The 72,089-nt window shown below is 35.2% G+C and overlaps 2 protein-coding genes and 1 non-coding gene across 3 annotated transcripts; 2 read left to right on the plus strand and 1 right to left on the minus strand.

Annotated features, from left to right (window-relative positions):
- The first annotated feature begins 20,574 nt into the window (after positions 1 to 20,574).
- LOC141723574 (uncharacterized) lies at positions 20,575 to 48,957 on the plus strand. Its single transcript, XM_074525411.1, has 35 exons — positions 20,575 to 20,863; positions 21,009 to 21,781; positions 23,274 to 23,399; positions 23,527 to 23,612; positions 25,280 to 25,388; positions 26,266 to 26,361; positions 26,552 to 26,614; positions 27,263 to 27,322; positions 28,755 to 28,823; positions 31,917 to 31,998; positions 33,189 to 33,241; positions 33,316 to 33,405; positions 33,474 to 34,706; positions 35,549 to 36,538; positions 36,632 to 36,967; positions 37,357 to 37,615; positions 37,728 to 37,950; positions 38,065 to 38,449; positions 38,536 to 38,685; positions 38,797 to 39,018; positions 39,118 to 39,339; positions 40,366 to 41,016; positions 41,195 to 41,455; positions 41,547 to 41,894; positions 42,251 to 42,663; positions 42,857 to 43,286; positions 43,411 to 44,709; positions 44,826 to 45,086; positions 45,174 to 45,464; positions 45,587 to 46,057; positions 46,267 to 46,698; positions 47,028 to 47,306; positions 47,605 to 48,156; positions 48,350 to 48,559; positions 48,644 to 48,957. The coding sequence occupies exons 1-35, from the start codon at positions 20,806 to 20,808 to the stop codon at positions 48,761 to 48,763; spliced, it is 11,703 nt and encodes a 3,900-aa protein (XP_074381512.1). The 5' UTR covers positions 20,575 to 20,805; the 3' UTR covers positions 48,764 to 48,957.
- Positions 48,958 to 51,296: 2,339 nt separating this feature from the next.
- On the minus strand, positions 51,297 to 52,974 carry LOC141723575 (uncharacterized). The gene is made up of 3 exons (XM_074525412.1): positions 52,680 to 52,974; positions 52,112 to 52,581; positions 51,297 to 51,960 (listed from the first exon to the last, which is right to left on the minus strand). The coding sequence occupies exons 1-3, from the start codon at positions 52,756 to 52,758 to the stop codon at positions 51,400 to 51,402; spliced, it is 1,110 nt and encodes a 369-aa protein (XP_074381513.1). The 5' UTR covers positions 52,759 to 52,974; the 3' UTR covers positions 51,297 to 51,399.
- A 9,972-nt stretch (positions 52,975 to 62,946) lies between these two features.
- Positions 62,947 to 63,053, plus strand: LOC141663292 (small nucleolar RNA R71). The gene has a single exon (XR_012551369.1). It is a non-coding gene; the product is annotated as a small nucleolar RNA R71 (small nucleolar RNA).
- Positions 63,054 to 72,089: the final 9,036 nt, after the last annotated feature.

The following is a 72,089-nucleotide window of genomic DNA, read 5'->3' on the forward strand; positions in this document are numbered from 1 at the left end:
ACAAGTGGGAAGTTAGGAGCAGAACGGAGCAGAAAACGAGAGCAAATTAATAAATTTTTCAGTGAGGTGTTGGGCGCCCGCTCAGCCTGGCTGGGCGGGCCGCTCAGGAAGCTGGGCGCCCGCTCAGGATTGCTGGGCGCCCGCTCAGGATTGCTGGGCGGCCGCTCAGGGTCGTAAAATAAGATACTGATTTTTAGACTCCTGATTATGTTGGACTTCCGACTTCCGAGATAGTTGGGACTTGTGGGGCTTCTATATTAGTAGTTTTCAGAGACGTTTCACGTGTAGGGAATCTTGGTATCAATCGAGGAGCGAGGAGAGAAGGAAGAAGACCGTTTTAGCACATCGCAACGAAGAAGAGGAAGCATAATTTTCTTGTGATTCTTTTATTCGTTGTATCAATGGATGCTAGTTTTCTTTACTTTGAACCTTATTACTCTTGTGACGTACTCTGGTTTTAATAAGTATTTTTATTAGTTATTCTTGTGTGTTATTATCATGTTTTCATATGAACCCATGGTGACGATGTGTTCAATCATGGGCTAATCATGATCATGGGGTCATAACGGATTTACTATGGAATTCTTTAGTTAGTTGTTTAATACCTTAGTGTGTGATGATTGTATGATATCTAGTATTGGTTGTGCTTATTCGTCTTATGTGCGTCAGATAGGGTGTTAATCTCTTGTGAAGCTACAGTGGATCTTGAGGTTTAGAACTTGCCATGCTAGCATAGGTTCTTGTATGTGTATGCATGATTAGTGGGTAACTCTAACCGTTTTACTTACCTTGTGTAATCATAAGGATTAACTTGTGCTTAAATCGTTATGTTGTCAAATTCTGTAGACATATAGGGTCTCAACATAATTGATGCCTATTCAACTTCTATCTTAATTGTGGATGTTTGGTATAATGGTATTAGTACAACGAAAGTTGGCTTTTATCAGTTTTGTGTTGTTTGATTAATATCATCACCGTTACATGCTAAGGGTAATAACAATAGCTATTGAAGGAAGTATTAATGAAGTTCTGATCTCATGTGTGTTTAATATTGTTAATTCAAGTGTCAATTAAGTGTTAAATTCTCATAGTTAATTATAGTTAATAATTATTTAATCAAATCTACGTGTTATTGTCTTGACATTGAGAAGTAATCATATATTAGTGAGTAAGTGTTAATTGAACAAAATTAGTCTGAGTCTCTGTGGGAACGAACTAGAAATTATTCTATATTACTTGCGAACGCGTATACTTGTGTGAATTATTAGCGCGTGTTTTGTGCCTAACATCATATCATCCATTGTCGTAAGAAAACTCGATACGTGCTAAGTGATCATTCTAAATTCTTTCAAGTCTATCGCACAAACTCTCATCATAGCTTCTTGCGCCATAGGTTTTGCTTCTCAATACCCACTCTTTTCTCGTCCGTAATCGTTACTATCTTCCGTTTCTAATACTATACTGGTTACACTTTTGCTCATTAGCGTTCTATAACCTTTTAATAACCGCGTCAACCTTAACATCACGAACGCGTTGGATTCAGAATACCATCGCACTGATACTACTCATTTCTAGCTGCTTCTATCTTCGAAAGCTTGATCCATCGTATAGAAGTAAAAGAATTTATTGAGAAATCACTATGATCATGAACACTTGTTACATCACATGGTTAGTACAGAAGGTGGCCAGCCTTTAGTACTTGACAAGCAATTAAACAACATGTGGTATCCTACTAGGCTTCTATCACACAGATAGATAGTCATTCGGCAATACCTCCCCTTCTGGAAGGGATGTTCTTTTCAGTTTACACGAAAATGAAAAGAAGAGAAAAGGAAGAATTTAAGAGAATTATATAAAAAAATATTGCCACAAAACATCTAGCTTGGAGTCTACCCCTGAACTATAGAGGTTTATCACAGGAGAACAAAACATAGATATGTATATATCTCAACATCAAGTATTATAGCATCGCAATTCATGTTTATGAATCTTTCCCTATTCCTTCCATCATTCTATGGACCCATGCTCTTTGCTCAAGCTTAAAAACAATCACCGTTCAAACTCCCTCGACAGTGAAAATCGAATCTCGGATTTCATTCTAGACATCGTAGTTACTAGAATCCATTGTTATACCGCAACCTTCTTCGTATAGTAATACTACTCTTTATTGATAAGAAGGAATAAATATTCAATAGGTAGATAATCGACTTAATTAGTCTATCAATGATAACTTATACATCACTACAACCCGATTAGTGGTACTCAATCTCAACATCCATTACAATACACCTCTCATGGTTATAATCGGTTCATTATTCAAAGAATCGTTGATGCATTACTATAGTCCACCACGGACCTACTATAGTCATTCATTTTCCATGAAATCTTAATATCTAACCGTACAAAGTCCATAGCTATCGTATCAAATTCTTCCAAGGAGGCAACATGATCACCGTTCATGATTCATGAAGAACACTCCTAAACTTGATGTACATATGACATGAAGCAGATAAAATTGCAGAAGAGTTTCAATGAAAGCAACGATATCAGGTTAATACCATTATTAACCATATGTGTTTATTGGGAGACATGAAGCTCAAAGGTCCATTTAGTCCTTTCGTAACATGGTCCTGGCTTATCTCAAGATAGGCTAAGATAGATAGCCCTCTCACGGCGATTACATGAATTAAATCTTTACCAAACTACTATTACGGTTGAGTATCGCACAATCATCAGAAGGATTGTCAATCTTTCAAACCATAATACAACCTTCACGGCTTTAACTATCGTCATTGTATTCCTCTGGCCGAGCGCCTATAATTTCTCTCTTACACTTAGAGTGTCGGCCACCTCATTGGCCTTTCCTGATAGTAATAGTTCCTTATAATCAATGTCTTTTAAATGATCTTCAACTAAATTTTCTACCTCATTTCCAATCACTGCTTGTGTGAAAATGCTCTTCCTTAAACTTTGGTGAAAAAAAAATATCACCATTTTTCCAAAAGTTATTGCCTCGGTCTTTAGAGGCTAACATTGTCACACTGACTCTCTATCATACTTAAGACGTCTCTTACCTTGGGTCCTTCTCATTTTCACCAATCTCGACCTTCATTGGGTCTATCTATAGTTTCTTATGGTTTAACACGTGCCCACCTGGCATTATTATAATTACGCCATATTTCCTTTATCAACATTTCTATTCTTCAGAACTTTGAATATTACCTTTCTCCTTGTAAAACCTCTAAGGTTATCCTTGAATCGTTCCTCCTGTATTCCCTAGATACAGGACATATCAAAATACCATTTACTAATACTAGAACCATTGTCTATGTACTTTTGAAAAATTTCTCCACTGATCTTTAAAGGTTGTTGTTACCTTAATCCTTTCCACCATATTATAATTATGCCATATTTCCTTTATCAACATTTCTATTCTTCAGAACTTTGAATATTACCTTTCTCCTTGTAAAACCTCTAAGGTTATCCTTGAATCGTTCCTCCTATATTCCATAGATACAAGGCATATCAAAATACCATTTACTAATACTAGAACCATTATTTATGTACTTTTGAAAAATTTCTCCACTGATATTTAAAGGTTGTTGTTACCTTAATCCTTTCCGATTCATACTGTCAAAACTCATGTTGTCCCTATTAAGGGCGAAATGCCAACCTTTATGCATTTCCCTAGGATTCATCTCAAGTTATCGAGGTTCTATCCTTAATTCCACCTTTAAAAAGGTACATGCATCCTTCCATGGATAAATCAAGTCATATATCCTTGATAGATTATCTTATTCAATCATTCCCACCTCGATAGTCTATACCTAATTTCATAATAGCATACTTATTCAAATTGAGGTCAATCCATATTGTAACACCCCAAATCCGGGGTCAAAATTTGGTATCACTAAACAATCTTTACATAAAATAAAATAATAAACAAATAACCCCTTGAATCCGGATCGTTTACAGGTTATGGTATGAAACAAGAATCTAATCTTCTACAACTTTCAACAACTAAAATACAATTGTAAATACCTTTGAACTAATGCTCGTAACACATTCTTCTAACTTCTTCAACCTCTCGTAGTGGAGATTTCTCGAACTTCTGCTGTCTATCTAAGCTATTCATTTTTATCCTTATCTGTTTCTGGCAGAAATAAGAATTGACAAGGCAAGAGTGAGCCAAAAATGCCCAGCAAGTATATAATTTGAGTTTCAAACATTAATATCAAAGAAAACTTCCGGACCAAATCTCTGAAATATTTTGAAGAGCGAAACACAAAATCATTTAAAGGATATATTTCATTATCTTAAAATCAATTTGATTTACATTGCTATAAATCACATAGGAAATAATGACATTTTATAAGAGCTTCAGAGATCGCGTGTTTTCAAAATAGCTTCTGGTAACACTTCATACTTGAGCAATGAATGCAATAACTAATTATAAAATGACGTTCAAGAAATTCCTAACTATTCAGTATCCATCATTATCGACTAAGTTTCCATAGACTTAGCCTGCTAAACCAGCCTGATAAGGACGGGTTGAATAATTAAGAAGATCTCAATTCATTCAAGATTCTAACTATCACTGAGCAACTAATGCTGCAGCAATAATCTGAACCTCGAATTTATTTAGAAACATTGTAATTTTCCCGAAACTGAGTGCTAAGAAAGAATAACTTTAATCCATAACCACATTTTTCTTTCAAGAAGGAATGCCATTAATGGCGATTAACAACAAATTAGACTGGACACTAGTTCTAACATATGCACTATACCCTGCTGATCAGTCAGGATACAGTGCAGATCTATACCCAACTGTATAGGTCCATTCAGGTACCTAGGCACTAAGGCCCATATCGAGGCACCAGTCATATCCCGGTCCTCAGGATTAAGACACACTCAATCCCCAAAACATCATCATTATCCAGCCCATGGAGTATTTTGATGTCAAATCATTTTGAATTCAAAACATCCCAATTCAGGGTTCAAAAATAATCCGAAAGAATGGGTATTTGCTCATGAGAGCAATCGAATTACAGGAACAATAATGGAAAGAACTGGCATAATAAGAGTAATTGCAGTGAAATATTAAACAGCTAACTATTCTGAATTTAGAATAGGAGCGAATAAATATTTGCAGTAATTTAAAAGAAAATCCAGAATACTTGCAAAACCAAATCATCTTCCTCAAATTCTAAAACATCTGTAAATCCAGTAATTGGATAAGTAACAACACTTGCATATTCTGAATATAGAATAGCAGATGAGCATTTGCATAACCAGAATTATTTAATTCAGCGATATTTAAAACATTTATCTATTACGAACTGAGAATAGGGAAAGCAATACTTGCATGATAAGATTCAAAATAAATATCACTTGAATAATAAGTGATGATAGGAATACTTGCCTCAATAAGCTTTAACCGTTATTACTGGTTGACTTTGGTTCGACTTTGATCGTTTGGCTTTATCATCAACCTACTATCCTATTCTCGATACAATCCCAACATTCAGACCCTTCGGTTGGAACTTTGTTGATCTCGACGTCTAATCACTAGATCGTTCCTAGTCCGATGTCACGTCTCGGGTCTTCCGTCTAAAACCTACAGGGTTGAAATACCCTAATTCAGATAACCGCTTAAACTTAACATCAAATCGTCATCCTATTCTACCCATATGATTTCATAACCGAATTCATATTTATATGTATTATCGAAATACACATAGCAGTTATGGTTCACATCTTCGAAACTCGGTTCGGTATTTATTTTCAGAAAATACGTATACTCGTCGTTTTGAAAAATAGGGTAATCGATTATTTATAAATTATCTTGTCTCAATCGCAGTCCTTTTCATAAAATATAATTGTATATGATTATTCGACGTCTCCGATAATTATAGGTTATTTGGAATTAATTTCCCGAAAATCGGACAGCGTCTCCTTTGTTTATCGGCCTACCCGTCGAAATCAAATCGACGTCAATCACAATCAACAATCACATCAAGCAATTCAATCCACAATCCAATTACCAAGTCCCAAACTTCGATTCGCTTAATTATTATTATTACTCATATTTTGCACTTTATTGGTATTTTTTTATTTTATTCGCATTTTCGTCTCACAATCGATTTACCAACCATTTTTACTTAATTAATAACGTAGGACTCAGATAAAAATCATCATCGCCCACCGTCGGCTCGCCGAGGCTCATCGCCGACGGCGGTAAAATTCGTCGGTGCCCGATAAATTCGGGTTTCCATACGAATTCCACCGATTAATCATTATAATTCCGTCCGAATTTACTTAAATCACGAAACATTAATCAGTTAATTCCTGCAGAATTAAAAATGATAAAATTTAATCAATTCGCACAACACCGTATCAAGCAACATTATCAAAGCCAAACATGACTCAGGCAGGGTCACCGGAAAATACACCGGTGGCCGGAAAATTGCAACAACAACAGCTGCAACCACACGCACACACACAGGATTCACACACGCACGCACACGACTCACACACGCGCAACACGCGCACACACGAATCACATACACACAAAACGCGTACACACACACACAAAACTACGTATACATATAGATACACACACGGAGTACACACACGCGGCCTTTGGCCGGAAAAGCTGAGACAACGGTGAACAGAAGGCAAGAAAACGGCGGGGTGGCTTACCCGAGAGAGAACAGCCAAACACGAAGCAAAGAAGGGGAAAGGAGGAGGGAGAGAACAAAGATAAGAGGAGATGAGAAATCGTGAGAGAGAAAAGAAAATAGAGAGAGATCAGGGGGAGGTCGAGAGAGAGAGATTGAGCGAGAGAGATGAAGTACATAGAGAGAAGAAGAGGCGGTGCTATGAAATAACAGGGGAGAAATCAATTGATAAGAATAAAACCCTAGCCTGATTACTAACCCGAACAACTGAATTTTGTATCGCAATTTATCGATTCAACGAGTATTAAACGGGTAAAATAACCCGAGAATCTATCTGAACATATTTTCAAAATTCTCGAAATAAATTAAAAGTTAATAGAATCGAAATTTCCATAATTTTTGAAGCATTTCCGAATTAATTACTGATTTTACAATTTAATGAACTCAGAAAATCATTTAAAATTAAATAATTAATAAATTAATTTCTAAATTTTATAAACCCCTAAAAATAATAAATAAAATTATAAAACAATAAAAATAATTTTAGAAACAATTTTAGCATTTTTTTTAAGAATAAATATCCAATAAAATCACTTTAAAATGAATTAAATGCATACATCTCGGTAATTAATTATAAAATTAATCTTCGCGTCCAACAAATCACAAACAATTAATAATACATCCATAGTAGCCGACAGACCCATCACATCTTTTATTTATTTAAGAATTTGCTAATTACATTCACAAATCGGTTCCGAAAATGGGTTACTTAGCCGCTAAATAACTGAAAAGACGATACGATTTTAATACCAGAATTGGATAATTATCAAAACAGAGCTTCCTATAAAATACTTTATACGAAATTATGGTGATAATGTCTCGCCTTTTTAGAATATGGATTCTTATCGATATATAAAATGATTTGCGTATCGAAAATTTCACACCGGAACTCGTACAGGTCAAACCGTACCCCGGATCGAAAAAGTCAAAACATGAAGAGTGTTCAGAAGTATCAGGTTAGGTTAGGAAGGAGTTTTCGGAAGAGTTTCAGGTTGTAAAAACGCAAAAATGATTGAAGTGGGACAATTTCTGATTCTAAAAAGTAATTTTATAATTATGTAAAAATAATCATTGTTAATTCTATAAATCCTTATAAAATCATATGATCATTCAAAAATTACCAGAAAAATACCAAAATTATCTAGATTTAATTCTGGATAATTGGAAATTAGAATATCTAAATTTTATCAAAAATAAACATTCAAATATTATTATCCATCATCAAATAATTCACCAAAAATCACACAAAACTCACATAATAATTATTTATTGATAAAAATAATTACATAATATTTCCCGGGCGTTACACATATGCCCTCCAAAAGATAACAATGGTTATCCGCTTTTCTTTCCTGATTTGGTAATGATAACATGGATGTTCTGGAAGATATTGGTCGTGTTCAACGTGAACTTTTTCTTAATAAATCCTCATTTACTTTTGTTGTTTATCTCAACAATCATCTCAATATTAGGATATCTTTCATACATGGCGTCTCCCTTTCTGGGTATCAAGCCACCAGTCTAACACTTCACATTCTTGAAGGTCACTTCCTTCATCCAATTTTCCTAATTTCTTACTTTCTTGTCTCCTCAGTCTATCCGCGTCTCATTATTTATCCTTCGAACTATCTCAAGGTTTCCTCGAATCCTCCCAACTCCCTTATTATTCCTCAAACTCTATTTCCTTTATATTCTTTTCCACTTCAGTTTCTTTTTATTTTCCTTTCTCTTACCATCATTTCATGAACCCACTAATCATTGACTTCAAACATCACGTCGTTTTGAGATTCGTGTCCTCAGAACGAATCTTGACAACTTTTACAACTTAGATTCATAATTCATCATGCTTGTTTGCCTTTGTTCTGGCTCTAAAGCTTTTACACTATCACCTTATCCTTGGGAAGTAATTTCCCGAAAAAAATTGACTGATCTTTAATCAGTTTATTATAATCTCTGGCTCTGTGCCTTCCTTGAACTTTCACCAGCGTATGGCCTATCTCTTAGGAAGGTAAGTGGAAAAACAGTCTTTTGCGCTTCGTCAATCATTTAGAATCTCAAATAATTCTCTATTTCCTTTAGCCAGGCTCTTGCCTCGACCGGGTCACCCTGTTCCTTGGAACTCTGAGAGCTTAGCGACTTAAATGTCATGAAAGAATTTCCCACCGCATTGATTCCTCAGGGTGGTGGTTGGGGATAAAAGTATAAGTTTTGTTTAGGCATGTCCATGAATTTCCCCATAGGAGTACCATCCCGGTTCCCCCTATCTTACTCGACTTATGTTTTCTCAGTATGAAATATTTCACCCTTCTCCCATAATCGGGGTTATCATATACGTTAAAATCCTTGTTTTCCACTTCATTATGTTAGGGGTTCCTTCTTTCTTGATGGCGACCTCCCTAACTATCACATTCAGGGTTTGCCCTAAATCTTATTCCTCAAACTATGGCTTTCATCTCAGATCTCATCTTTAAGCTCTTGAACAGTTGGAACCCAAATTCTGTAGGAATATCTCATTATTCCCTTATCATCTTTCTCGGTATTAATCTCTCCCCTATTCATTGGCTCTCTGCCTTCATCCATCACTTTTTTCTTGGCATAATATGATTTTTCCAATAATTCGGGCTACATTGCAATCTCAAACAGCTTTTCGGTACCGGCTTCGGTTACCTTCACTTCTATTTCCATTTTCTCAAAATCTCTTATCAACTCTTCCAAAGACATTATCATCTCGAGTCTCTCCTTTCTACTAAGGGCGTCAGCCACCATATTGGCTTTCCCTTGATGATAAAGAATCTCACAATCATAATCCTTGATTAGCTCTAACCACCTTCTCTGGCGCATGTTGAGCTCTTTCTGCGTGAAAATGTACTAGAGCACTTATGGCTTGTGTAAATCTCGCACTTCTCTCCATACAAGTAGTGCCTCCAATCTTTAGGGCAAAACCATTGCCACGAGCCCAAGCTAATGGGTATGAATATCGAATTTTTATATTCCCTTTATTGTCTTGATACGTACGCGATTACCTTACTGTGTTGCATAAGCACGCACCCTAATCCCTTGTGCGAAGCATCACCATAAATTACAAAATCTCCTTTTTCCCTCCGGCAATGCCAATGCAGGGGCCGTCACCAATCTTTACTTTAGTTCTTGAAAGCTGTTCTCGCATTTCTCTGTCCATTCGAACTTTTCAGTCTTACGAGTAAGTCGCGGTAAAGGGCTACTATCTTTGCAAACTTGAACGAACCTCCGGTAGTAACCGGTCAATCCTTCCTCTGGTAGTCGCCCTAACCATGGTCATCGATTCCTCAACGGTCATTTCTTCATTCTTGTCAGGATCTCCCACGGGGTCCTCTTCAGCAACAATCCCTTCTGGGATAACATCCTTAACCGCTACATCCTTAATATGAACATCATCTAGTCCCTCGTTAGGGTGCTCCATTGGATCCATAATCTGATCCCCAATATATAGTAAAACATCATCGTGTTATTGCTCTTGAACTTCAGGGTTCAGAGTCCCTCTATCATATACGATAATGATCTATGTTACTATCATGATATTTATAAGGGTCCCCGTAAGGGTTTTAACTGTCAGTACTACGTTAGGTAGTCCGATTATGAACTTGGCAAGAGTTCTTATTATCTTAGTGAACTGATCATTTTAACGACGCATCATCTCTGAGGTTTATAACGCTTAGCTTTGATACCATTTCTGTAACACCCCTAAATCCAGGGTCGGGGATCCGGGTTGTCACGAGTTTCATTTCCCTTAATAATACTTAATCTTAATAATCAACCAACTACTACGTACTGTGACCCCACAATATACACACACACCACAAGTTATAGTCTTAGAGATGAATATCCAAAAATAACACAAGTTATTTTATTCCATAATTATAAGCTATTACACCTAAAAAGGGTTTCTGAATAAATTTACATATTCTTTGCCATTATTACAATTCATGAGTATACATAAGTCTGGTACATCAAAAGTTGAAAGCCTAGCCTATTGGTAGTTCCCACCTCAGCTACAACGACATCAACGCCTATAGGAAACTACGGAACGTTTCCTATCCGCTCACGAATTGGGAGCTTGGTCATGTTCATCTTGTCTATCAGTTGTTGTGTGATGAAAGAAGAAAGCAAGGGTGAGCAACAAGCCCACCAAAATAATATGTATAATGATTTACAATATATGAGCACTCTCATAGTACTCATGAAAGTCTTGGTCAAGCAGATATGAACCAAGTTTGATATCTTAACGCGACCAAGTCGCAAAATATTCAGTATATATGTATATATACTTTTCAAAATTTTGGAAATCCCCTTCCATGCATAATATACACAGAGTTCCAGTCTATAACTGTATAAAGATATCGTTGCAAGGTGATCTCATATATCTAACCTTGTCTCAATGTTTTTTTTGAAAATCTTTGTCATACATAAGATAATCATTTACTAGATATAAGTTAAAAGATGAAGTTACAAGATACTCCAATATACTTATATCTTTTCCGAATACTACTTGAACTACCACCGTTCAAGGTATAATCAGTTTCAAAAGTTCATCACATAGATGAGACTACAAGATAAGACTTGAATAGATTCAATCTTTGAAATATCATTTAAAGAAATGAAGTTACTAGATACTTCATTAATTCCCGATATATATATATATACACATGTATATATCTCATACATTCCTTGAAACCCTCTGTTATGAAAAGTATAAACAGAGTTATAATACCCAATAAATTTGGAACGAAGAGAATTTTGGCATAAACCTGAGATCTCGCTGATCAGGCAAAGATATCCATTAAGTAACCTTTTATACTGTATATGGATTAATTCCTCGCCGGTCATCACCCTGGCCGTATTAGGACCTCGCGCTAGACCGTTACCCGACCACTCACGTGTGGATGGACTGTCACCCAGCCTCTTACACCTTCATAGACCGTACCCCAGCCTGTCGCTTATGCCGACTCAATTAGATGGACTTACTTCCCGGACATTGGAAAAGTAATCAAATTGTTTTCTCAAAACAACAACCTCGTTGCGAATATAAAATACACCACAGAGCCGGATCCCTTATATTTTTGAGCAAGTATTCATGTCCCCTTCAAAAGGAAGATCTTAAACTTTGAAAACGAGTTTTGGGATCCGCACTAACTTTTAAAATCATTTTGAAGGCTCGAAAACATTTTAAAGAATGTTTAGAGTAATGATGATTAAATAAAATAAATCAGTCCTGATATATTAGAAAATATCTGAAAATTATTATTTAAATAATATTCCAATAAGGATAATCTTTATAAAAATAATTGAAGTAGAAGTTTTAAAACTCATACCTGAAATGAATAATAAATAACCAAAGATGTACTTATATGAGAGTACGATCTTTATTTGAATAATCGAAAATAAGTTTGATTATTATTCAAAATTATCGGATATACCTTATCCGATTAATAGTTATAAAAAACTATATATATATACATATATTATACTCGGGAACATCGACTCCCGGTTTAGAAAAATGTTCACCTTTGGGTCCCCTATACTAAGGGTATACGCAACTACTGCTTATCTCTAACATAGGTATTATGTGGTTTATAATCAATTGAATTGATAACAAGGTATCAAGATTACGAAACAGGCATGCATATATATCATATCAACATGCTCCAATATATCGCAAGATTTGCTAATAACAATCATGCACTTATCGCAAGATAATGCATATACATATATACATCACAACAACAGTTATACGGGTAGAAAACTTGTCTGAGCATTCCGGGATAGACTTAAGCTTAGAGTGGGTCCGGTAACCTATAAATAACAACATAATCCGGAATTAGACCACGGTCGCTTAAGAAACTAGACTTTAACAAATTGGACCCTAACGTTCGCTTTTGCGCTTAACGATTCACATAAGTCGCTCGAGTACCCTCGGCTCCACCATTTTTAATAAATTAACCATTACGAATTTTAAGGAGACTCTTTCGCGAATACTCTACCAACTGACCAATTAATCCTACATAATTGTTTCGTAATCCAATTATTCTTTTAAGGACCTTAAACAAGGTTTCAAAGTTAAGCGAGGGGTAATGGTTCGCTCGCGAAACGCCGTTACTTAAAATGATCGTTTCTCCTAAACCGTACTTCGGATCTAAGCGAACCACATACCGAAATGAAGCTTACGACATGATCTAGCTAAAAATTTTGTGAATATGTCAGCGAGATTGATCTCAGTATCAATATGAGTCATTTTTATATCGCCTTTATTGACATGATCACGTAAAAAATGATGTCTCACATCTATATGTTTAGATTTAGAATGTAATACGGGATTCTTGCTAAGATCGATAGCACTCGTATTATCACATAAGATTGAGATCACATCAAATTTTATATTATAGTCAGCTAGTGTTTGCTTCATCCACAGTATTTGAGCACAACACTTTGCAGCTGCTATATATTCAGCCTCGGCTATTGAGATTGATACGGAATTTTATTTCTTGGAAAACCAAGAAACTAAACATCCACCGAGAAACTGACAAGTACCACTAGTACTTTTTTTGTCGACTAAATGCCCGACATAGTCCGAATCAGAAAAACATACTAAGTCAAATGGTATTTCTTTTGGATACCAAAGACCAACATCAGCGGTTCTTTTAAGATATCTCAATATCCTTTTTACCGCGGATAAATGAGATTCTTTAGGTTCTACTTGAAACCTAGCACACTTACAAACACTATATTGAATATCGGGACGACTTGCAGTTATATAGAGCAAGCTACCGATCATTCCTCGATATTTCTCTGTGTCTACGAGAATTTCTTTTGGATCTTCCGTTAATTTATCGGATGTAGACATATGAGTAGAGATGGGTTTGGCATTATCCATTTCGAATTTTTTCAATATCTCTTTACAATACTTGGATTGAGAGATATGGATGCCTTCATCAGATTGCCTTATTTGCAATCCCAAAAAGAAGTTTAATTCTCCCATCATACTCATCTCAAATTCTTTATATTTGTACGAGCAATGTATCATTTTTTTCTTGTCTCGTAAATAAGATTTTATCGGCCGTTCCCATCTTAAATTTATTATCTAGTAGGAACTTGCTCAACCTTTCGTACCATGCTCTTGGGGGCTTGTTTTAAGCCATATAGAGCTTTATATAATTTATAGACATAATCGGGATGTGTCGCATCTTCAAACCCGGGAGGTTGTTTCACATATACTTCCTCTTCCAAGATCCCGTTTAAGAATGCAGATTTCACATCCATTTGATAGACTTTAAATTTTTTATGACAAACATAAGCCAATAACATTCGAATTGATTCAATTTTTGCTACCGGTGCATATGTTTCATCAAAGTTTATTCCTTCCATTTGGGTATATCCTTGTGCAACTAATCTTGCTTTATTTCGAACTACCATTTCATTCTCGTCTAATTTATTTCGAAACGCCCATTTAAAAGAATAATGATGTTACCAGATTCTAATAATTAGAATGAAGGTAATATCCAGCTCAGATCAGGAGATAAACCATTAAGAAATAAAGGTCATCTCAACAACTTAAGCTCTGTTTATGATTTACAGATTGAAAAAAAAGGGATTAGGATAGATAAAGATAAAGAGAATAACATTCATTAGTTGGCTTATCAACACATTCCCTTGATTTTTATAACCTATCATTGCCTCATAATTCATAAATAAAAATTACAAAAATACCAAAAGAAATACAGCATGTACTGTTTGTGGTTGGTTACTCCTGGTCCCCTTATTTTCTAACTTCTCCATTGTCATCTTCTGTTGCCAACTCAGCTACACGTGTCTCATCCTGATTGATATCGTCATCACTTATTGTATCATATATATATATATATGAATATGTATATAATAATTAATCAGTGTGTTTGAATGATGCTCTCATATCTCCGGTGAATATCAAAATTGTTACTATGTGTGCATAATTTGTAATATTTATGTATGTGTTTATCATTAGAAAAGTGGTAGAGCATAGAGCAAAGTGAAGAGAGTGTAGAAAAAGAGAAACAGTAAAGGGAGAGATAAATGAAGTTTTTTTAGTGAGCAAATGAAACTCAGACTTGTGTGTTTTGTTTTATTTTTGTGCTTTCATGTTACGCCTTACCTTATCTAGGAGTGTGTATGATGGGTAAATATGTCAGTATTCTTGATCTTGGATATATTGGAGTTAATCTATTTTTAAATGGTTATTTTGGGCGATTTTTCAACTGTAATCATCCCGTGGATCACATGGATATAGATCTAATCTATAACTTATTTCTTATATGGTGTTAAATATCAAAAATCATTTTAGACCAAAAAAGGATCAAAGATCATTTTTTAAAAATTAATTTAATGTTTACTAGTCTAAAACCCTTGTGATGCTCGAACTTTATATAATTTTACATATTTTTTGTTTGAATTGAATTCTTAAACTATTTCATGATAAATATATTAATACATGTGTATGTTCGTGATTTCTTTCATTAGAGTTATTTGGAAAAGATAATATAACCGGTTGAATATAATATCATTGATGTTTCTATTTGTGTTTACAAATATATTATGATTTAGTTAAAAGTTAAGTTTTATTTTAAATCAATTATATAATTTTTATTTTATCCCGGATTAATGGCACATATGATTTTGTTTAGTTGGTCGAATTATATTTTATTTTATTTTCAATCAATTGTATAATATTTTTAGCGTGAACGAATAGTTTATGTTGTTTTATTTATTGCGGTTCAATAGTATTTTTTAGCTGAATTAGTAGTATTCATTATTTCGCCTTAACCTGAGACAAATTAATTATCAACTTAATACAACTAATTATATTGATTTTATTTTAAATTTTATCATATTTTAGATTAATAGTATAATTTTGTTTCAACCCGAATCAAAAGGGTAGATTATTTTATTTTACCTCAAGGTCATTTAACCGAGTAGTAAATTATCTTCCGATAGTATAGATATATATATATATATAATATATATGTAAATATTATAATATCTTTTTGTAGTTTAGTTAAAAATCAATTAAATTGGTTGTTATAATATATATTGTTTTAGAATTTAATTAAATAAATTTTAAATTAGTAAAGTAAGTTAATTCAAATATCAAATTAAAATTGAATGTTTGATTTAATTCAAATTAATGCATGTGATATTAAGATGTGATTGTTTGGATTGATTTGAATGAAACTTTATTTCTAATTTTTTTTTGAGTGTTTAATTTATTCAAATTAAAGCACGCGATATGGACAGTTTGAACTAACTTTTGTTACACTAATTTCTCGAATTAAATTTATGTCACGGGAATCAGGGAAGGTAGTATAAGTTTGAGATTCTTGTAAACTTCATACTATCAATTTCAACCTAGAGATTAGTTTAGTGTGATTAATGCTATCTCATTGGCGTCCAATGAACAAATAGAGTTGTCTTAATTTATATCGTCTTAATTTTTAGATTTTTACAAATTGTAATCATCCTTCACTTATAATTGTCTTTAATAAATTATTATAAATATGATGTATTAAAATTTGCATGTAGGTGATGATAATTATGTATAAATTAAAGTCACTTTATTTTAAAAAATTGGTATCATAGTTGAAGAAGACAATCCTAAATTAACCACTCTTTGTTCTTGGTCGATAAAGAGCCGCGACATGTGTTTCTTTCTTGTGTTGCGTGATATATGTATCCAAGATTATTTATTAAAGTTTAATAAATTAAATATTATTATTTATTTTTAAATATATCGGATTTGTATTCCAAATAATCATTCCAGTTATAGGATTAAGACTTAATTGCAGTTTGTATACCTGAAGTATAATTTTATTGCACAGAGTTGTTTAAATTATATTTCTAGCCAGTTGAATGGCCAAATTATTTTATTTTTATATCGAAGGGGCTCCGTGTCCTCTCCGTCAGGCTGTGCTTAACGGCGTTAGGACTGAAAGCAATGAACCATGGGTAATATAGTAATATCAGTAGGAATGTAACATGTAACCCTCCTATCAGACACATTTTCCCTCCAATTGCAAGTTAGGTCTTTTAGTCTCCCTCCCCTCTTTCCTAAGGCGATAACTGCAGGCGATTACCATAGCGATCGGGACGAAATGAGTTGGTATCTGAGACTTAAGGAAGATGCTGAGATCTACAAGCCACGAGAATGCCCTGATTATCGTGGTAAGCTTCATAACTTGTTGCATGTGTACTGAATGATATTGATACTTTATGATTATGTATGGATATGATTTATAATTAGGATTTTGATGGTAAATAATTGTAGTACAAAATAGGGTTTTTTAGTACAAATTAGGGTTTTGTACTCATTCTAAATTATGGTATAGGTTGCCTGGTACTGATATGGAAAAGGGGTGTGCTGTGCTAGATAATGATGAGGAAGTCATGCTAATGTGTACTTTAATGCCCAAGGCTAGATATGTTGACATATTTGTGTCAACAGTCCCTCCTATATGTGTATCGCAGCTTGATGAAGAAGTAGCCTGGGAAAATGAGACACCAAAACAAGCTGAGAATTACACACAGGATGTAGAGGTTGAGTATGTAGATGAGAATCTTAGGCAAGAACTACCGCAAATTGAGTACACTACCGCTGAATATCCTAGGCCAGATGAGCATTGGTCCAACTTTGATTTTGGTTTTAGCACATAAGATGAGATTAACCAAGAAGATGAGGTTAGAGAATTTGAGGGTTTGGACAAGGATTTCTCTGATCCACTAGATACAAATGATGAGGATTTTGAGTGGGATGGAAATGAAGATGATAGTGACGAGGAGTCATTTCATTCTGACAGCAGCAATACGGATGAAAGTGATGATGAGTTAATATTTGAAGGAAATATGGATGAATTGAATGCCATGCATTTTCAAGACAAAGGGAAAATAGTAGAGGAGGATGATGATGCTTCAACTGTGTATGCAGAATCTGATGAAGAGAGAATTGCTGCCAATTCAACTGATGAGGAAGTTGAAGTCACATATCCAGTGTTTAATCCAGATGTTGACATGGTGAGGCCTGTATTTGCAGTTGGATTGTGTTTTAAAGATTCGAAGACATTCCGGCAAGCTATAAAGAAACATGTCATACTAGAAAGAAGGCCAATCATCAATTGCAGGATTGCTTTAAGGACATTGTTGTGGAAAGCTGCCAAAGCAACAACTCTTTGGGAATTTAATTTGCATATGAATCAGATGAAACATATAAATACTTTCATTATGACTTGCATTACTTTAATTTTTAAAATACTTGCATTAAAATATCTTTTTGTTCAGCTTTCTTCAAAATGCTATGACTGACTAATGGCAAAACCAAGGGAACATGGGTCTAGGTCTGCTTTTAGAACCACCTCATGCAGTGATATATTTGTTAACAATCACCGTGAGGTCTTTAATAGCTCTATTAGGAAGTATAGGGAACTGCCAATTCTTACTATGCTCAGAGAAATTCATAAGGTTGTTATGAGTAGAATACAAGTTAGGAGAGACAAAATGAGTGGCAGAGAGCTAATAATATGTCCTAGTGCACAAAAAAAACTTACCAAGTAAGTGTATATTTTACCTCATTATAAATTAGCTTTTATATATGCACATGTTTATATGCACCTCATTATAGACTAACTTGAATGCATGACAGGGCTATGCACTATGCGGAAGCATATGTAGTTACATGGTTTGGAGGTAGTTCATATAGTGTCACTACCAATGAAGGTGGGCATGAGCTGGTTGTGGACTTGGTAAGAAAAACATGCACATGCAAGAAATGGGACCTCACCGGGCTTCCTTGTTATCATGCATGTGCATATATTGCACTAAGGAATGAACCTTGAGAATTGCATGTTAAGGACTGTTATAAGAAGCAGACCTACATGAAGGTATTTTGTTTATTTTTGCATAATTACACTATATGGTATATGATATTACACATTTTGCATACACATAATTAGAGCATTTACTATATGGTATTACACATTCTTGCAGTTATATAGCCATATATTAGAACCTGTAGTTGGTCCTGAATTTTGGGAAGACTGCAATGAACTTGAGCCTTTACCACCCAATGTTAAGATCCCAACTGGTAGGACAAGGAAGAAAAGGACCACTAAGAATGATATACCAAGAGATCCCACAAAAACTTCAAAGAACAGGTACCAAGGTGCAATGCACTTATTGCACACCCCGTGATCATAATTGGAAGAGTTGTGCTGCAAGGGTGAGATATCAACTCTCTTTTAATTTCATCCTTTCTAGTATATATAAATCCTGGTATTTTAACTATATAATTTTGTAGAAATCTGATGAGGTGGCTAAAGCAGTAGCAGAAGGTAGGAATGTGGAGGTAGGAAAAACAAAGGTGAAGTGTGAAACTTGTGGGAAGGAAGGTCATAATGCAAGGACCTGTGGAAAGAAGGTATAGACATTTTAGTTTTGAGTTTTAAATAGTTTTGTTTTACTTCATTATATGTTGCTCCACTTTAATGTTTCAGAAGAAAAGCACCACTGCAACTCCAACAGCCAGTGCAGCTGAAAATCAAACTCCAACAACCACTCTAACCAGAGGAAGAATAGCAGAAAAGCAAAAGTCCAGCAATGCAGCTGAAGATTCTGATTTTCAGGAACCAAGCTCCAAAAGGACCAAAGCACAGCAGCAAAGAGGAAAAACTCCACCAAATAAAACTTCCAACACTCTCAAAAAGTTAGAGGCTGCAACAAAGAGGAGTAACAAAGCTGCTTCTAAACAAGGAAATGGTGCTAAGAAAGCACCTTGAAAAATCTAGCCATGTTGTGTTAAAACTTTTGTTAAACCTTAAGTTAAACCTTGCATAAGTAGTATTATGTTAAATCTTGACTTAATTATCTACTTTTGTTAAGACAGTAAGATATGTTGTACCACTTGGTATGAAAACCCAGTTGGAAACTTTGACATCTTTTGAGTCTCTTTTGAATGGTATCGCAAGGAAATTTTGACATCTTTTTAATGCTATCGCAATATTTTATTATTCTTCATTTCATCATACATAATTCACCGCAAACTCATTACATAAGTACATAAGCTTAACTTACTTTCGATCCATTACATAAGTGCATAAAAGGAAGTAGACTTTAGCATCGACTGTCAATTCATTTCATACTGCATAAACCATAAACAAAGACCAAAGCTAGACCAAAAAACAAACACTTCCACTTCCTTACTTCTTTCTTCCAAAACTTCACTTCTTCTTCATTATTTGCAGAAACTTTCTTCTCTTCATCGAGCCTTCGAAGCCTCCTTAACAACCCTACAATCACCTCGTTACTTTGATTGCAAAATGAAGCATCAACCCACCTGAAAAATCCACAAACATTTTCACCTTCAACGCAACCTAAAAACCTTCTACCAGCGTTGGCATCTGTTCACGCTGTTCTTTCCACCGCCCATCTTCCACATAAATAGATATTTTCCATGAATTTTTGATTTTCGATCTTCAGTTAAGCTTTGCACTGCATCTGGTACACTCATCTTCTTATATACACAAGATATATCCGTTCAAATACATGAAGCCAAAAATACCCCTGGCTCTGTTATATTTTCTCGATGAAACAGACGGGGAGGACACGGAGCCCCTTCAATATAAAAATCAAATAATTTAGCTATTCAACTGGCTAGAAATATAATTTAGACAACTCCATGCAATAAAATTATACTTCAGGTATACAAGCTGCAATTAAGTACCAAACGCGGCCTTAACAAGTGCATCCCGACTTGAGCACTTTAACTCCCCCTTGAAGTGTTCTATATATACAAACACATACACACAACACAACTGCGAAATGCTAAATAGTTAAATTAGGGTTTTGCTTTCTCACTACTATCAAACACTAATTTATTACATAATTCATCACCGATTCACTACCCGAGTTAACTCAATTGAACTCTAAAACCTCCGCGATGTCGATCATTACTTTTTAAAACCCCAATTTATATATACATACACATATAGACACAAAAACTAGGGTTTGCGTCAAGATGAGTCCGATTCAGAATTTCGAGCAACACTCTCATCACCTCATCGAACCTGACCTGGGTAATCTCCTCTTTATTTTAGATAACATGTATTTATTTTGATATATGACGTCGCACACGTAAGCGAGGTTTTGATTATACAATTGTGACGAAGAGATGTTTTTATGTTGTTGTGTTATTGATTTTATGTTTTTGTTTTGGTTTAGCGATTCAAATGAGGCTACAAATGGCGATGGAGGTTCGGGATAGTTTAGAGATTACGCATACAGGGGAGTACTTGAATTTTCTCAAGTGTTACTTTCGAGCGTTTTCTGCGATACTTTATCATATCACTAAGCCGCAGTTTACGGATAATCCTGAGCATAAACTTAGAAATGTAGTTGTAGAGATTTTGAACAGGCTTCCGCATAGTGAAGTGCTTCGTCCGTTTGTTCAGGATCTTTTAAAAGTTGCAATGCATGTGCTTACGACTGATAATGAAGAAAATGGGTTGATTTGTATAAGGATCATTTTTGATCTTTTGAGGAATTTTAGGCCGACTTTGGAGAATGAAGTTCAGCCTTTTCTGGATTTTGTATGTAAGATCTATCAGAATTTTAGGTTGACTGTTACCCATTTTTTCGAGAGTGGGGCAGTACTACCACCACCTGCACCAACAATATCGGGATCAAATTCTACTACTTCTGCATTGTCTAATCTTGAAGATGTGAAGCCGCTAACTATGGATATTTCGGATCAAATGGGTATGGGTCATCCGGCTGGTGCAGGGCAGCTAAATCCAAGTACCCGGTCTTTTAAGATTGTTACTGAGAGTCCATTGGTGGTTATGTTTTTATTCCAGTTGTACAACAGGCTAGTTCAAACCAACATTCCCCATTTGTTGCCTCAGATGGTTGCTGCAATATCCATCCCTGGTCCTGAAAAGGTTCCACCCCATTTGAAGGGTCACTTTGTTGAGCTCAAGGGAGCACAAGTTAAGGTGCATATTAGTTTTTTTTTGAAATCTTTATAGTATTATTGTAGATTGGATGGGATTCCTTATTCTTATTATTTCTTTGGAAACTATAATGATCTTAAGTAGGAGTTGGACAATGAGTTTTGAATACATTGTCTTATTGTGCAAGTTATCTTTTTGAGAATATTAGGCGTGAGAAGTTGGATTTCTGCTTTCCAAGGGTATTCTCTTCTTCTCACTAAGGAATAGGTCTAGTAAACGGTCACTGGGGGAACTTTGAAGCTGTCACATCTATAATAGAGGACTTTAAAGTGTTTAGAATTTTTATGGCTTGTTATGGCAGTCCAAATCGATATACTTCTTGAACTTGATTGTATTAAAGTTAAAAGTTAACTTTATTTATATAACTATAGTATATTTAAATTTTTTTGTTATACAACTAAAAATGCATATTTGGTAGGAAATTATGTTCAAACGATATTTGGTTGTTTTTAAGAATGAACATTTTGGAACTTATATTTATTAACAAAGTTGTATTATTTCAAAAAAGAAATTTTTTTGAAAACTTGTTTACAACCTTAATATTTAAATCAAACCCCGTACTATGTAACTATGATTGAGATTTTACTGTTCCAACATTAATTGTTTGTATGCTTACACGTGTTCTCGATTAATCCCTCTTACGCAGTGGACTTCAATTCAGTCCAAAGCTCTCATCATTTACTTTACTGATTAGAGGCTCTACTATTGTCTAGATCTTTCACCCCTGAACATTGGTGATTGAATCAGTGCTTATTTCTTAAATAGGTAGTATTGATTTTGACTACCCCATATCCTCTTGATAGGTTGTATGGTTCAGCTGAAGTTCACTGGGTTACACATCTTGACATAAGAAAGAGAAAGTAGACAAGTAGGGAGCCAACATATATATCAAAGATTTACGTCTTAAAAGGGTGTAATGAGAAAAGTAAGCTGAAATAATGCTTAGAGTATTATTTCTTTACAGAGTAAATCTTAATATTACTTCTATCTTTTTTGATTTACAGTCCGGAATTATTGCTATTAAAACCCCAGTCCCAGTTTAGAATCATAACCGGAAGACTTCTTGCTTGAAATAGATTGTGCATTTGTGTTATTGAATATTCTAAAATCACATCAAAGTGTTTCATGCCCTCTGTTGGTATCGGTTGATAAGCCCATACTTTTCTCCGTGTTAAATGGACCTGGACTAGTTTAATGTCGATATGTTACACTTGAAAGCTATCTTTTAAGTTGGCTGGTTGAGGTGCTTACCTGTTAATTTCCTTTACATGCTTCCATATCACCTCAATGACCTCTTTAAAGTAATTATAACATAAAAATCAGAAGTTTATATTTAAAGTTTTCATCCTCTCTCCTCCCTTGGAACAATTCTTAATTAGCACTCACTGTTCATCAATTAAAGGATCTATATTACATACTGTAAGATGTATATATGTTTACATTTATCATACTGATTTTGTTTTACTTTTTCCAGACAGTCTCTTTCTTAACCTATCTGTTGAAGAGTTTTGCTGATTGGATCAGACCTCACGAAGAAAGTATATGTAAAAGCATTGTTAACTTGCTTGTGACCTGTTCGGATTCTGTTTCTATTCGAAAAGTAAGCTGTTTTTCTTTTTACAAGACTGTGTCTGCACAAGTGCGAGGGAGAAAATAGGCATAATACAGTTTGCGTTTGATCACTTTTCCTTGTTTTTTTATAATTGCTTCGGATTGTTGGGTTATAGGAGCTACTCGTAGCATTGAAGCACGTGCTTGGGACAGATTTCAAGAGAGGCTTGTTTCCTCTCATTGACACACTGTTGGAAGAACGGTAATGTCGAACTCTTTTGAGTGAAAGGAAGTATAATCTTGATGTAATATTTTTTGTTTATATATATAGGCAGGGAGGGGAGGGGATTCACTGCTTTCCTTGATACCTTTTACATTTTAGTAAAAAATTATAAGTGAAATCTGATTATGAACTGATTTAGTTACGTGGATATAGTTATGCATGTTTTTGTTTACTTTTTAATAAAACAAAATCCAGAGAGAGAGGGCCCGATATCTTTTCTAAAGATATACGTGTCTAAGACATCAAATGCCCAGTGTAAAAACTCCGAGGACATACCTTTCTGCTCGAATTTATGTACATGATTTATTAATTTAAAGCCAAGATATCATATCATTGTATTTGTTCAAGATCTAAGAAGCACGGACTCGGATACGTCGACACGGGACTCGGGTATGGGGGACACGGGGATTCGGCAAACCTCGAAGAGTCTTGGATACGGGACTCGGCAGATAAAATAATAAATAAATAAATATTCTTGATAAGAGGTATATATGAAAAATACTTGGGATTTTCATTTATTAATCATAATTTCTTTGAACCACTCATCGGGAACAGAGATTGATATGGGTGTATGTGTATATATATGGGTGTGTGTATAACTGTATATAAATATACGGGTGTATGGCTGTAAATCGATAATGAGTTTGGATTAAAAGAGATGGATTTGGATGATGCAGTCTGTATGTATGGTGTGTAAATCTAGCACCTGTTTATAAAATTAGGTTAAAAGCTTAATGGGCTGAGATTTTCGTAGTTGGGGTAGGCTTTTTCTTGTTGGGCCGAGTCCCAGAAGAGTCCCTGCCGAGTCCTAGATGAGTCCAGCAATCTTTTTGTTCCAACTCCATAGTTGTCAAGGCGTCGCCTAGGCGGCAAAAAACTGAAAGGCGTCCGACCCGCCTTAGTTTTTAAGGGGTAGGCGACGGCTAGGTCCGCCTAAGTCCGTCTAAGTCCGCCTAGTCCGCCTAATTCCGTCTTATTTCCGCCTAGTCCGTCTTATTTCCGCCTAGTCCGTCTTATTTCCGCCTAGTTTCAAGTCAACCATGCCCAAATAACTTTTGACCAGATTTATCCAGATTTGAGTTATAAAGAACCTATATTGTGTTGTAAACATTATGTCCGTCAAAACTCACCAGTAAAACCTCGTCTACAACAATCTAAAGAGGAAAAGGAGAACGAATCATCTCCTACCAAAGAATTGATTCAGTATTATTATCAGGTTATTATTCTTTTAATCTTTACAAACACCCACACGCACATATACATAGTAAATCCATTTGTCTGTAATTTGTGTACAATAATTTAGTAGTATAACTATAGTATTCTATTTTATTATAATATATAAATATATGTGTATAAAAAAACCAATATATATAGCCAAAAGTATTATCCGTCTAATGGTCGCCTATGCGAGCGGCTAACCGCCTAGGCAGTTAGGCGGTGCACTAGCGCCTAGCACCGCCTTTATGCCTTAACAAGTATGCCCGACTCTCCACCTGGCGAGTTCAATACGTACTCAGACGAGTCAGGGCCGAGAGTTGGGCAAGTCGGACTTGCATACGGCAGCCAAAACGAAGAGTCCGTGCTTCCTAGTTCAAGATGCATATCTAGTGGATTTTGATATGTTTATTGTTTTTAAATTTTTATAGAGTGCTTGTGGGAACTGGCAGAGCTTGCTTTGAAACATTAAGGCCACTGGCTTATAGTCTTCTGGCAGAAATTGTTCATCATGTTCGGGGTGATTTATCCTTGTCACAGGTATTGCATTCTCTGTGATTATATGAAATATTGTAAAAACTCTGTAAATATAGTATATAGTTTCGACCAATAGTTGAAACTGTACTTCCGAATTTTAGTTAAAATTTTTGGTATACCAGGTGCAGGATTATGACCCTTTTGTTGAAAAAGTTGGTATTGTTAGTTAAGTTGAAGATATCTTATATATTGATATATTGGTCATCCATATTTCTCTCTCTTTCTTTTCTAGTTTATCAGAATACAACACATAGATGAGTTCTTTCCGTTTATTGAAATTCGTGATAGTATTTACAAAATATGTAATCTGTTTAAAAAATATTATAGTACTCTGTGGTTTTCCATGTTTAAATGATGAATGTTGATGCTGATTTTATGTTCCGGAAATCACGTGTTACCGTATTGAGTTTAAATTGGTGGTTCATTTTCCGAGAAAAAGAAAACCCTTTTTGATCAATTGATTTGGAAAAAGCTGAGCATTGTCCTGGTTTGGTAATATATTTTCTTAATGTAGTGATTACTTTTTATATGTTAGTTTCAGTATAAGCTTCCGTACAATGTTCAAAGCTCTTATATTATCAGGGTGATGATGCAGCAGATAATCTTCGAGCCTATTATAAGTTTGATGTATAATTGGTTTGTTTTTTTTTAAATTTTTTGCTGTTCCTAGTCTCAGAATTTATTTCAAAAGCATTTACATCTAGGATTGAAATACTGTTACACATGCGAGGGCATCGACGCCTACATAGAGATATCAAACTAGTTATGCAAAGTTCCCAGTTTGAACATAATCTTTTAGTAACATTTCGATTTTTGAAAATAGTCTTGTATACTAATATTTTGTATAACCTTGCTTACCTATTGGGATTCTTTGCTGCAGTTGTCGCGAATTATATACCTGTTCTCAAGTAACATGCATGATGCATCATTATCACTCAGCATTCACACTACCTGTGCTCGCCTTATGTTAAATCTGGTGAGTTTTAAACAGTAAATTTCTCAACTAGTAAAGCTCTGCTAGTGATCTAGTTCTCTAATTATGTGCAGTTGTGCATAATCCGTGTCCTTATTTTAGTCATTTGTATAATTATTTATGCCATATTTGTCTGTGGAGCGTTCACTTGTCTAACTTTTACTGGTTATTTAATGCTTTTTGGCTGGTCTAGGTGGAGCCTATTTTTGAGAAAGGTGTCGACTTGCCTTCTATGGATGAAGCACGGATATTGTTGGTATGACTTGCATAATGTTTCTTTGCTGCTTTTCTGCCACATTTCTTGTTCACATGAGTGCGATATTGTCTCCTTTGTTGTGATGAACATTTTATATTAGACAAATAGGTCTCCTTAAAATGATTATATATTTGTTAAAGAAGAAAAGATAATGAGGGGTTAAAGAAGAGAAAGAAGAGGAATAAGATAAAAATTCAAGGTGGATGGGCAGAGTCACTCTTTACTCTAGTAAAGGGAAAGAAGTGAATTGTTAAATATAATAGAAGTATAATTTTACAAACTTATTCAAAGAGTTCATTATTAGTTTTAGTTCCCCTCCCCCCCCCCCCCCCAGTTTTTATTAAGGTTGGCAAATTTTCACTTCACATTCTTAATTCTACAACTAAAGGGGACTAAAAATCTCTATATATACTAAATTACTATTTTTTAAGCATTGGAATCTTATATATATTATTTATACGTGTATATAGATTTTTTTAGAACTTTTTTGCCTTGCTTTGGTGAGGCGCACTCCTCACTTACACCTGGGCTTCGCGAGTGTCTTTTGCCGCAGCTCTCCCCTTTAACGACAGTGAGGGTGGCATAAGTTATAACTCACAAGAAATATATTCAAATTCCTTTATATAACTTGCCTTTCCTTCCTACTAGGGCCGGATTCTGGATGCATTTGTCGGAAAATTCAGCACTTTCAAGAGGACTATCCCTCAGGTTTTGTTATACATCTGATTCTTTTAAAGTATCCTGGATTTTTTTTGTGCTAGAATTAAACTTAAAAAATATGTTTTTAAACTTTATGCCCCAAAATTTTAAATTGGAATTAAATCGTAATGTGCCCAGTTATATTACATAATTCAGGAGTACAATTTTTTCTACTATAGCCGATGTATATTTTCAGTTGTGATTTGTGCATGCTTTAGTATCTTCCTTCTGTTTTTGTAAAATTTGAAACATAAGAAGCTGTTTTTCTCACTAATTTGAAAAATAAGCTGTTTTTTCTCACTCGTATATCTATCTGGTTTAGTTCATGTCTACAGACAATGCATTTTATGTGATATGTATGTTCGTCGTCTGTTTTTGGTAATAATTTCTGGTTAATTTGTGGCAAGAAAGTTCTCTGCTGCTGGTTTTGGGCTTTTAAGGGTACAATGAGCACAGGGCCTTTGGTTTCTTATGTTTGTTGTAGAATTTACTTTGTAATCGCTTGTGTTGGCAGTTATGCCCTGTACGGTTATCTTAACTACTCCCCTTCTTTTCTGAAAAGGATGTATTGACTTTATTTTCCGTAAATAAAGGAACTTCAGTTTTAAAGAAAGAAATAAACTGGTTTATGTTATCAATATTATTGATTCAATACTCTATTTACGTAAATGATAACCTGAACCTGTTTTGAAAGTTGACTTTTTGGTATCTTAATGCACATTTGGCGGATTTTTTTAAATATATTTAGACATCCTTTTGGGAAATTTGGGGTAATGATTACTTGGAAAATTGAATCTCATGGTTATCATTATAAGATCTTATTAAAGCCTAAATGATTTATTGGGTCAGTTGCTTATCCTAGTAATTTCTTGAAATTTTCTGGAAGTACTTTGTTCGTTTTTTGTATTTACTTTTTAACATTTTTATTGTTATCCTTCCTAGGTATTTTTGGTTTAATCATCTATGTTACTCGGACTCTTCATTTTACCTTCGAGTACCCGTGTCGGAAAGTCGACACTCGGACATGGACACTTATTTTAGGCTAATACCATGTATATTTTTCAAAATGTAGCCAGAGTTCGATATTGGACACGTATCTGTGTCGGACACTTCTAGCCGAGTCCGAGTAACATAGTTAATCATTGTTGATATTTCCCTTGTTCTAAGCAAGTCTTTTAGTGTCTGAAACAATTGTAAAAATATAAAGGGAACATACGTATTGACATATTGTATAACAGGATAAACTGGTAATGTCTATGACATCAGGATACCTTGTTCAAGTCAAGTAACTTCTATACCGTAGTTTTGTCGATGACATAGGGACAATCATACAGAAGTGTGATTGTCTGACCCAATATGTATTATATATTTGACGAAATAAATTCTTAGATTTCTGTTTTCCTGCTATTGAGTTATTTAGTTAATTTCTATGTTATGATAGCTACTGGAAGAGGGGGAGGAAGGCAAGGATCAATTTACACTGAGGTCAAAGCTTGAGCTTCCTGTTCAGGTATATCAGCACCTTTCCACTTTGTTCTTTAGTTGACGTGCATAGGCAATTAGGCATAGGTAGCTGTTCCAACTTCCTAGCTATTGCCAACTTTATTTGCAGACCTTTTTCTTCTCCTTAGTTTCAGTCTGAATTCGTGGTCATGTCTCATATACTAGAGAAATGTTTTGGTAAGTAATTAAATTTCTTTAGTTAGCAAAGTTTTTGCTTTTAATTTTTTGCAGTACTAATTAGAGTTGAATGTAGAGTGGTTTTAGTTCTTAAACCCGTTTGTTTATGTATTTCTAGTTATTGCATAGAGTATTCAGATGGTATATGATGAGAATTGAGAACACCAGAAATGTAAGGAAATATTGTTGAATATCCAATTGGTGATCTTACTTTTCCACCTAAATGCATGTTGCAACAGATGCAAATGGATTTTTATTAATGCATGCTACATTTTAGGCGTGGGAGTCTTTATATGCGTTACGAGTGCCCTGACTACCATCATTCAGTTTGAGTTTATAATTATTTCTCTCAGAAATTTCATTTGGAAGTAGGAGTAATCCTAGATGCACATAGTGTTTTGGACTCATTTAAGTAATGTTAAGCACAGCTGTGTGATTCATGTAGACCTGCATCCTTGTGTCTAATTTCAAGGATGAACCATCCTTAAACATAAAATCATGTTATCAAATTGAAATTTTCTGCCTTCTATTGAACTCTGGTTCTGATTTCAGCTGTCGAAGGGTCACCCATCACTCTTAATATTTGTATATATTACCTCTTTCACCTCAACTTGGTTCCTTTTTTCTAGTTATATAGCTACATTTGAACCTCGATAAATGAATATGCTTGGGACCAAAAATATATATTCATTTAAAGAGATCATTTATTTATTGGTAAATGAATATCTATACTATCTATACTATATTATAATAGACGAAACATTAAAAGTTTGGTAGTTGGTCGGTACCTGCTGAAATTACTAAATTACCCTTATTTAATTGTTCTAATTATTGGGTCGATCAATTTTAATTCTAATTGATATTCAATTCAACTTCCTCAATTAATTTACCAATTTCAATTGTATTTTATATCGAACTCTATATCACTATAATTTATGTTAAATTCAACTTCTTTTACCAATTTAAATTATAATTCATATCAAGTTCGATATCATTCTAATTTGTTACTTCGGGCTAAATTAAATTTTAACAAACTAAATATAATTATTAAGATCTGGTTGTTATATAATGTGACTCGGGCTAAGATAAAATAATAATACTGTCAATCTTCCTTAAAAAGTTATACTAATGAACTTGGATAAACAAAATAATATATTTTATTTATCAAGGATAAAAAAATACATTATATAATTGATTTAGACCAACACAAAATTAAAATAAAAATACAATTCGACCAACAAAAAAACTTATATACTAATTATTCAGTCTAAAATAAAATTATCTTATTGATCTGGAATTTAAAAAAAATTAAAATTAAACTAAAAATAATTAGTTTGATTTGGTCGGTGTATTAAGGATCGGGCTAAGATAAAATAATGTAAATCTGGTCCGAGATAAATCAAATTAATATTAGACTAAGTATAATTCGTATCATATTCATGTGAAATAAAAAATCAAATTTTATTTAAAACATAATTTTTTTAAATACACTTAGAATTATCAATAAAACTATATCTTTCAATCAGTAATATTAATTTTTTCAAATATCTTTTATAGAGTTATAGTTAATCGATTAAGTTTTCACTATGATAAAATAATAGTTTTTTAAGGTACCAACATAATGGAGACATTATATTTTTATCCTCAATAAAATAATAATTTCATTATAATAATATTTCCCCCTTACTAATGTTATCACTTTAAAATAAGTTTAAATGTTCTAAAGTTATGAGCATATACGTTTACTTATATAATTATCATGAAGTCATATAATTTAAAGTTTTAAATGAACAAAATTAAGAATTGAATTCAAGTATTTTTTTCAAATTATGTAATATTAAAAAAAATTGTGCCGTCCGTGCGTCGCACGGTTTTTAAGCTAGTATTACTTATTTATCGATAATGAATAATAATATATTTTGATAATATTTTTAAATTTGTTTCTTATAGTTATATTGTTTTCTACATTTTGTTTTTACAAGATTTTTATTTATATTTTATGTTTGGGTGTACCTAAAATTTACCATGGTCATATCTAAAATGTAATGTTTAATTACATTTTTTTTCTGAATTCTAGGTTAGTTATCCATGAAATACCATGTATTCTACTGTGTATAGAACATGCCAGATGCATTGCACAAAAAATATGGATTAGATCTATTGTTTGGAGGGAAAAAACTATCAACTTTGGAAGCATTTTTCGAAAAGATATGACTTAAAAATATGTATAAAAATTATTTATTGGATCAAATGTATTCATATATAGGGCCAATTAAGACTTACAAAAAAATATTTGTTAATGCATTTAGCGAGATTATTCATTAAGCCCATTTTCCTAAGTCTGGAAAAATAATTTTTCTGATGAGGTTATTCATTTATCGAGGTTCTACTGTAGTTTGTGGGTTATATTGTGTAATCCAACTGTCAGCTGTTTCGTATTTATCATGATGCTCCTCTATAGTTTGACCAGTTGCAAACCCTAGTCCTGAAAGTTCATCTTTTATATATTCTACTCATTCTACAGTGGTGAACATTCGATTTGTATGGTGCATAGTGTTTGGTACATATCTTGATATGCTCTTCCAAAGTTTGACCAGTTGCAAACTCTTGTCCTGAAAGTTCATCTTTTATATATTCTACTCACTCTACAGTGGTGAACTTTTTGAGTTTTATGGTACATATTTTGATGTGCTACTTTTAAAGCTTGACCAGTTGCTAAGTCTAGTCTGGATAGATTATCTTGCATGTGTTTGACTTCATAATGTTGACATAAGTAGTTTCGTGCCATGTAGTTATTTTTTTTGTCACATTATATTTTTTGCTGTCTGTCTCTTGGGCTCTCTCTGTTATTAAAAATATTATTTTTATATTGTATTGGGATAATATTAGAAAACTCTTGGTATTTATCTAAGATCTTCTGCAGGCTGTTCTTAATCTGCAGGTCCCTGTTGAACATTCCAAGGAAGTCAGCGATTGTAAGCATTTGATTAAGACATTAGTTATGGGTAAATATTCTTTGTTCACTCTAGTATAATTGTTTAGTGATCCCAGTGTGGTGTGTAAAATAATATTTTGATGAGAAGACTTCACAACATAGGATAGGTGATTAGCAGAAAGAAATTAAATGATTAATCTGTATAATATTATTATGTCATTCCATATAAGTATACCTAAGGGTGATAACAGTTTTTCAAGGATGTCGCAATAGAGTCATGGACCTTTATGTACGAGGTTTGTATTCTTTAAATCTGTTAGGGATTTGTATACTTTATTTGATTATGGTAGTGAATCGGTACTAGTAAGTAATGTCGATTTGGAGTAGTTTTCTGGTCAGTAGGCTTAGTTTCAGGGTTTAGTTCTAGGGCTTTTCATGTAAAAGGATATATAATCTTTTACTTTTTTTTGGAATAATTAATTTAATTACTAAGTTGACAGTGTATCTCTTTTATGGGTTGTGAAAGATGATCCATCCCCCCTTAACAGTTGGAAAACCCTAGTGTAGTGGTTCCTATTTCTTGTTGGAATAGTTGATTTTTTTGCAGTTAATTCACCCATTCTCGGTCTATCTTTTTTGTAGTACATTTTTCTTAATTGTTGACCCGTATGAATATGTTTCTTATGCCTGCCAAATCTCAAACATTATAAGGAACAATAGGAAAATCAATTTGGTCTACTATGCTATGTACGTGTAGGTTAGCATCTTTCCCTTGGCATCATACAGCTAGTTATAAGCACATTTTAAAGGTTTGCGCTCTAGAAGCATACTTGAACACAAAATAATTTGATGTTCAGACATAAAGCCTGTAACACCCGAATTATTTTTTACACAACTGACATCAATTGCCAAGAATACCATTCAAGTAATATCTTTCATTAATTACACATTTGAAGGACTACTTGTGTCTTTAAAAGGGAGTAGTCTCAAGCCTCTTCTTAATTAAAGTACAAATGCCTTATTTTTGTGAAAATCCCAAGTCTCCTTATTAACCAGTCAGCTACATATTCCAACATAAGAGAAGAAATGCATAAAGCAGATCATGTTCTCATTGGTTGAATTGGAAATACAAATATTGTATAGAGACAAAATGTCAATACTTAATAGATATGTGTTGACTGCTATATGGCATTACTTTATGCTTCTATTTCTTATCTCGATTTTATAGTTTCTGATGTTTTCTAAATCTTGACTTTCTAGGAATGAAGACTATCATCTGGAGTATCACTCACGCACATTTACCCCGATCACAGGTATTTCGACTTGATCTTTTAGGTTCTTTACATGGGAAGTTTCATCATTTTTTCTTATTCTTCAACTGTTTTAGGTTTCGCCATCCATGCATGGGACACCTCCACAACCTCCACAAGCGAATTTGTCAATCCCACAGCCATTTAAGGGGATGAGAGAAGACGAGGTATCGAATTGTAAACATATAATTGGTTACAATCCTTAACATGATTACTTACCATCATCTTATGGTAGGTGTGGAAAGCATCTGGTGTTCTAAAAAGTGGTGTACATTGCTTAGCTTTGTTCAAAGAAAAAGACGAAGAGAGAGAAATGGTCCATCTTTTTTCTCAGATTTTGGCTATTATGGAACCTCGTGATCTTATGGATATGTTCTCTTTATGTATGCCAGAACTCTTTGAGTGCATGATATCAAACACTCAATTAGTCCACATTTTCTCTACCCTTCTACAAGCTCCTAAGGTGTTTAGGCCTTTCGCAGATGTTTTGGTTAATTTCCTTGTGAGCAGCAAACTTGATGTTCTTAAGCATCCAGATTCCCCAGCAGCGAAACTCGTTTTGCATCTTTTCCGGTTTCTGTTTGGTGCAGTTGCTAAGGCTCCATCAGATTGTGAAAGAATTTTGCAGCCTCATGTGCCTGTTATAATGGAAACTTGCATGAAAAATGCTGCGGAAGTGGAGAGGCCTCTTGGTTATTTACAACTACTCCGTACAATGTTTCGCGCACTTGCAGGCGGAAAATTTGAACTTCTTCTTCGGGATTTGATTCCTACACTGCAACCATGCTTGAATATGTTATTGGCTATGCTTGAAGGTCCTATTGGTGACGATATGAGGGACCTCTTGCTGGAACTTTGCTTGACCCTTCCTGCACGCTTAAGCTCTTTGTTACCTCACCTACCTCGTCTTATGAAGCCTCTAGTTCTGTGTCTTAATGGAAGCGGCGACCTTGTGAGTCTGGGTTTGAGGACACTTGAGTTTTGGATAGACAGTTTGAATCCTGATTTCTTGGAACCAAGTATGGCCAGTGTTATGTCTGAGGTGAATTTGGCATTATGGTCACACTTGAGACCCGCACCCTATCTTTGGGGTGGGAAATCATTGCAATTACTTGGAAAGTTAGGTGGTCGTAATCGACGCTTTTTAAAAGAACCTCTGGCCCTTGAATGCAAGGAAAATCCAGAGCATGGACTGCGAGTGATCCTTACCTTTGAGCCCTCAACTCCATTTTTGGTACCTCTGGATCGTTGTATAAATCTGGCCGTTGCAGCTGTCATGCACAAGAACAATGGCGTGGATGCCTTCTACCGCAAACAAGCCCTTAAATTTCTCTGCGTGTGCTTGTCTTCTCAGCTTAATTTGCCTGGGAATATTGTTGATGAGAGTTTTACATGCGGGCATCTGTCGACTATATTGAATTCAGCTGTTGATTCATATTCAAGAAGAGCTGAGATGCCAAATATTAAGGTTGGCTTGTTTTTAAATTAATATATATTTGTTTACATTCAGACTCAGACTAATGTAATGCACTTCTTTATAGGGTCATCATTAAAACTGAGGCTTCCTAGAATTCTCTAAAAACTAATCGAGCCACTCTATGTTATTGAATGTTTTTTCCTCTTATTGATGACATCTTGATGTATGTCTAGCTGTGTCACATGGGTGATAGTGCTTAGCTTTGCAATGGAGTTATTAAAACATCCTTTTTACAGGGTTTAGGACTACAACTGAGAAAGTTGATATTCCTGGGTTAACAAATGCAATTTAATGAAGTTTTAATTGTATTCCCCCGTGTATCCGATCTTTTCTTACATTGTCTATAATAGATGAAGAAATTAACTGCAGTTTGTATCATGAGGCTGAGACATATCACATATGGTGTACTGTCAAAGGTGACAGTTGTGCTGCATTTGCCCCTCATAGTTCTAGATTAACAGGAGTTTTGTAAGTCTAAATTAGTTTGTTGTTATTTTATGTACACATAATTATATTCGTGATAAATTTAGTAGGTTATGTGTTACATTGAATTTTAAGTAGATTCGAGGAAATGTGGATTGGTCATGTACCATTTTTTGAGTTTGAAAGAAGTACTAAGGGTCTATGTTACCTTGGAAGTCTTTTTTTTTTGTATTTGGCTATTTGCTATCTTAGTGTATAAGTTGCTTCTGTTTAAAGTTTTTGCTTTTATACCATCGTCTTTTCTTTTTGCCTTTATATTAATTATTATTAATTAAATTCAATATTAGCTTTATATCATTTCCGATATAAATTCTTGTATCACTTTAATCAATAACTTTTATCTTTTGTAGGCCGACTTAGGTGTTAAGACAAAGACCCAACTTATGGCTGAGAAGTCTGTTTTTAAAATACTTTTAATGACTATAATTGCCACGAGTGCAGAACCTGAGTTGCATGATCCCAAGGATGAATCTGTTGTTAATATTTGCCGCCATTTTGCAATCCTCTTTCACATAGAAAATGCCTCTGGCAATACCTCTAGTTCTTCGACTGCACTTGGTGGTTCTCTGCTTTCATCAAGCACAAAGTCAAGGAATAATACTCCTACTAATTTGAAGGAGCTTGATCCTATGATATTTTTAGATGCTTTAGTGGAGGTGCTGGCAGATGAAAATAGGGCCCATGCTAAATCTGCTCTAAGTGCACTGAACGTCTTTGCAGAGACCCTTCTGTTTCTTGCCCGCTCAAGACATAATGATGTACTTATGTCAAGAGGGGGCCCAGGAACTCCTATGATTGTATCTAGTCCATCAATGAGTCCTGTTTATTCCCCACCTGCAAGCATCCGCGTCCCCGTCTTTGAGCAACTTTTACCTCGTCTTTTGCATTGTTGCTATGGAAGTACATGGCAAGCACAAATTGGAGGAGTGATGGGGCTGGGTGCTCTTGTCGGAAAGGTCACTGTAGAAACTTTATGCATATTTCAGGTGAGGATCATTCGGGGGCTCGTTTATGTTCTTAAACGACTCCCTGTATTTGCTACTAAAGAGCAAGAAGAGACAAGTCAGGTGCTTACCCAGGTTCTTCGTGTGGTCAATAATGTTGATGAAGCAAACAGCGAAGCTCGCAGACAAAGTTTTCAAGGAGTTGTAGAGTTTCTTGCTTCAGAATTATTTAATGCCAATGCATCATTGAATGTAAGGAAGATTGTACAGTCATGTTTGGCACTTTTGGCGAGTAGAACTGGTAGTGAGGTTTCTGAATTGCTCGAACCTCTTTACCAGCCTTTGCTACAGCCTCTTATCGTTCGTTCTCTACGATCAAAGACTGTCGATCAGCAGGTGAACCTTGTGTTTTCCTTTAGTTCATTTTTTTTAATTAATTGTATAGTTACAATTAAATGAATTTAATTATTGATCTACATGTATTGATAGGTTGGAACAGTAACTGCTTTAAATTTCTGCTTGGCCTTGAGGCCTCCGCTGCTTAAATTGACACAGGAACTAGTAAGTTTTTTGCAAGATGCATTACAAATAGCCGAGGCTGATGAATCTGTTTGGGTTGTGAAGTTTATGAACCCAAAAGTGGTCACATCTTTGAACAAACTTCGGACAGCATGCATTGAGCTGTTGTGTACTGCTATGGCTTGGGCAGATTTTAAGACACCAAATCATTCTGAATTGCGTGCAAAAGTTATTTCCATGTTTTTTAAGTCTTTGACAAGCAGGACGCCGGAAATCGTAGCTGTTGCTAAGGAGGGCCTTAGACAGGTCTGTTCATATACATTGTTTTTCTTGTTATCTGCAATTAGTTTTCGGTGAGCTATAGAATTATTGTTGACTTAATCTATGAACCAGAGTTATGGTTAGTTTCTTTAAATTATTTTGTTCATACTTCACCAAATGATCTGTACATGTGCGTGCCTATCGGCATGTATATGTTAGTTTGATATGATATTTGTTTTAAATTAAATCAGCTTAAGTTCTAAGCATGATTCTTTTGATAACCATGACACTAAATATACTAGGTAGGATCTCTCATAATAATGTGCTTTGAGACAAGCTTGAAGGACTTTGTTTCTCAGTTAATATTTCCCGCTTTCTAGTTTCATGTCCAAAAGGCATTCTTGTCTTTTCTTATGGTTGAGTGGCTCTTCTAGGTTATTTTGCAGCAAAGGATGCCCAAGGAACTTCTACAGAGTAGTTTACGGCCTATATTAGTTAACTTGGCACATACCAAGAATCTTAGTATGCCTCTTTTGCAAGGTCTGGCCCGCCTTCTTGAGCTCCTGTCCAACTGGTTTAATGTCACCTTGGGTGGGAAATTGTTGGAGCACCTTAAAAAATGGTTGGAACCTGAAAAACTTGCTCAGTGTCAAAAATCATGGAAGCCTGGTGAAGAGCCAAAGATAGCAGCTGGTTAGTTATATGGTGTTAAGATTCATGACCAGTCGTCTAGTTTCAAAATCATAGCTCTTATTCACACCTGCAAAATTATTATAATGTATAATATTTTATGAAATTTTTGCAGCCATTATCGAGCTCTTCCATCTCCTTCCTAATGCGGCAGGGAAATTTCTTGATGAACTTGTAACATTGACCATTGATTTGGAGACTGCACTTCCCCCAGGGCAGTTTTATAGTGAGATTAACAGTCCATACCGTCTTCCACTTACAAAATTTTTAAACAAGTATCCTACTGCTGGAGTTGACTATTTCCTTGCTCGTCTGAATCAGCCGAAATATTTCCGGAGGTAGGCTCAAGATTCTTCGATGGAATTGCTTATATGTGAGAAGCTTTAATATTTATATTAGAATGGCTCCTTACTGACTACTTTCTGATTCCTTTGTCTCTTGATGTAATCCAGATTTATGTACATAATCCGATCAGATGCTGGTCAACCATTGAGGGAGGAACTCGCGAAGTCTCCAGATAAAATACTTGCAAATGCCTTTTCCGAATTTCTGCCAAAGTCGGAGCCATTAGCAGCTCAGGCTACCTTTGCTTCATCATCAGTTGGTGATGAGGCCCTTGTTCCTCCTCCACCTGAACCATCTAACCAGCCAGCTACAGCTCCTGTAGGGACAACAGATGCTTATTTTCAAGGGCTTGCTTTGATAAAAACATTGGTGAAGTTAATGCCTGGATGGCTGCACAGTAATCGTGCTGTTTTTGACATTTTAGTTCTTCTGTGGAAGTCAACTGCAAGAGTAGCTCGTTTACAAAATGAGCAAGAATTGAACTTGGTTCAAGTATGTTTGATTTTCCTGTATGCACCTCTCTTCTTCCCAAACATGCACTCTTTTGTACTGATATCATGATTGATTACATTATGCAGGTGAAAGAAAGCAAATGGCTAGTCAAATGCTTCCTAAATTACCTGCGCAATGATAAAACAGAAGTCAATGTGCTATTTGATATTCTATCCATCTTCTTGTTTCATACTCGCATTGATTTTACTTTTCTGAAGGAGTTCTATATCATTGAGGTTTGTTTGGCCAATGTCATTAATTTATCATGTGACTATTTTTTGTTCCATCTGAAAATTGCTATATGCTGTATGCTATATTGTTGATCCAAGTTTCATCAAAACATTTAGGTGGCTGAAGGGTATGATACAAATATGAAGAAAACTCTCCTTTCACATTTTTTGGACATATTTCAGTCAAAGCAACTAGGCCATGATCATTTGGTGGTTATCATGCAAATGCTCATTCTTCCTATGTTAGCTCATACTTTTCAGAATAATCAAACTTGGGATGTAGTTGACGCTAGTATAATTAAGACAGTTGTCGACAGCCTTCTTGATCCTCCTGAAGAGGTACTACTTATGGGTTTTTGTTTCTCTTGAGTGTATTGTATCATTAATTGTTCGATTCGCTCCTCTTTCTTCTTTTTAGTAAGTATGTATGCTACACAGGTTTCCGCTGATTATGACGAGCCATTGAGGATTGAGCTTTTACAGCTTGCAACTCTGCTTCTTAAGTATTTGCAGACCGACCTTGTTCACCATCGGAAAGAACTCATCAAATTTGGCTGGAATCATCTCAAACGCGAAGACAGTGCTAGTAAGCAGTGGGCATTTGTAAATGTTTGCCACTTCTTGGAGGCCTATCAGGCTCCTGAGAAAATTATACTTCAGGTACGTTCGTTGAGTTGCAGGTGAAACAGAGATGAGTACATCTAATATAATTTATTACTACCAAAGAGCTAGTTATGAACAAAATGAAAGTAAATAAGAGTGGATCTTTTTGTATATGATTTCACAAGAAACCTCAGAATGTTATATGGCACTTGTAACAAGGCTTCTGATGTTCACACTAGTGCACTGGCTTGAGAGTTGAGATGCACCTTTTGTTACGTTTTGTCTAGCCTTTTGCAGGCTTTTCTGTTGAGGACCCCTGAAGGTCAATTTATGTACCAGTATCTTAGTACAATTTCTAGGTAGCTTATTTAGTTTTGAAGAAAGTCCACAGATTAGAGCTGTTCTTGTACCACTTGCTCTGCTATTAGGATTCTGGAATAAAATTCCCAGAGAAAAATCTAATATGCACCAACTTTTCAAGACTATAGATGTGTTGTTACCCTCGTAATGTCCAGAGTCCCCCTCGCCTTACCCGATATGATATTTTTTGGTTCTGTATCAAGGTTATCACGGCGCCAAGTCGACCCTCGAAGCCTGAGTACCTTCGTGAAGACTAGTCGACAAGTCGTAAAAAGTCGACAAAGTGTTCATTATACGTATAATTACTAGATTTAATATGTAATATATTTGAACACGTTAATTTTATAATTTAGATCAAAAGTAATAGAATAATTAGTTCAAAATAAGCATGGTACATCACAATTATGGTTATGAAGCCCCCAAGTCGGTCTACGAGACTCTTGGGTGACCTTCACGTCAACTAGTCGACAACAAGTCGGGCTTGAAGACTCTTAGCGCCTGAGTACCTTCGTGTCGACTAGTCGCTGACTAGTCGTCGACTAGTTGTCTTCGTGATAACAATGTTCTGTATGTTACCTTAAAATGACATCTAAGTTTCGTTATTGCTCATATTTCCTAATAGTTCCTGTTTCTGTATGTAGGACCAAATCTATTATTTAGAGCATTTTTGATGTATGAAGAATATGTACGTAATGAACTCTTAAATGGAAATTGAAACTGCAGGTGTTTGTTGCTCTTCTTCGTACATGCCAACCAGAGAACAAGATGTTGGTCAAGCAAGCTCTCGATATACTAATGCCAGCACTTCCACGAAGATTACCCATGGGTGACTCTCGTATGCCAATATGGATACGTTACACTAAAAAAATTCTTGTTGAGGAAGGACACTCGGTTCCGAATCTGATCCACATTTTCCAGCTCATTGTGAGGCATTCTGATCTCTTTTATAATTGTCGAGCTCAATTTGTGCCCCAGATGGTAAATTCTCTTAGTCGGCTTGGACTACCATATAATACTACTACAGAGAATCGCCGACTTGCAATTGAACTTGCTGGGTTGGTTGTTAGTTGGGAGAGACAGAGACAAAAAGAAACTACAGGAATGGTGGACGGTGACCTTTCAAGTCAGAACAGTGAAAATATCCATAGCTCTGGGACTATCGAGCCTAAGCGTCCAGTGGAGGGTTCTACATTTTCTGAAGATTTAACTAAAAGATTAAAGGTTGAGCCTGGCCTCCAAGCCCTTCCCGTTATGTCTCCTGGTGGAGCCTCATCAGTTCCTAACATTGAAACGCCAGGTTCTGCTGGACAACCTGATGAAGAATTTAAGCCCAATGCCGCAATGGAGGAAATGATTATTAATTTTCTAATACGAGTAAGGCTTTTTCCAATTATGCAACATGTCCGCCTAGTATATTTACTGATGTTAGTATCAATTTTCCTTTGAACACACGGTACATGCATCAAAATACATATTTTAATTGTTTAGAGTTGATAGTCTTTAGTTTGTTTTGGTATAAACCATGAATAATTGTTGTTTCAATCCTATTCAGGTGGCCTTGGTTATAGAACCCAAGGACAAGGAAGCAAGTCTAATGTATAAACAAGCTTTGGAACTCCTATCCCAAGCTCTAGATGTGTGGCCAAATGCAAATGTTAAATTTAACTATTTGGAAAAGCTTCTAAGCAGTATACAGCCAACTCAGTCTAAGGACCCATCCACAGCGCTTGCTCAGGGATTGGATGTTATGAACAAGGTTTTGGAGAAACAACCACATTTGTTCATTAGGAATAATATAAGCCAAATATCTCAAGTAAGCTTCTTGGCATGCGAATATGATTTTACACGGATAATGTGTGCTTGAGACAAAAAATTGTCATAATATTTACCACTGTGTTCTACAGATTCTTGAGCCTTGTTTCAAGTACAAAATGTTAGATGCTGGAAAGTCATTGTGTTCCCTGTTGAAGATGGTTTTTCTAGCATTTCCTTCTGAAGCTGCTAGTACTCCGCCTGAAGTGAAGACATTGTATACAAAGGTCAACGATCTTATTCAGAAGCATCTTGGGGCTGTCGCAGCTCCACAAACAGCAGGCGAAGATAACTCTTCCCAAATGATTAGCTTTGTGCTGTTTGTCATGAAAACTTTGGCGGAGGTGCAAGAAAACATTATTGATCCGTACAATTTGGTTCGTGTTTTTCAGCGTTTAGCTCGAGATATGGGATCGGCAACCGGTTCTTATGTGAAACAAGTATGCTGTCATTCCACCTAGTATATGTGACTCTTATGGAAGTTCATACATTATACATATTAGTTGGTGCATTCATTTATTGCAGTCACTCAATTTTGTTACACAAATGAACATAATTATTTTTTCATGATTTAAGTTTCTTGTAGCTATGGAGTGTACAATCGAAGTTATGAATACTGATTGTTCTTCCATTCAAGTCTTTATTCATGCAGCCCGACATACCTGAATTTTAAATCCTTCTACTCTGTAAAATTTTCTTCTAAATAAATAAGTTAGTAATGATTGCTTAGTAACTGTTTGCGTTCCCCATTTGCCGTCAAGTCCTTTTTAATGGTTCCAAGTCTAATCTGATTCAGGGTCAAAGAATGGATCCCGATTCAGCTGTGAGTTCTACTCGCCAAGGTACTGATTTGGGAGTTATCATTGATAATCTTAAATCTGTACTGAAACTTATTAGTCAAAGGGTTATGCTTGTTCCGGACTGTAAGCGTTTAGTAACTCAGATTCTGAATTCTTTACTATCGGAGAAAGGGACCGATCAAACTGTCCTCCTCTGCGTTCTTGATGTCATAAAGGGGTGGATTGAAGACAATTTTGGTCTTTCGGGAATGGCCATTGCATCCAGTAATTTTCTTACACCAAAAGAAGTAGTTGCTTTCCTTCAGAAGCTTTCACAAGTTGATAAGCTGAACTTCTCCACAACTTCGATTGAGGAGTGGGACAGCAAATATCTTCAGCTTCTGTATGGCCTTTGTGCAGATTCAAATAAGTAAGTATAATACCCTAATAAAAAGCGGTCTTCCAGGCTTGCATCATGTATGTGGTCTTAAATTTGGACCAGTTCTTATACTTTGTGACATTTACTAAACACGAAAGATGTAGTAGATTATTTCTTTAGTTTTTCCCAAATTTTTAAGTTTAAGCTGTTCCTGTATTTAACTTAACCACCTATTGAATTCTAGGTTTCCGCTTTCCCTACGCCAAGAAGTTTTTCAGAAGATTGAGAGGCAGTTTTTGCTTGGTTTAAGGGCAAAGGATCCTGAAATAAGGATGAAGTTCTTTTCCCTGTATCACGAGTCTATGGGAAAAACACTTTTTACAAGGCTGCATTATATCATACAGATTCAAGATTGGGAAGCTTTAAGCGATGTCTTCTGGCTAAAGCAAGGCCTTGATCTTCTTCTTGCCATCTTGGTTGAGGATAAGCCTATAACACTTGCTCCAAATTCTGCCAAATTACCCTCACTTTTAGTTGCAAGTTCTCTCTCTGATATTTCTGCAAAGCAACCTATGATCACTGATGCTACAGAAAGTGCTGAGGATGGCCCTTTAACATTTGAGGCCCTTGTTTTGAAGCATGGCCAGTTTCTAAGCCAAATGAGCCGACTTCAGGTATTGTGGATGTGTACTCTGTGCACACCCTCCAGCATTGTCTCTTCAATACATTTGGATATATCTCATTGCTTGTATTGTTGCTTGCTTTGACTTTGAAAATCGCCCCCCCCCCCCAATGCAGGTTGCTGATCTCGTTGTTCCATTGAGGGAATTGGCCCATACAGATTCAAATGTTGCATATCATTTGTGGGTCTTGGTGTTCCCAATTGTGTGGGTGACCTTACACAAGGAGGAACAGGTGGCACTTGCTAAGCCGATGATAAATTTGTTGTCAAAAGACTATCACAAGAAGCAGCAGTCAAGCAGGCCAAATGTCGTGCAAGCTCTTATGGAAGGCCTTCAATTAAGCCACCCTCAGCCACGAATGCCTAGCGAGCTCATCAAATATATTGGAAAAACGTATAATGCTTGGCACATTGCATTGGGGCTTCTGGAAAGCCATGTTATGTTGTTTTTGAATGACTCAAAGTGCTCAGAGTCTCTGGCTGAGCTTTACCGCTTGCTTAATGAAGAAGATATGAGATGTGGATTGTGGAAGAAACGTTCAATGACAGCTGAAACTAGGGCTGGGCTCTCACTTGTCCAGCATGGTTATTGGCAGCGAGCTCAAAGCCTCTTCTATCAAGCGATGCTCAAGGCAACTCAAGGGACTTACAGCAACACTGTTCCTAAAGCTGAAATGTGCCTATGGGAAGAGCAATGGCTGTATTGTGCTAGTCAACTCAGTCAGTGGGATGTGCTAGTTGACTTTGGTAAACTTGTGGAAAATTATGAAATATTGCTCGATAGTCTCTGGAAGCAGCCTGATTGGACCTATTTGAAAGATCATGTTATACCAAAGGCTCAAGTGGAAGAAACTCCAAAACTTCGTATCATTCAGGCTTATTTCTCTCTTCATGAAAATAAAACAAATGGTGTCGCTGATGCAGAAAACATTGTGGGGAAAGGCGTAGATCTAGCTTTGGAACAGTGGTGGCAGTTACCTGAAATGTCTATTCATTCTAGAATTCCTCTCTTGCATCAATTTCAACAGTTAGTTGAGATTCAAGAATCCGCTAGAGTTATAGTTGACATTGCTAATGGGAATAAACCTGCTGGAACTTCTGCTGTTGGTATGCATGGTGGTCTGTATGCAGATCTCAAAGATATACTTGAAACTTGGAGACTTCGAACTCCGAATGAGTGGGACAATTCCTCTGTTTGGTATGATCTGCTTCAATGGAGAAATGAAATGTATAATTCTGTAATTGATGCTTTTAAAGATTTTGGGTCAACTAATTCTCAACTTCATCACCTTGGTTACCGTGATAAAGCGTGGAATGTTAACAAGCTTGCCCACATTGCTCGTAAACAGGGTTTGCATGATGTTTGTGTATTCATTTTGGATAAGATGTATGGACATTCAACCATGGAAGTGCAGGTATCATAAAATTGGTTACGATTCTCTCTATTTTCTTATCACTTTCAGTTTGTGGTGGGATTGGGGAAATAGGAAGACTACCACTTCGCATGTTTTAATTTTTGATATGTTTGCAGGAGGCCTTTGTTAAGATAAGAGAGCAGGCAAAGGCTTATCTGGAAATGAAGGGGGAGCTTACCAATGGCCTTAATTTGATAAATGGTACAAATCTTGAATATTTTCCTGTCAAGCACAAAGCGGAAATTTTTCGTCTGAAGGGAGATTTCCTGCTGAAGCTAAGTGATTGTGAGGGGGCCAATCTTGCTTATTCAAATGCAATAAGCCTTTTTAAAAACTTGCCCAAAGGATGGATTAGCTGGGGGAATTATTGTGACATGGTACTGTTTTCATGATGGTTCACTTAACCATGTGTACACACCGAATATGCTAATTTAATCATCTGTTCTCTGTTCTCTTTTTTCCAGGCTTACAAAGAGACTAACGATGAAATGTGGCTAGAATATGCTGTGAGCTGCTTTCTTCAAGGTATCAAGTTTGGAATCCCCAACTCCAGAAGCCACCTAGCACGTGTGCTGTACCTTCTCAGTTTTGATACTCCAAATGAACCTGTCGGAAGAGCATTTGACAAGTACTTGGAACAAATTCCACACTGGGTTTGGCTTTCTTGGATTCCCCAGCTCTTACTTTCTCTGCAGAGGACAGAAGCCTCCCATTGCAAGCTTGTTCTACTGAAAATTGCTACCATATTTCCACAAGTATGTCAGAATGCTACTTGGGGAAGTCATATGTTTTAATTAGAAACAGTTAAAAAATCTTATCTTATTTTGCTCTTTATGCCAATCAACAGTCTTCATCTTGATTTTCCTTTAAACTATAGGCATTATATTACTGGCTTCGAACATACTTGCTGGAGCGCCGAGATGTTGCAAATAAATCTGAGTTTGGTCGAATGGCAATGGCTCAGCAAAGAATGCAACAAAATGCTTCTATTTCTGGTTCTGTCGGATTGGCTGACAGCAATGCTAGGTTACCAAGTCATGGTGGTGGGGGTTCATTAACCTCTGATAATCAGGTTCACCAAGGAAACCAGGCGAGTGGTACAGTTGCCTCCAACGATGGTGCAAACACTCAGATGCAAGATTCCGAAAGGTCTTCAGCCATTGAAGGTGGGGGGAATGACCAATCTTTGCAGCAGACTTCTTCAAACATCAATGATAACGGCCAGAATGGTCTAAGGCGTACAGGCGCTCTGGGTTTGGTTGCTTCTGCTGCCAGTGCATTTGATGCTGCAAAGGATGTGATGGAAGCTCTTAGAAGCAAGCACAATAATCTGGCTAGTGAACTCGAGGTAAGTTCTTCAATATGAATTTGCTCAACTTCGCTTCTTATTGCACAAGAGATGGCCATTTCTTGTTTTAGGCCATCTGCCTAATCAGTTTCAGATATTTAAGTAGGCTGAAAATGTAGCAGCCATCCTATAGTGTCTCTGTCCACTATTATCAAATCGAGTCTTGATTTAAACTCGACCATCTCAGCATGTTATATACATCTTTGCAGATTCTTCTTACAGAAATCGGTTCAAAGTTTGTCACCCTGCCAGAGGAGAGATTGCTAGCAGTTGTTAATGCTCTGCTCCACCGCTGCTACAAGTACCCGACTGCAACTACTGCTGAGGTACCCCAATCTCTCAAGAAGGAGTTGTCTGGTGTTTGTAGAGCCTGTTTCTCTGCAGATGCTGTGAACAAACATGTCGAATTCGTGAGGGAGTACAAGCAGGAGTTTGAGCGTGATCTTGATCCAGAGAGCACAACCACATTCCCTGCAACCCTATCTGAACTTACAGAACGACTGAAACACTGGAAAAATGTCCTCCAAAGCAATGTTGAGGACAGGTTCCCTGCTGTCCTGAAGCTGGAAGAAGAAAGCAGAGTGTTGCGTGACTTCCATGTTGTCGATGTGGAGGTTCCAGGTCAATATTTTACTGATCAGGTAGGCTGTAGTAGTGTTTTTTTTAATTACTGGCTAATGATTAAGTTTATACCTAGTAAGAAACGGTCTAGTGTAGTATAAATTATATTGAGAGATTCTTTCTTTGAGGGAAACTTGGACCTGTACTTGGGAACAAGTTCTTCCTTTTCTGCACCCAAATTACCGGTAATTATCAAGTGCAAGCTTTCTACATTTGTTTTTTATTATATGATACGACAAACTGATCTTTGACTCATGATTCGAAATTGTACTGTTTATCATTTTATAATCCAATTTTTTTCAAAATGCTTCAAACACTGTTAATGTGACAATTTTTTTTTTTTATTCAGGAAGTTGCTCCTGATCATACTATAAAATTGGACCGAGTTGGAGCTGATGTTCCAATTGTGAGAAGGCACGGTAGTAGTTTTCGTCGTTTGACTCTTATTGGCTCAGATGGCTCCCAGCGCCATTTTATTGTTCAAACATCTTTAACCCCCAATGCTAGAAGTGACGAGCGTATGTTACAGCTTTTCCGTGTGATGAACCAAATGTTCGATAAGCACAAGGAGTCAAGGCGTCGCCACATCTGCATTCACACGCCAATTATCATTCCTGTTTGGTCTCAGGTGATATATGCTGTCTGCTATGTTTTAATTTGTATTACCAGTTAGCCTCACTATAGAATGTGACTATACATAAATTCGAGGAAATATGGTATGGTGATGCTTATCTGCAGATTTCATGTGGTAATTGGTGGTTTCACTGTCATAATCCAAGTTGTATTCTGTCTTTCACAGTATATAGATTGTTTGGAAGAAATGGGTCCTGTGGATCATTACAACTCTGCAAATCATGCTCACTATCTGTAAAAACGTCTTTCCTTTTTTGTATGCTAATAATAATTAATGCTTTCGTAAACTATAGGTAAGGATGGTAGAAGATGATTTAATGTACAGCACCTTCCTTGAGGTTTATGAGAATCATTGCGCTAGGAATGATAGAGAGGCAGATTTACCTATTACCTATTTCAAGGAGCAGCTGAACCAAGCAATTTCTGGGCAAATATCACCAGATGCTGTAGTAGATCTCCGCCTGCAAGCTTATAATGACATAACAAAGAACGTTGTTACTGACAGCATATTTTCTCAGTACATGTATAAAACCTTGCTAAATGGGAACCATATGTGGGCATTCAAAAAGCAATTTGCCATTCAATTGGCTCTTTCAAGTTTTGTGTCGTTTATGCTACAAATAGGGGGGAGGTCCCCAAACAAAATATTATTTGCCAAGAATACTGGAAGGATTTTCCAAACTGATTTCCATCCAGCATATGATGCCAATGGGATGATTGAGTTCAACGAACCTGTGCCATTCCGCTTGACAAGAAATTTGCAGGCATTTTTCTCCCATTTTGGTGTGGAAGGACTCATTGTGTCTTCCATGTCTTCGGCTTCCCAGGCACTAGTTTCACCTAAAGTAAGTATTGTTCTAAAATTGTTAATATTTTAGTGCTTTATATGATTTTTTTTTTAAATTTTCTGAACACTAAACACCATGTACTGGATTACCCAAAATAGTTTGGTGAAATCAGAAATGTGACTTTAAATTTTTCAAGCCTGTTTCTTTTTAACCTTTAATCAATTTTGTGTTAAAATCTAATATTTTGCAGCAAAGTCAGCATCTATGGCATCATCTAGCTATGTTTTTCCGTGATGAACTGTTATCTTGGTCTTGGAGGAGGCCACTTGGGATTAACCTCGGCCCAGTTGTTGGTGGAAGTACCTTGAACCCTACCGACTTCAGACAGAAGATCACAACAAATGTTGAGCATGTTATTGACAGGATAAATTCGATTGCCCCTCAATATATATCTGAAGAGGTATATGCTTATTTCCACTTGTTTATGAGGACATACTAAGCAAAAGCTAATTTACCTGTTTATTTTTTTTTTCTTCTGCATCAGGAGGAGAATGCTGTAGATGCTCCACAGTCTGTACAGAGGGGCGTGACAGAGCTGGTAGAAGCCGCCTTGACACCCAGAAATTTGTGTATGATGGATCCAACATGGCATCCCTGGTTCTAATTTAACTAAACTTGTAAATAGCTAGAAGCCATTTAGAAGCTTTGTTGACTAGTTTTTCTTTTTAGGTAGTAAACTAGTGTGTAATATGCAAACTTAATCAATATGATGTCTGAGGCTGGCTTGTAACAGTTTTAACAAGTTGTATATGAATACTGGTTCACATCAATGATGCTTGCAGGCTTTACTGTTGTCCCCTTTTCTTGTTTGTTTGGAGTTTTTGAAGTTAAACTTTTTGTTATATTGTTATAAGTTATAAAAGAAAAGTTAATTCCATGGTTTATAAATACTGTTTATGCAGAAATTTTTTGACGATGTCTTCCAATGATTTGCACCGAATTAAAGCAAGCAAGTTCTGATCCCTTAGGTTCATATGTCGCGTGGGGTGGGGGCTTCGAATTTGTTATGTGGTTCGTATGTCGTGGGTGAACTCTTTGAGTTTGCAAGTTTGTGAAAAGCTTGTTGAGTTAGCAAGTTTGTTAGCATCTCATTGTGTTTGCAAGTTTGTGTCTCGGACGAAGTTTAGAATTTTTCTCGTCTTCTCGAGCTTGCAAGTTTATGAATACAGTTAAACCTCGATTAAGTAAATATCCGATAAAGTAATAACCTCGCTTAAGTAATAATTTTCATCGGTCCCAACTTGGGTCAATGTTGTAAAGTAATATTCTCGCTAAAAGCATAAGATAATAAAAAATTCGAAAGTCATCAAGGGCCCAAGTAATATGTAAAGTAATAATTCCATAATTATATATATATATATACTGTATAATGTATATGATTACAAAATTTAATTCTTATTAAAATATGAATCTATTGTAGCTTGTTTCTTCTTTCCACCAAAGCCAAAATTAATCTCGTCCTTGACTTTATGTAAAGCAAAAATAACTCCTGGTATGTTTTGCTCGTGTTGTAACAAGTAATTGTTCAAAGTGGTGAGTGCTTGAAATGCTTCCTTTGATGACACGCTTGGGATGACATTGCTATCGTCGGGTTCAGTGTATAGTTAATCACAAAGTCTTATCATTAATATTATGGTGTCTCTTCATGTATTTTTATTTAAGAATTACAATAAATATTAGATGGTTGAGTTTCAATACAACGTACACAACACATGTTACCTTTATGTACTGATCTGGTGCAATTTTAATATGCATGCATCTAGTTTTTGGATATAAGTAATCATAATAAAAGTAATTTTAGATCAAATACATTGCATGTGATTAATTCTAGTTTTTATACGTACATTATATATTATACTGTACCACGTAAACATAAAAATTCGGTAAAGTAATAAAATATTACTTTATCGATAAAGTAATAAAATATTATTATATCGATAAAGTAATAAATTCGGTAAAGTAATATTTTTTCCCGGTCCCAAGGGTATTACTTTAAAGAGGTTTAACTGTAGCTCGTTGAACAAAGATAGCTTAGGACTATTCTATCAGCTATTGAAATCATCTGTGGTAAGATATCTATGTCTGGAGATAATTAAATGCACGACTACAAAACCAAGGAATTAGATTCTAGCACAAGCATAAAACTACCATCAGGATATTGCCTCGCAGACATGAAAAAAGATGATTCGTTAGCTTTTACTCAAGTTTATCAGGTCAGAATGTATCCATTTAGTACTTTGATCATGTAAGAATCCTGCTGTTTTATTCTCTAGGAATGGGATGCCCTGACCCTTCAACGTGATAAGACCTGTTTTTGTGAAAATATTTGGGACCGAGTTATAGATGATCAGTTTTTTATTTGCCACAAAGATTGATTAAATTTGTTCTCACTTAAAATCTATTAGATAATTGGGTTTAACCACTATATAATTAGTAAAGTTTTAAATTTACCACCGATAAATTTGGAGTCTCAAATTGACAACTTCAACTTTCAAGTTGTTGAGTTCCAAGCTGACCACTTTTTAGGTCGGTATCAAATTAGTGACATATCAAATTTATTACCGAACATTACCAATTTTGTGTAAAAAATGGCTAATTTAATATCCCGAATTAATCTGTAGTAAATTTGATATTTCTGTAGTAAATTTGATATTTCGTTAGTTATAGTGGTAAATTTGATACTTAACCCTAAAATAAGTTGTTCTTGTTAGATTTTGCAGTGAGAGGAGGATTGTAAAATAAGTTTAATGCAATGTTTCATGTGCCTCTTATGTAACCAATATCTTGTACAATACAACAGTACCAAGTACACTTCAAGGCTAGTAAACCATTATGGAGAAAATATATTACACTTCAAGGCTCTTGTTCTTTACTTTCTGAACTTTGGTTTGCATGGAGTTTGACAAACTACAAACTGCACCACGTCCGATTTAAATATACCCTGTCACACACAACTTCATCTAATTCCCTATATTTTTAATTAAATTTTTCCCGTGAATTGGTTAACTTTTTTTAAAATCTAACTTCACTATATGCATATGAGTATCACTAAAATCTACTAATGCCTAAAATAGTATGATTTCACCTTAGTGATTCAGATAAGTTTAAATATTGATTTTGTCGTCAAAATATAACAATAGCAAATAACTTCAATCTAAATTATGTTAAGGCATAAAATTATTTGAATCCAATTGTTACAGAAAATTAAGCAACGTCTCTGTTGCCCCTCCAACATCTAAATCAGTGTTCTAAAGGGAACCGTAAATGCTTTCCTTTCGGTGTAGGTAGACCCTTCAAGCGCAAAACCCCCTGAGGAGAATCCGCAACCACATCACTGCAATCTTCTTCTTCTGCAGCAAGCTCATCATCATCACTGTCATACACGAATTTTGTATGTTTTCCACTGAATTTAAGGCCATTTACACTAATCTTGCTCAACCCTTCACAAATTTCATCCGACTCCGCGTCATCATCATCGTTAAAATCTTCTTCTTCTCCTTCGTAGTCATAAGCATAATAACCAGACCCTACTTCAACATCATCATCAGCATCTTCTTCGTCTTTGGAACTTGCATTGACTTGAAGTGACCAGATAGATGCATTATCATCATCATCATCACCATCACCAGTATACAACTTGGCCTTACTTTCTGCACTGCCTCCTTGAGATGTCATAGTTGACACACAATCCAATGAATTACAAGAAACCTCTGATTTCTCACAGAAATCGAATAGCAGAGACCTTGTAATCCAACTCTCTTCTTCCTTCTTTTTCTGCATTTCAATTATCTCCGTAACCATCTATTAAACAAATCATCAAAACACCTCAATTTCAAGAAAAATACAATCTTGACATAAACAATAAAAAATATCAAATTCAAGAAAATTACAATCTTGCATACACTGATCAATGTAAAAAAGGCCTTTACAAAAAAAATGCACAAAAACAAACCTTTGTGATGGAGACTTGTTCTAGCACAGGAGTGGAAATACCCGAAACCAATGCAATCTTCTCTAGGCCATGAGTTCCGTAAACAGAAGGAGTATTAGTAGGAGTTGGGGCAATAAGAGCTATCGGAGAATTAGCAAGAAGGCCTTTAAGATGAACAAAAGGCCCTCCAACATCCTCCAATGAGAACTTCAAAATCTCGCCTTCTTCTTCGACTTTCTGCAATAGGCACTTCACTTGACTCCTCAACAACGCTTCGCCAGAACCAGGAGTAGTACTCCCAACATTGTTATCAGAACATTGACTACTAATCACACTCTCTTTTTTCGAAAACCCTGATGAAGGGGTACTCAAACTCCCCTTTGCTAATCCAATAATCGGAGAATCATTCGTTATATCGAACAATGCTGATCGATCTTGCTGCTTAATTCCACTTTTTTGCATTGTTTTCAATACACCATTTTGATCATTTGCTGCAAAATCGAAACCAGTAATTACTTATTAGTCTAATTTTGTTATGTATTTGTGTGTAACAAGAAAAATGCATTAAAATTGGATAAACTGAACTTACTTGAGACGGGTATTGTGTTATTCGAAGCAGCAAAAAGATTTGATCTTGTGATTCTTCTTGCTGATGATGGAGTCTCCATATTAGTTTCTTGAATTCTTAAAGAGAGAGAGATGGGGGAGAGAGAGAGAGAGAGAGAGAGAGAGAGAGAGGTTATTAATGTATGAATGTAATGTGTATATATATAATCATATTAGGAGAAGCCAGTTGTTGATTTCAGGGTTGACAGACAAGAAATATGACCGTTAGAGAGAAGGTGGTGTTGAGCTGAAGCTGTAATTAAAGACGCCGGTTGAAAGTAGCCGTTAGGAAGTTACAGGGCCTACTTGGATACAAATGAGAAAATTGCAATTTGGGCCGGTTATGATCGGGAAAAGCCATCTATCTATTCTTTTTTTATATATACTAGTATATATTTAGTATAATAGTATAGATAAAAATATAATATAAGTGTCCTATTTTAAATATAATAGAATTGATAGGCGATTAATTTTGGGTGTACTATTTTAAATATAATATTAAGTGTCATAATATAAGTGTCCTATTTTAAATATAATAGAATTGATAGGCGAGTAATTTTAGGTGTCATGTTTTAAATATAATATTAAGTGTCCTATTTTAAATATAATAGAATGACCAACGACCAACAACCAAACTTTTAATATTTCGTCTTTAATATAATAATATTGATAATACTGCATCGAGCGTAAAACCCGGTGCGAGGCACGAGCCTCCATATATATTGAAATATTATTTCGAATGAGTTTGCATCTATATAGAAATAATTTTTAAAATATGATAAATGATTATTTTAATTTTTCACTAAATTTTCTTATTTTTATTTCCTTTTTATACATACTATTAGAGCGTATTAGATAACTTTAGTGGCGATAGCTTATTTTTTATCGTACTGTTCGATTTTAACTTACCCGATAATTTTGAGATAAGATATTCATTGAAAACTATATGATCCTAATTAATAAAAAAATCAAAATTATATCATCACAACAAAAACATTTGGAATTGTTTGTAGGAATAAGCATCGAGTCACTTCGGGGTCTCGGATCCCCGCTCCTGATCCCCGAACACAGCTTGAATCCGAAACGGAGATTATTTTCATTACTGATCTCCGGTAGAACGGGGATTCCCACGGGGATTCCCCCGTCTGGCAGCGTGGGCGCGCTGTGTTACTGGAAAGCGCGCTCTTACTGACAAATCAGCGCGGCCGCCCCGCTTCTCAGCTTGGGCGCACCTTACTTCTGTAGTTGAACTAGATTTTTTTTTCTTTTCTGTTTTTTTTTGTGTTTTTCTCCTTGTTTTCTTCTTCCTCTATCTACTAATTTACAAGAAACTTGGGTTGCCTCCCAAGAAGCGCTTGGTTTACGTCGCTAGCTTGGCGTAGACTCCCGAGATCAAGTAGACAATAAAACGACACTAACCACCTCGCCGTGTGCCGTATCCCCATAGTAATGCTTCAACCTATGTCCATTCACTTTGAACGATTGGCCTAGATCATTTTCAAAAATCTCCACCGCTCCATGTGGAAACACAGTTTTGATAACAAACGGCCCTGACCACCTAGACTTCAGCTTTCCAGGAAAGAGACGGAGATGAGAGTTGAACAAAAGAACTTGTTGCCCCGGCCCAAATGATTTGAGCACTAGACCCCTATCGTGCCACCTCTTGACTTTCTCCTTATACATTTTGTTTTTATCGTATGCTTGAAGCCGAAACTCGTCGAGTTCATTCAATTGAAGCATTCTTTTCTTTTCACCTGCATCCAAATCAAGGTTTAACTTCTTCAAAGCCCAACATACTTTGTGCTCTAGCTCCACAGGAAAATGACATCCTTTTCCATAAACCAACTGAAACGGTGACATACCTAGCGGAGTTTTGTATGTTGTTCGATACGTCCAAATAGCTTCATCCAGCTTCAAAGACCAATCCTTCCTTGATGGACATACAACTTTTTCTAAAATTCGCTTGATCTCTCTGTTAGACACTTCTGCTGACCATTGGTCTGAGGATGATAGGCTGTAGCAATACGATGATTCACATTATATCTTTGCATCATAGCACTGAATTTGTAATTGCAAAAATGTGATCACTCATCACTGATTATGACTCTTTGAGTCCCAAATCGTGTGAACATCTTCTTATGAAGAAATTAAGCACTACCTTTGCATCATTTATCGGCAAAGCCTTGACTTCCACCCATTTCGAGACATAATCAACCGCCAACAAGATATACTGATTATTGTAAGATGAGACAAATGGCCCCATGAAGTCAATTCCCCAAACGTTGAAGACTTCAACCTCGTGAAGCACATTAAGAGGCATCTCATCCCTCTTGGACATATTACCAACCCGCCGGCATCGATCATACTTCAAAATAAATTGATGCGCATCCTTAAATAATGTAGGCCAGAAGAATCCTACTTGAAGGATACGAGCTGTTGTCTTCTCTCCACCATAATGGCCTCCATAAACAGTCGAATGACAGTCTCGCAAGATCCCCCCCCCCCCATTTCGCTGTACGGAATACATCTCCTGATGATCTGGTCAGCTCCTTGCCTAAACAAAAATGACTCATCCCACATGTACCACTTTATCTCATGAATAAACTTCTTCCTTTGAGCAGAAGACAAGTCTGGAGGCATAATGTTGCTCACAAGGTAGTTCACAATATCTTAAAACCACGGTTCTTCTTCTTTCACCCCAAACAACTGCTCATCGGGAAAAGACTCATTTATTAATGTCTTAATATTGCTCATCGGGAAAAGACAAGTCTGGAGGCATACTGTTGCTCACAAGGTAGTTCATAATGTTGTACTTGGATCTTCCAAATAAAAGAGATGATTAGCGACTTGATTCTCAGTACCTTTTCTGTCCTTGATCTCTAACTCAAATTCCTGAAGTAAAAGAACCCATCGAATCAATCTAGGCTTCGAGTCCTTCTTCGAGATGAGATATCGAATATCAGCGTGATCAGTGAAAACTGGGCACCTTCATCCCAAACAAATAAGATCGAAACTTCTCAAAACCGTAGACAATGGCTAAGAGTTCTTTCTCAGTAGTAGTATAGTTCAGTTGAGCACCATTGAGGGTCTTACTAGCATAGTAGACCACATGAAATATGTTGTTCTTTCTCTGCCCAAGAACTGCTCCAACTGCATAATCACTTGCATCACACATCATCTGAAAAGGCTCATTCCAATCAGGTGCAGTTATGACATGTGCCGTGATTAAATTCTTCTTTAAGATATCGAAAACAGCAAGACACTCATCATCAAACTTGAAAGGAACATCTTTCTCTAAAAGATTGCACAAGGGTTTAGAGATTTTTAAGAAGTCCTTAATGAACCGCCTATAGAAACCCGCATGACCAAGAAAGTTGCGGAATCCCTTAACAGAGATTGGCGGAGGAAGGTTTTCAATGATCCCCGACCTTGGATTTATCCACCTCAAGACCTTTACTACAGACCTTGTACCCAAGAATAATGCCCTGTCGCACCATAAAGTGACATTTTTCCCAGTTGAGAACTAGATTGGTCTCAATACACCTTTTAAGGATGGCGCCAAGATTTTGCAAGCACTCGTCAAAAGAATCACCGAACACAGAGAAATCGTCCATATACACCTCCACATTCTGACCAATTATGTCAGAGAAGATAGCCATCATGCATCTCTGAATTGTGGCAGGTGCACCATACAACCCAAAAGAAACTCTTCTAAAGGCAAAAGTACCAAACAGACAAGTGAAGGTAGTCTTTTCCTAATCTAATGGAGCTATACAAATCTGATTATAACCAGAATAGCCATCCATAAGACAATAGTACTCATGCCCAGTCAACCTATCAAGCATATGATCAATAAAAGGAAGAGGGAAGTGATCCTTCCTCGTGGCCTTGTTCAGCTTCCTGTAATCGATGCAAACTCTCCACCCCCGTGACTGTTCGAGTAGGGTTGAACTCATTCTTCTCATTAGCAATGACAGTGATACCTCCTTTCTTCGGCACACACTGAACTGGACTCACCCAAGAACTGTCAAAAATAAGATAGATGATCTCTGCATCTAGCCACTTGAGAATTTCCTTCTTCATAACTTCTTTCATTATCAGATTGAGCCTTCACTACATCATATATGGCCTATCGCAACGCCCCTTCTAAAAAATGTTACTTAATATGTTACCTTAGATATGATACTCATAAGCTAATTTAACATTATGATTTTATGTTACCTTAGCCCAAAACGTGGTGTTGCATTAGGTAGAAAGTGTTGTAGCTAACAACATTCTTGTCAAAGTGTTACATTAGAGTATTAAAACATAAATATAACATTTTTTAAGATTAAGTAATAATTTGACCAATATTTTTAGGTGATATATAAATTTAATAGATAATATACACAATGGTATACACATTTTTAACATAATAACATTAAAAAAATTATTAATAATATTTAAAGTAATTAAATTTTAGAAATATAAAATAAATTTATTTTCACTATAATTATTTATAAAGAATAAAAATAGCACAAATATCCCCTCATTAATGAAAGCATTGATATGCAACTTTTACAAATAAAAAAATTTAAAACTTAAATATATGAAGTTTTATAAAAATAATAGAGTACGTAATTATAATTAATTTAACTTTAAGATGTAATTATTTGAATTATATTTATTATAATAATAAAAAATATACCCAAAATTTTGAACACCCAAACTTTCATACGGGCGGGATAATTTTGGGGAACGGCGGGATAAAAACCGCCCAAATTTTCTAACTCTTTTCAATTATCTCTCTGTATTCTCTAATTCCATTCTCTCGCTGTCTCTCTCTCCTGCTAATCTCTAATCTCTCTACTTTTCTCGTTCTCTGTCATTATACTCCTTTTAATCGATCTATTTCTCTAACTCTTTCTGAATCTTTCACTATGTCACACACCCATTATTTTTTTTCGTCAAATTAGGGTTTGGGTCGATACTTTTTGTTAAAGTTCTTCAAATTAGTCATTTTCTGTTTTGAGTTCAGTTGACTCAATTTATTCTTTTAAACATCATCTAATTAATGTTTCTTTTTTATTATAAGCCTTCTCCGATTTTGTTTTAGGATTTTGAGCTTCGATTTGGAGTTTCAGTTTGATTCAATTAGATCTTGATTGTGGGTTTTAGATTTTGGGTTCTCTGTCTCCATAATAGAATCAATGGAGCTGAAGCAGGTCAAAGGAAGACAAAGGCGAGCGTGTCAGGTTCGATCTAAACAATTAATCTATTTTATATGTGTTTTTGTTTTTAAAATTTTTAGTATTCTATGTTTGAGTTGATAAATTAGAATTTGGAATTTGTGGGATGATAAAACAACAAATGAGGCATTTGAGAAAGTTGCAAGCTATGGGCTAGTGTCAAACATGATATTATACTTGATATAATATTATATGATGGGATTAATACAAGGACAAAACTTTATCTTTATTGTAGTGCTTCTACCAATTTCTCGCCTCTTGTTGGGGCTCTTGTCTCTGATTCATATCTCGGTCGATATCACACCATTGCAATTAGTTATATCTTCAGTTTCTTGGTATGTACATGGATTATATTTGTACATAATGCACACTGCAAATATTATTTAACCATTTTACTGAAAAACCTCACAAAATAGTTTGACTAGTTTAGACCTCTCTACACATATTCAAGTATCATTAACTAATGTCAACTGGCACTACTTTATAGTTTAAAATGATTAGCGATTACCACTCTTATGGACTACCAATCCTTTGAGTTGATCTTTTTTAATAACAGGGAATGTTAATTAATAATAGGCCTTAATATGCAGAATCATTTTCATTAAACATAAATCACTGTTGTAAAACGAAATATGGCACTTAAAGCATAACTTTGACATGGAAAAAAACCTGATACAGTAAAAGCAAATGTCCTTAGATATGCATGTTAATTATAGTATACTAGTAATTAAAGATAATTAAGGAATCAGTTTGTTCCTCTGATCATGAAGTTTAACTAGCACAGGAGCAACTAAGTACTGTATCAGGTTTTTTTCCATGTCAAAGTTATGTTTTTACCACACTTCTCGTTGTTACCATATTGCCCTAGAGGAACACATTTGCATCTATCACAACATGTAACATAAGCTCTCAGGCACACATTCTTTCTCGAATGTAACTTGCACCTAACCAAACATGGTGGATAACATTCTGCACCAAAACCAATTTTATATTTAATAAACTCTTTCACTTATATTATTTATAATAGTTATCTAAATGTAATCTTATTTGCATGTAGGCAACCTTTAGTGTTTCTTGGAGGTGGAGGAGGTGCAGAAGTAGGTGGTGGCAAGACTATATGAGCCTTAAATGGTGGCGTAAAAATGGGTGGTTTGACCTCTGGAGCTGGAGCTGGTGGTGAAGCTTTCACCGGGGCAGGTGTTTGCGCTGGAGGTGCCTTTACTGGAACATGAGCCACAGTTCTTTGCAATAATGAACATTTATCATTCTTGATCCTGGCATCAGTATATCATGTTGTTATAATGATCTTTGGTGTTTGACTGTGCCGAATTGATTATTTTGAGGCAGAAGCAGGATTCTTGGCAGTCTCTTCAAGATCTGATTACTTTGAAGAGGTACAGGGCATGGCAGAAAGCGCAGGAGAAGATTATGTTCAAGTATATTGAGCTTTGTGTGGACATGAGAATGGGTAGGTTTGTAAAGGATGGACTGAAAATCTGATGTTGAGTTATGTCAGTGGTGAAAAAGGAAACGATCGATCTGATCACGAGTTATGTTGATTTAAGTTTTTGTGGGAGACGTATAGAACAGTTCTTCAAATACTGAGGAACAAATCCAAGTTGATGGCGCTCTATGCGGTAATACCTCTTTAATTTACTTCCCCCAAGAAAAAATTAAATAAAAATCACTAAAATTAATTATCGATGTTATATAGTTCCTGTTTTTTGTAATCTATTAGAACTTAAAATTTACCTTGAAGGAAGAAGAACCCTTTAGGAGTTTTTTTTATAACAATGGATTTTGAGTGCTGATTCTGAAAATTTATTTACCTTGATTACAGAACAACATTTTAGGAGTTTATTTATAACAACGGCTTTTGAGTGCCGATTCTGAAAATGTATGTCTTAATGCCTCCTGCTATTTACCAGTATGTACAATATTATGTACCATAATATGCTGATTTAGACCAGAAGCAAAGAATAAAGTCTGTCCTTTGTTCTTTTATCTTCCTTTGTGATTTATTTCTTTAGTGGACTTTTGGTAAAGAGATGTCACATTCTTTCGCATAATAACTTAGTTCATCGGAGTATCTATAGTTATCATTTTGATGTAAAATGCAGAAAAAGGTTAAACAGCAAGATGATGATGACACCACCAAACTAGCACATATGGTATGCTCCCCGAGCAATCGTGATGAGTGCATGGCTTGCGGAAGTTACTGTGGATACTTCCATGCTAAAGGTAAAGAGATACTACATTCATCTCGCATATTAAATTAGTTCATCTGAGTATTTATAGTTATTATTTTGATGTAAAATGCAGGTTAACGTTAAGCAGCAAGATGATGATGATACCACCAAACTAGCATAGATGGTATGCTCCCTGAGGAATCATGATGAGTGAATGGCTGCCTTCCATTTTGTTTAAGTAGTTTAGCTTCGTTCTTTTGTGATTGGTAATCAGTTTGGTTGGTTTGTATAAATTGTATTGTCGCGTTAATGATTTGGTATTTTGGGATTGTATATATTCCAACAGTACATTTTCAATTTTTTCTGGTTAAAGTATTACATTAGATTTTATAAAGTGTTACAAGAGGCTGTATAAATGTTTCACTAGCTTACATACAAATGTGATAGTAGCTCCTAAAGTGTTACCCTAGGAATAAAAATGATACCACCAAAAAGTAGGACCCACATACCACATCATTATGCCATGTCAACACAACATGGGTCCCACTATGGGTCCCACTTTTTAAACCTTTTTTTTTACCTCTAAGGTAACATAAAAAATAAGTTACAACTGATCTCTCCTTCTGTTGCAATAGCAAGCTTAAGTAACATAAAATACGATGTTGCCTTAGATACCGGAGATGTTAGCTTAGACCCCTAAGGCAACATTGAAAAACCTATCTTTAAGAAAATGTTACCTTAGCTTAAAAGTGGGGCAAGAGCAACATATTTACCCCCTAATACAACGCTTTTTTGGTGTTACAATAGGTATTTTATGGTGTAGTGCTTCTCTGTTGCTCAACAGTAGGCTTGCAACCTTCCTCTAGCAGAATTCTATGCATGTAATAAGAAGGGCTGATTCCCTTAATATCAGCCATAGTCCATCTAATTGCCGATTTGAACTCTCTCAGAATTCTCAAGAGCTTTTACTCATCACTACCTGAAAGGTCATATGCAATAATAACAGGCAAAGTAAATGCATCACCTAAAAAAGCATATCTTAAGTGTTCAGGCAATGGTTTAAGCTCTAATGTAGGAACTTCCTCAATATAAGGCTTGAGTCGCCCTTCAGCATTTTTCAGTTAGGACATTCCGAGAGATTTAAAAGGCATATCCAGCCTTTTCTTCCAAGGAGAAACATTCAAATATTAGAACTGCTCATCATCTTCTCTATCTGAATTCCCCAACAAGGCCTTCTCTAAGGCATCATACCTTAACATTTGATCAAGTTCTGAAGTAACCAAAGAATCGACCAACTCTACTTTTAAGCACTCCTTATTTTCAGTCGGGAATTTCATGGCATTGAATATATTGAAAGTCACATCCTGATCCAGTACTCGCATGGTAAGCTCACCCTTCTGCACATCTATCAAGGTTCGGCCAGTAGCCAAGAATGGCCTTCCAAAGATTATGGGAATCTTCTTATCCTCCTCGAAATCCAGAATTACAAAGTCTACAGGAAAGATGAGTTTGTCCACCTTGACCAAGACATCCTCCAAAATGCCTCGTGGATATGTAATAGAGCGATCGACCAACTGCAAGGACATATAAGTAGGCTTTGGATCAGGTAAATCCAACTTTTTGAAGACAAACAACGGCATCAAGTTAATTCTAGCTCCCAAATCACATAAACACTTGTCGAACATCAAGTTCCCAATGGTGTAAGGAATAGTGAAGCTTCCGGGATCTTTAAGCTTCAGAGGCAACTTCTGTTGCAGCACAACACTGCATTCCTCCGTGAGAGCAGTGGTCTCTAAGTCATCAAGCTTCACTTTCTGAGAGAGAATACCTTTCATAAACTTCGCATAACTAGGCATCTGTTCAAGAGCTTTAGTAAAAGGTATATTGATATGAAGTTTCTTGAACACCTCTAGAAACTTCTCAAACTGCTTATCAAGCTTTTTCTTCTGCAGCCTCAGGAGGAGTGTGTTCTACAGTAGTCTTCCTTGGTTCCACTTCTGCTTCCTTCTACACTTCTTCCTCAGCCACGGCTTCATCTTCCGAAACTTGAGATTTTTCGAGAGTTGCAACCTTCCCAGACCTCAATGTGATTGCCTTAACATGCTCTTTAGCTTCCTTCTTGCCTGGGACTTCAGTGTCACTAGGAAGTGTCCCAGGTTGACGATTCAGCAAGGCATTGATAATCTACCCAATTTGATTCTCCAAGGTCTTGATTGACACCGCTTGGCTCTTGCACATGAGCCTCAACTCTTCCAGTTCAGATTTTTCGTTAGATTGTTGTAGCTGGAGTTGTTGTCTTGGTGCGTATTGCGGCTGCTGAAAACCAGGAGGGTTGTATTTCTTTGATGCATACTGCTGATAAGGCTGTTGTACCGCATTCTGAGTATTTCTCCAGCTGAAGTTAGGATGATTGCGGTTGTTAGGATGATAGGTGGCTGGAGCTGGTTGCTGCGACATCTGAAAGTTGCTCACGAACTGAGCTGATTCATTAGAAATAGCACACTGCTCTGTCTCATGGGCACCAGCACAAAGCTCAGAGACACTAGTGATCTGATTAACTCCATAATTAGCCAAAGAATCCACCTTCATCGTCAAAGCCTTAAGCTGAGCAGCTATAACAGTAGCTGCATCTACCTTCAGAATTTCTGCTACCTTGCCTTGAGTTAGTTTCTGAGAAAGATTCTGGTATTCATTAGCAGCCATCAGTTCAATCAATTCATAAGCTTCATCATAGCTTTTAGCCCACAAGGCTCCACCTGATGCTGCATCAAGCATGGGTCTAGAAGTTGCACCCAAACCATTATAGAAGCAGTTAATGATCATCCAGTCAGACATCACATGGTGAGGACACTTCCTAAGCATCTCCTTATATCGCTCCCAAGCCTCACACAAAGAATCTCTAGACTGCTGTACAAATTGAGTAAGAGCACTCCTGATTGCAGCTGTCTTTTCCATAGGAAAGAACTTAATAAGGAATATTTGAGCGAGTTCTTCCCATTTGGTGATAGAGCCTAGTGGTAAAGAATGTAACCAGCTCTTAGCTTTATCCCTCAGAGAAAACGGGAAAAGCCTTAGCTTAATAGCATCTTCAGTAACATTGTTGAATTTGAAAGTGTCGCAGATCTCGATGAAATCTCTAATATGCATGTTGGGATCTTCCGTTAGAGATCCCCCAAACTGAACTGAATTCTGTATCATCTGAATCGTGCTAACTTTGATTTCAAAAGTGTTAGCCGTGATGGCTGGTCGGACAATGCTAGACTGAATATCATTAATCTTCGGTTGAGAATAGTCCATCAAAGCCTTTGTATTTGCTTCTGGTTCACCCATTGCAACAAGAGCTTCTTCTTCTTTCTCAACTAAGATTTCTTCTTCAACTTTCTCTTCTGCTTTTTCCAGTATTCTCTTTCAAAGTTGAGAACGCGTTAGCATACACGCTCTCTAGAGTACCTGAAAAAGCAACAAATAACAAGTATGTAAAATATCCGAGTCAATAAACTTTAACTAACACTGATGTCAAGCACATAAATGAAAAATTAACAACGAATCCTCGGCAGCGGCGCCAAAAACTTGTTAGGACAAAAACACGCGCTAATATTCACGCAAGTATACGCGATCGCAAGTAATATAGAATTAATTCTAGTTCATTCCCACATAGACTGGTTTATGTTAATTTTAATCAATGTACTTATGCAACAATGTTATGGTTATTATTCAATGCTAAGATGATCACAATTTGAGATTGTTTATAACTACGCTTAACTAAGAGATTATACTAAAGAACATTAACTAAGAGATCAAAAAGGGATTGATTACTATATGACACAAACATGGGATTCTAACTTCATTACTACTTCATTCAATAGCCTTTTCATTCTTTACCTTAGCATGCAATGGTGATGACACTAATCAGATAACACGAAACTAGTAGATGCCAACTTTCATTGTACGAATACCCTACTACCAAACATCCACAAAAGAGATAGAAGCTGAATATACACCAATTATATTGAGACCCTATATGTCTATAGAATTTGACAACATAGCGGTTTAATGCGCAAGTTATCTATCGTGATTACATAGGGCAATTAAGATGGTTAAAATTACCTACGAATCATGCATAACAATTATACATGAACCTGTGCTAGCATGGCAAGTTCTAAACCCCTATATTCACTTTCGCTTCAATGGAGATTAACACGCTATCTTATAAGTTCGCGACGCTCATAAGACGCTTAAGCACAATCAATACTAGGATATCATACAATCACCACACAATAAGGCATCGAAACAATTTAGCTAAATAAATCCATAAGTAAATCCGTTAGAACTCCACGATAACGATTAGCCCATAACTGAACTCATCATCACCGTGGGTTCCGATGAAAGCATGGTATAATAAACGTAGTCTTTATACTGAATAAATAATAAACCAAGTACGTAACAAGAGTATAGGTTTAACAAACAAGAAACGAACATCCAAGATTATAACTTAAAATAAAGAATCATAAAAATAAACTAGGTCTTCTTCTCCTTGGTTGAATTGTGTTATAGGTCTTCTCGCGTCTCCTCCTTAAGCTCTGGTACGTCTCTTCATCAAAAGCGATCTTAAGTTATCAATATATAACAGTCCAATCAATCTAGAAGTCCACGAAATCAGAATTTTGGTAGAAACATGATTCTATTATCCCGACACGGCGCGACCGCGCGCTTCAACAATGCGGGTGCGCGCTATCACAGCACGGGCACGCTGACCTTCTGGAGAAACTGATTTTTCCTTCTTTATTTTGCTGGTTTGAGATGGCCTTTGCACGAGCAATCTTCATGACACAATCCTAACACCATTTTAGTATCAAAACAATGCTAAATCACATGGATCCCTATTATATGTCTGAAATGCAAAAACACTACAGAACACATCAAAAACATAAATAACTTGAGTACAAAACATCAATTCAAGCTTTTATAGAGCATTCTAAGTAGACATAAATGCCACTTAACAATATGTACGATTTATACTTCACTATTAATAATTATGTGATATATATCATATACTCCCACCATCTCATAGGTTGTTAACATCGTTAGGGGAGTTTGTTGAACAAATTCATTCATCGGACAATTATACCCCTATATTAATATATATATTTAATATTTAATTCACCTCGTCATTTTTCATTTATTAAAAATTATCAATTATCGTATAATTAACATGTGCATACATAAATACAATAAATATATACATATATATATAAATTAATACACACACAGATACATACTTGTATATTCTTATTTATCATAAAACTAATCTCGTCATGAAATGATGAAATATTATATTAAATTTAATAAAATAAAAAATATAATAAACTATTTATACATATATGTACGATTTATACTTCAATATTAATCATTTTATGACTTATAACATATATTCCATCGTCAAATAGGTTGTTAACATCGTTGTTAGACATAGAGATTGAAAAAATAAATTATGTCGAAGAAAAATTAAGAAATCGGGGGTAAATTTTGGAGCCATTAAAAAATAATATATTATTTTAGAAAATGTTAACAATCAGTTGGAACATCCCAAAATAGAAAGTTATTGGGACAACGATTATCATATGTCATTCAGTGAGTAAACTTACAATACCGACGTCAGTTACCTATGTAGTATGACTCATCAATCACATTTGTAACACATAAACACATTAAATAATTAAAAAAACAAATTAATAATTATTTTATATTTAGAGTGATTGATATACATCAGACACACATAATCACTAGTATTTATTTTACTTTCGAAGTATTAACATATTACAAATATCATTTAATTATAAAATGGAAAAAAATATTTCCTAACATAATTTATTACTTCCTCCAAATTCTCCATTGAAAAAATACCTCAATCACTCGTGGTCATATACATAATCAAATAAATTATTCATTCATTAGGTAACAACATAAATATATCGTCAACAATTACAGCGAAAACAATTCCAGTTAACACAATCTAGAGTATGCCCGTGCATTGCACGGGCTATAGAGCTAGTTTAAGTAAAAAGCTGAAATTAGACTTTATCCGTGGATACACCGTCCATAGATTAATCGGGTAATCGGGAATTAATTGATTAATCGGGTCATTAATCTGAACTAATTTAATATTATTTTTATTTATAAATATATATAATTATTTTACTATTTTGCCTATACATATATAATTATTATATATATTTCTTTTTAAATAAATTTAAAATATATAATATTATTAAAATAAATATATTTCGTAAGATCTAACTTATCAATTAAGGTCAATTTGAGATGAAAAAAATAAGAAAGTTTATTATATAATCGTTAAAAAATAGTAATTATGTATACGAGATAATATTTTTCTTAATGTTTTTACAAATTAATATTTTTTTAAAATTTCTAATATATTTTTAAAATTTTTATCAATGATGCCGATTTTTGACCGATTAACCCATTTTTTGACCGATTAATCCAATTTTTTCAGATTATTGACCGATTTTAGCTTAATCAGTTCGATCTACTACCGAACGGCGATTAATCGTCGCTTTTAGAACACTTCCAAGTAATAACAATTTGATATATGGTAATACTCTAAAGAAAATAAAGATATAAGTCCTAGATTGAGATTAAAATGACATAGGATTTTCATATATTAGAAGAAAACTAGCGTAAAAGCCCGTGCGAGGCATGGGCCTCTATATATATTAAAATATTATCTCGAACGAGTTTGCATTTATTCAGAAATAATTTTTATATACGATAAATGATTATTTTAATTTTTCACTGGATTGTCTTATCTATTTTTATTTTCATACATACTATTAAAGCGGTATTAGATAACTTTAATAGTGAAAACTTATTTTTTATCGTACAGTTCAATTTTAACTTATCCCGAGAATTTCGAGATTAAATATTTATTGAAAGTTATAAGATCCTAATTAATAAAAAAATCAAAATTATATCATTATAACAAAAACATTTAAAATTGTTTGTAGGGATATGCATCGGGTCTCTTCGGGGTTGGGGATTATTATCCCCGCTCCTGATCCCCGAACACATCTTGAATCCGAAATGGGGATTCTTTTCATTACCGATCTCCGCCAGATTAGAGATTTCCCCGGGGATGCGGGAATAATTAAAAATTATATTTTTATATTTTTAGTATATTTTTTAAATAAAAAAAATCTACTAATTCGTAATATATAAAACATTGTTAATATGTCATATTTTTAATATCAAATCATATTAAAACTGATTTATAATGTAAATGAATGACAAATTAAAAATATATATTACATTACAATGTAAGAAAATAGATCAATAACATTATAGATTATTTGAAAACTATTAAATTTTTTTAAATATTTTTTCTAAAACTTTATTTAATAAAATATATAAAAAATATAAACACGAGGTGAGTGAAATAAATACGAGGTAGTGTCATTTTTAGAATTTTATTATAAAATACAAAAATTAAATAAAAAGGAGGCACATTTTTTTTTGATAATAAAAAGGAGGCACATAAATAATATAAATCAATATTTTACTTGCTCAAAAATTAAAGTAATAAAAATGAATTTGATAAAAAGACAGGATGTGACTTATCTAATAAGAATTTTAAAGTTAACTCAAAAAGTGATATAGTACAGTGACAGTGATATAAAATGTTTGAGTAAGAGGTCTAGAGTTTGATAATTAAATTAATATAACGAATTTGAGAAAAAAAAACATGATGTGACTTATCTAATAAGAATTTTAAAGTTAACTCAAGAATTGATATAGCACAATGATAGTGATATAAAATGTTTGAGTAGGAAGTTTGGTGTTCGATTTTTAGTAGATACAATATTATATTTGTTAGGAATATGTTGTGAACTTGATGATAAATTAAACAAAACACCTTAGTAGATTTAACTTAGTGAATTTTGTAGCACTCGACGGATGATTAAATATAGTCCCGACGGATGATTCAATATAGTCCCGACGGATGATGATTTGACATCCATCGAGTGAGTAGCTTATGTAATAATAATTATTGTAACACATTTCTGTAAACAACTTTGTATAGATTCTGTAGGAGCATATGAGTCATGTTGACTACTAGTGGATATGCAGAATAGGTTGATTAATTATAAATATGAGATGTCTTGTCATTCTGTATAAATGAAATGGAGTCAAGTGACAAATAGCTACCCGACGGATGATCAACAAAGCTACCCGACGGATGATCAACAAAGCTACCCGACGGATGACAAGCATGTACCCGACGGATGATCAAATTCAAATATCCGTTGACAGTGACAACACAGTCACATGCGTTGGGTGTTTGCAAAAGGAATGTGGCAGCCTGTTTAGCAAGAAGTTGAGAACAAAGAAGCATTACCATTTCCATGCTATTATGAAGATATTCAAAGATGCTGGAATAGAGTAGTGAAGTAGCATGGAGTTAGACTAGATATGTTTTGTTTTATTATCTTGTCTTATTGTCATGTAAACTTGGTGATATATAAACCAAGTGTAGCAAGTAGAACAATTATCGAACCAAGCACACACATTTTCAGAGAAACATTTTCAAGCTGTATTCTGTAGCATTTCTCTGTAAATTTAGTTGTTCATACTTGTAAGCAGCTGTGAGCTAATCAAGCTTCACAGGGTTCTCACTCAATATATATATATATATATATATATATATATATATATATATATATCTGGTGGAAACTTTCAAATCCACCAGAAAGTTTTAAAAGCTTGTGTGTTTTGATTCATATAAAGTATTTATTCCGCACTATGCGAATCAAACACTTATATATTATCAAGTAAGAACTGTTTTAAAAATCTAGAAAAAGAAGCCAGAATTACATTCAACCCCCCTTCTGTAATTCTTGTTGTGTTGGTAGGGAATAACAATATTTATTTTTAATAAATTTATACGAGAATGACATTTTTATAATTTTCCAAAATAAAAGGACAAAATTGGACTTGTGTAACCATTAAAATGACTCAATTTAGCCCTAATTCTTTTTTAATATATACTAGCGTAATAGCCCGTGCGAGGCACGGGTGACATGTATATATATTGAAATATTATCTCGAACAAATTTGCATCTATACAAAAATAATTTTTGAATACGATAAATGATTATTTTAACTTTTCATTTAATTGTCTTACTTCCTTTTCTTTTCATACATACTATTAGAGCTGTATTAGATAACTTAAGTGGCGAGAGTGTATTTTTTATCGTAGAGTTCATTTTTAACTTATCCCAAGAATTTTGAGATTAGATATTTATTGTAAGCTACATGATCCTAATTAATAAAAAATTAAAACTATATCATGTAACAAAAATATTTGAAGTTTGTTTATAGGGATATGCATCGGGTCATTTCGGTGTCGGAGAGTACTATCCCCGCCTCTGATCCCTGAACACACTTTGAATCCTAAACGGGAATTTTTGTTGGATATGCTTTGGGAATGGCATATAGGGTCTACAATCTAAGAACCAACATTGTTATGGAATCAATACATGTTGTGTTTGATGACAAAAAGATTGAAGGACTGCTAGATGGAGATTTCCATGAAAGCCTCAAGTTTGATAATGTGAAGATGGTTAGTGATGACAGTGATGATGAAAGTGATCAAGAAATAGTGAATAAGGATAATGCAGAATAATCTACAACTAATGAAGCACATAATTCAACATTTGTCGAGTTGTAAAATGCTTCATCCGTCAGTAGACAATCTGCCTTATCCGTTGGGAGACAGTCAGCTTCATCCGTCGGGATACAAAGTGCATCATCCGTCAGAACATTAAGAGAAGTTGAAATTCAGAATAAATCACCTACAGAAAGTTCCCCTTTCTCAAATCATGGATTCACAAACTCAGGGGGAGTTTCTTATAACCAAAACTCAGTCACACATCAAGACAACAATGAGGCCTCTTTATCCAGAGCTAATCTACCTTAACATAGAAAATGGACTAAAGATCACCCTTTTGAGCTCATCATTGGTGATGCATCTTCTAAAGACCAAACAAGGAGAGCAACTCAAGAAGAATGCCTATATAGTAGCTTCCTATCTAAGAAAGAACCAAAGAAGGTAGAAGAAGCTTTGTTTGATCTTGATTGGATTTTAGCTACACAGGAGGAGCTAAACCAATTTGAAAGAAACAAGGTATGGAAGCTGGTACCCAAACCTAAAGGAAAGAATCCAATTGACACCAAGTGGGTATTCGAAAACAAGATGGATGAAGATGGCATAGTGGTCAGGAACAAAGCTAGATTGGTTGCTAAGGGCTACTGTCAACAGAAAGGAATAGATTTTGATGAAACCTTTGCTCCTGTTGCAAGACTTGAAGCCATCAGAATCTTCTTAGCCTATGCAGCCCATGCTAATTTCAAGGTCTATCAAATGGATGTCAAAAGTACTTTTCTGAATGGAGATTTGGAGGAGGAAGTATATGTTAGTCAGCCTCCTGGTTTTAAAGACCCAAATTTTTCAGATAATGTCTACTATCTTTTGAAGGCACTTTATGGATTGAAGCAAGCACCTAGAGCATGATATGACACTTTATCAAAGTTTTTTTTGGAAAATCACTTCACAAGAGGTACTGTTGATAAAACTTTATTCTTTAGAAATGTTATTGGATCTAGTATATTTGTTCAAATTTATGTAGATGATATTATATTTGGCTCTACAGATGAAGAAGTTTGTAAAAAGTTTGCCAAATTGATGTAAAGTAAGTACGAAATGAGCATGATGGGAGAACTAACTTACTTTCTTGGTTTACAAGTTAAGAAAGTTTGTGATGGAATATTCATTAGTCAAACTAAATATATTCATGATCTTTTGAAGAAGTGATCTAATGGATTGCACATCTGTAAAAACTCACATGGCCATTGCAACTAAGCTTGAATTAAACACTACTGAAAAGTCTGTGGATATTTCAAGCTATAGGGGCATGGTTGGCTTACTTTTGTACTTAACAGCTAGTAGGTCAGATATAATATTTTCCACTTGTCTTTGTGCTAGATTTCAGGCTAATCCTAGAGAATCTCACTTAGTAGCTATTAAGAGAATTTTCAGATATCTCAAGGGAACACCAAAACTTGGCATCTGGTACCCTAGAGATTCTGGTTTTGATCTAACTGGTTATTCAGATGCAGATTATGCAGGTTGTAAAATTGACAGAAAAAGTACAACAGGAACCTGTCAATTTCTAGGGAACAAGCTTGTGTCCTGGTTCAGTAAAAAGCAAAATTCAGTTTCTACCTCTACAGCTGAAGCTGAATATATTGCTGCTGGTAGTTGCTGTGCACAGATTTTGTGGATGAAAAACCAATTGTTGGACTATGGTCTACAAGTGGATATAATTCCCATTTTCTGTGATAACACAAGTGCAATTGCCATCACTGAAAATCAAGTGCATCATTCAAGAACAAAGCACATAGACATCAAGTACCACTTCATTAGGGAGCATGTAATGAATGGTACTGTGGAACTTCATTTTGTTCCAAGTGAAAAGCAGCTTGCAGATATATTTACCAAGCCACTTGATGAATCCACCTTTTCAAAATTGGTAAGTGAGTTAGATATGCTTAATTATTCTTGAATCATTTCAGATACTTTTGCAAGTTTTAATGCAGCCAGAAAATTAATTGATTTTCCAGCTTTGGATGAAATTTTAGCTAAGTCAAAATTTACATCCCGACGGATGCTCATTATCCATCGAGTTTGGTCATCCGTCGGAATATTATTTGTTAATAAAAATCAATTACTTTTCTGTATTATTTCATAACTCGGCAGATAATTGATTTATCCTCATCCGTCGAATTGTCTCAATCTTAGCCGTTAAAACTCTGAACATTATCCATCGAGTATACTTACAGTTTGTAAACATGACATGACGGATAAGTGACAAAATTTTTACATTTTATTTAATTTTAAAC

The sequence above is a fragment of the Apium graveolens genome, chromosome 5 (genome assembly GCF_009905375.1).
Source record: "Apium graveolens cultivar Ventura chromosome 5, ASM990537v1, whole genome shotgun sequence".
NCBI lineage: Eukaryota > Viridiplantae > Streptophyta > Magnoliopsida > Apiales > Apiaceae > Apium > Apium graveolens.

Bases quoted from the DNA above. Each gene is read 5' to 3' on its own strand.
- LOC141723575 (XM_074525412.1), bottom strand. From the start codon at position 52,758: ATGGAGACTCCATCATCAGCAAGAAGAATCACAAGATCAAATCTTTTT. The intron at 52,582-52,679 runs GTAAGTTCAGTT...TCGATTTTGCAG, and splicing joins TAACACAATACCCGTCTCAA to CAAATGATCAAAATGGTGTA. The intron at 51,961-52,111 runs GTTTGTTTTTGT...TTTGTTTAATAG, and splicing joins AACAAGTCTCCATCACAAAG to ATGGTTACGGAGATAATTGA.
- LOC141723574 (XM_074525411.1), top strand. From the start codon at position 20,806: ATGAGTCCGATTCAGAATTTCGAGCAACACTCTCATCACCTCATCGAA. The intron at 31,999-33,188 runs GTAAATATTCTT...TTGACTTTCTAG, and splicing joins GATTAAGACATTAGTTATGG to GAATGAAGACTATCATCTGG. The intron at 36,539-36,631 runs GTGAACCTTGTG...ATGTATTGATAG, and splicing joins CAAAGACTGTCGATCAGCAG to GTTGGAACAGTAACTGCTTT.